The sequence below is a fragment of the Hylobates moloch genome, unplaced genomic scaffold, assembly GCF_009828535.3.
Source record: "Hylobates moloch isolate HMO894 unplaced genomic scaffold, HMol_V3 SCAFFOLD_13, whole genome shotgun sequence".
In the NCBI taxonomy this organism is placed as follows: domain Eukaryota; kingdom Metazoa; phylum Chordata; class Mammalia; order Primates; family Hylobatidae; genus Hylobates; species Hylobates moloch.
The window spans coordinates 68,793,732-68,865,820 of NW_026652288.1; the positions used below are offsets into that span (position 1 = coordinate 68,793,732).

Here is a 72,089-nt window from a genome sequence, read left to right on the forward strand (position 1 = left end):
ATATAAGAAAACTATTTGTATATATATATATAGTTTGATGTGCCTTTGTCTGGCTTCAGTATCAGGCTAGTTAGTGCTGACTTCATAGAATAAGCTTGGAAGTAGTCCCTTGTGTTGTATTTTTTAGAATAATTTCATTAGGACTGTTATTTGTTTTTCTTCAATCATTTGGTAAAATTCAGCAGTGAAGCCATTAGTTTCTAGGCTTTTCTTTGATGGGAGACTTTTTATTAGGCTTCAATCACGTTACATGCTGTTGGTTTGTTCAGGCTTTTTATTTCTTCATGATTCAATATTGGTAAGTCGTATATGTTTAGAAATTTATCCATTTCTTCTGGGTTTTCCAATTAATTGTCATATAATTGCTTATAGTAGCCCCTAACCATCCTTTGAATTTCTGTGATATCAGTTGTAATGTCTCCTTTTTTATCTCTGATTTTATTTGGATCTTCTATCTTTTCTTCTTATTCTGGCTAAAGGGTTGTCAATTCGGTTGATCTTTTCAAAAAGCAGTTGTTTGTTTCATTGAACCTTTGTGTTCCTTTATTTCAATTATATTCATTTCTGCTCTGATCTTCTTATTTCCTTTCTTCTGCTAATTTTGGTTTTGCTTGCTCTTGCTTTTCTAGTTCTTGAAGATGCATTGTTAGGTTGTTAATTTGACATTTTTCTATTTTTGATGTAGGCACTTATAGCTATAAACTTACCTCTGAGTATTCATTTCACTATATCTGATAGATTTTGGCATATTTTGTGTTCATTATCATTTATTTAGATAAATTTTTCAATTTTCATCTTGATTTCTTCATTGACACACTGGTCATTCAGGAACATATTGTTTAGTTTCCATATGTTCATATAATTCTAAAATTGTTTTTATTATTGATTTCTTCATTTATTCCACTGTGGCTAGAGGAGATAACTGGTATTATTTCTTTGAATGTTTTAAAATTTATTTTTTACCTAACATATGGTCTGTCCTTGAGAATAATTCATGCATTGAGAAGAGTGTGTATTCTTCAGCCATTGGATGAAACGATTTGTAAATATTTGTTGACTCAGTTTTTTCTGTAGTACACATTAAGGCTGATGTTTCTTTGTTGATTGGGGTCAATCTCTCTATTTATTTCTAATAATATTTGCTTTATATATCTGAGTGCTCCAGTGTTGGTGCATATATATTTACAACTGTTACATCCTCTTGCTGAATTTACCCTCTTATTATTATATAATAATCTTCTTTGTCTCTTCTTATAGTTTCTGTCTTGAAATCTATCTTGTCTGATATACGTATAGCTACTCCTATTCTTTTTTTGGTTGCCATTTGCATGTAATATCCTTTTCCATTGCTTTATTTTTAGTCTATGTGCATCTTTATAGGTAGAGCGTGTTTCTTGTAGGCAACAGATCATTGAGTCTTGGTGTTTCATCCATTCAGCCACTTTGACTTGATTTCAGAGGTTAGTCTGTTTACATTCAATGTTACTACTGATCGATAAGGAATTCTGCCATTGTCTTATTTGTTTTCTAGTTGTTTTGTGGTCTTCTCTTTCTTCCTTTTTAAACTTTTTTGTTTACATATACATTATCCCAGGCCTACACAGGGTCAGGATCATTGATATCACTGTCTTCCACCTCCGCATCTTGTCCCACTGGAAGGTTTTCAGGGGCAATAACATGCATGGAGCTGTCATCTCCTATGATAACAATGCCTTCTTCTGGAATATGCCCTGAAAAACCTATCTGAGGCTGTTTTACACTTAACATATGTATATATGTATGTAACATACATATATATGAATTAGTATACTCTTAAATGAATAAAATGTACAGTAAATACATAAACAATTTACATAGTCATTATACTGTCATCAAGTATTATGTAATAATTACATGTGATAGGCTTTTATATGACTGACATGCAGGTTTCTTTATGCCAGCTTCACTGCAAACACATGAGTAATGCATCATACTATGATGTTAAGGTGGCTACAATGTCACTAGGTGATAGGAATTTTTCAGCTCTATTATAATCTTATGGGGTCAACATCATATATGCAGTTTGTCACTGACTGATACATGGTTGTGATTTATGACTATATATGTATTAGGTTGATGCAAAAGTAATTGCAGTTTCTGCCATTACTTTTAAGTCCCTTTTCACCTCTTTCTTCTCTCCTGCTGTTTAGTTTGAAAATAACATATCATTGCGTTTAAACACTCTGAACTAGCATATTTGTTGAAAATTTTGATTTATCTAAAAAAAAATTTATTGAATGCCTACTAATTGTCAGGCATTTCTCTGAGTTCTTGGGAAACAACAGTAAACAAAACAGATCTCTAACCTGTGATGCTTACATATACATGCTTACAAACATTATATATATTCACAAATAAATATAACAAATATCTAAATTATATATAATGTTGGAAAATGATAAGTGTGTAGGAAAAACAGAAAAGATAGAGCCATTTCGTATGGAAAGTGGAAGCAGATTACAATTTTATATAAAGTGATTAGGACAGACTTCATTAAGAAGGTATTATTTTTGCAAAATTCAAAGGAGGAAGAAAATTAGTCAAGAGGATACCTAGAGGAAGATGGTCTCAGGAAGACAAAATAACTTGTACAAAGACCCTGAGTTCTAAGTACACTGGTGCTGTTGAGACAGAGCAAGCAGACCAGTGTAGTTAGAAAACTGTAAGTGAGGTACAGAGAAGCAGGAAAAAAAAGTCAGAGAAGAAAGGGCTGATCATCCTGGCCTTGGAAGCCAGTATAAGGAGTCAAGCTTTCCTTCTTAGTGAAATGGAAGCCATTGCTGTGCTTTGAGCAGTGATGTGACATTATCAGTCTAGTCTTTTAGAAGGATTTCTCTGGCTGCTTCATTGAGAATAGAAAATAGGGGCAAAGAGAGAAACAGGGAGACCAGTGTGGAGGCAAGAGATGATGAAACAGGGTGGTAGCAGTGATGGTGGTAAGAAGTGGTCAGGTATATAACTTTATGCCTTTTATACGGTTTTTTCGCTGCGATCAGACTTTCTAGAAAGTATGCAGACCGTGTCTCTTTTGACCACAGTTGTTTCCCTGAGTTCCTGGTACAAGAGCAGATAGATAGTAAGCACTTAATAATATTATATTTTGGATATAAGTTTTTAGAAAAAAACTAGCTATTGGCCTGGTGTGGTGGCTCACGCCTGTAATCCCAGCATTTTGGGAGGCCGAGGTGGGAGGATCACGAGGCAGGAGATCGAGACCATCCTAGCTAACATGGTGAAACCCTGTCTCTACAAAAAAATACAAAAAAAAATTAGCCGGGTGCGGTGGCGGGTGCCTGTAGTACCAGCTAATTGGGAGGCTGAGGCAGGAGAATGGCAGGAACCCAGGAGGCGGAGCTTGCAGTGAGCTGAGATTGTGCCACTGCACTCTAATCTGGTAGACAGAGCGAGATTCCAAAAAAAAAAAAAAATAGAAAAACAAACTAGCTATTACTTATCAAGTATATTATCTTACTATTTTATACAAATTTCTCATGTAAACCTCAGCACAACCCTGTGCAGTTAGTACTATTATTATCTCCACTTTACAGATGAGGTAGCTGAAGCACAGAATGGTTACAAACTTACCTAACCTAGTCAGTGGCAGAGCCGAGACTTTAGGTCATCTGATTTCAGGATATCTGTTCTTAACATCATGCAGCACTGCTTTAAAGAACTGTAAGTCATAATTCACTATAATTCATGGATTCAAAAATATGAGTTTTTATGCTTGGTATCTGTTCATTTTCATAACTGCAGAAACATGATAGGTAAGGTACACCCAGACACTAAGATAAAAGGTACTTTCTTTGTGAAATTAAATCACCCACGCTAAGAAAATCTAAAATGTGCCATAAAAAGAAGCAAATTGTTGGTGATTGCATTTGAAATTGTACCTTTTATTTTTATTCAGTCTGGAATATGTTGGAGTAGAAAATGTACCATGAGCAATTTGTTGTCTGAAACACTAAAATGGCTTTCTGGCAAACTAAGATAATACATCTTCTCGTGTAAATTTTATTTGAATGCATAGAATTCTTGCATTTAAACTTAGTAATGCTACATTTTTCCAACTCTGTTAGTGGTGCATTTTTAAGATATACGACTAAAGAATCCAATTGTACACCTCAGGGCACAATGAACAGCCAGAAAAGGGCTTTATTTAGAAATGCAGCAGACCTTACTTTTACCTCCAAAAGGAAAAAAATAAAGCCACACAATTGAGGATTAATGAACCATATGCAAAATTTAGTGAATAATTTATTTAGCAAAATAGAGTACATGAAAGAGGTATGTGAAAAATTAGCACTGTCATTTCTGGAGTGTTTAATATTGTAGTAAAATTGAAATACAAAAAAGGATGTACAGTTGGTTATTAAGAGAGATAATTTTATCAGTGGAGAGTAATGATCCAAACATGCTGACGTGTTTTTGATGGCACAGAGCTGTCATGAACTTCCCTAGGTCTATAGAAATATTAAGAAATTCCTAGTAAAAAAGCTCCTTTGTCTAGAAATCAAGTTAAAAATATACACATGCCTTAAAAGACACATGTAGAGAACCTGTTAAAGTTTGAGAATTTCAATTTTCTGATTTTTAAAATATACATCTTTTCACAAGCACCCTGTATAGTCAGAAATATAAATGTGCCTTGCATTACCAATTAGATGACATCCTGGGAATGTGTCTCAAGAGAACACATTTTTCCCCATTGTTCTATTATAACAGATTCATGTTTAAAATGTAAGAAACAATTCCCTCAAAATACTTCCATGCACGGTTCATCTATTGTCCCAAATAATTCAGCAAAAAAAGAAATCATGGTAGTCAAATATCACTTTTTTTGGGTATACTTATTAAAACAAAATGAACTTTACTCAAAAAGCACATCAGCCACAGGAACATCAAATATTAAGATTTGCTTGACACTTAAGATGAAAATCAGAAATCTGCTACCCAGAAATCATGAAAATTTGCTTCCATATACTGCCTGATTAAATACTTTATTTGAAAGAAGACAGCTACATAAGTTGTTAGAATGACTTCTAGGCTTAATTTGAACACATTCACAAATACTCCTGGACTATATTATTTGTACCAAGAACTATTCAAGGCTGTGAGTCGAGGAATTTAAAGATTCCTTCCTTCTTTGAGTTTATTCAGTTAAGCAACATGTATTTTACCCAGACACTTTTCCAGGACTGAGGATATAGTAGTACATAAGATAAAGTACCTGGCCTCAAATAGTTGGAGTTGGTGAGAAATAAGCAATCAAATAAATAAATCTGTATTGGTAACATGAATTTCAAGTGGTGAAAAGTACAACGATGAAAAATACAGCAACTCTATGGGAGAGTGCCAGCGACAGAGGGGTCTCTACTGTAGATGTGACTTGCAGAAAGGACCTCGCTGAGGATGTCATTTTCACTAAGACCCCAGTGAATTTCCTGTGTAAGACAAGGGAAAATACAAGAGAAAAAAAGAGTTGCAACCTTGAGGCAGGAATCTGTTTGGCCTGCCTAGGCCCAGCAAGAAAGCCAATGTGACTGGAACAGAATGAGGCAGAAAATGAATAGAAAGTCTGTGAGGTTGGAGAAGTCACTGGGAGCCAGATTATATAAGCATAATGGTAAAAATTTTAGATTTTGCTCTAAACGTGATGAAAAGCTGTTGGCAGTTTGACTGTAGGGACTGACTCTGTCTTATGTTTTATGAGATCACTCAGGTTGGAATATATTTTTACTAGAGTCAACAGTGCTTGTTGATAAATTGAAGTGAGGTCTGCAAGAAAAAGAGGAATCAGGGCCAGGCGCGGTGGCTTACGCCTGTAATCCCAGCACTTTGGGAGGCCAAGGCAGGGGGATCACGAGGTCAGGAGATCGAGACCATCCTGGCTAACACGGTGAAACCCCATCTCTACTAAAAATACAAAAAAAAAAAAAAATTAGCCGGTTTTGTGGCGGGTGCCTGTAGTCCCAGCTACTCGGGAGGGTGAGGCAGGAGAATGGCGTGAACCCGGGAGGCGGAGCTTGCAGTGAGCCGAGATCGCGCCACTGCACTCCAGCCTGGGCGACAGAGTGAGACTCCGTCTCAAAAAACAAATAAATAAATAAAGAGGAATCAACGGTAATGCCTATGATGTTTTTCTGAGCAACCTGTTGATTCTGAATACATATACTGAGATGGGGAGCACTTCAAGAGTTGCGGCTTTGGTTAAGAAGATCAGGAGTTCATTTGCAATGTACTTAATTTGAGTTGCCTATTAGACATTAAAATAGAGATGTATGTCAAGGAAGTAACTGGATAGAGTCTGGATTTTCTGAGATAGCTACAGATATACATTAGGAAATCATAAGCATAAGCATGGTATTTAAAGCCTTAATACAGAAGGAAATTTCCCCAGGAAATCAGTGCAGATAAACAAGGTTTAGAAGTTTGAGATCTCAATGTTCAATGAGAAAGGAATGTGAGGTCATAACAGCTAATGTTGTAGGAAGAGAACTAGGAAAATACTCGTGGATGTTGAAGGTTGTTCTAATTATCTATTGATGCATAACAAACGATTCAAAAATTTAGTAGCATAAAACAATGCCTATTTTATGTATTGATGATTCTGTGGCTCAGCAATTCAGGCAGGAAAATGTAGGCATGGTTTGTTATGTGTGAAACCTCAGCTGAGGTGGCTCAAATAAGAAAGATGGCTGGGTCACAAATCTAGGGCCTTAGTTCTTCTATACCCAGTCTCTCAGCATATTAGCTTGGACTCCATTACAGCATGGAGCTCTCAGGGTAGTCAAATGCCTTCTGGGGGTGGTTTAGGATTCTGAGAGGCCAAAGCAGAAGTTGCCGTTCTCTTAAATGTTGGCCCAAACTGGCACAGAGTCCCTTCTGCCATAACTTATTGGTCAAATCATAATTAACATTCAGCCCATATTTGATTAAAGGAGAAACAGACCACACCTGATCATCTTTAATTTTCCTTGTCCATCTCTCCCACAGTGGTTAACTATTAAAAATTAGTCAGTTTACAGTGCAATCACCAGTAAGATAGCAGTATATACAAAGTAGTTGGGACAGAGAGGGCTGTGTCTGGAGGCTTAGGAGAAAGCTTGACAGAAGAGCTTCATTTGGGTTTTAAAGACTAGATGGAGTTTGCTAGATGGAACAGCAGTAGCAGCGTGTACAAATGCAAAGCTTCATGGAAGAGTGCACTGTGCTAAGGGAAGGCAAATGTGCCTGCAGTGTGACCAAGCTAGAAAGAAGAAATTTATCCAGCAGCCCCTAGATGTCATTGGAAAGTTTTATTACAAAATTCCTTCTGTCAGTGTGTGGGATCAATGAGTATGAAAAGAACAGACATTAAAAAATCATATAGAATCATATTGCAATTACAGTTTGGGAAAAAATTGTCTGATTAAGTTATGGTTAGTGGGAATCAATAGGAGGGGAAAGACTTCAGAGGACTCAGCAAATACAGGATGGAATAATGAGTTGCATTTATTTACTTATCCAATCTTCGTTAGCACTTATTAGAAGCCTGGCACTGAATTACGATTTAGAGAAACAAAAATGAATGGTGCGGTTCCTACCCCAGAGGGGCTCACAGTCTTGTGAGTCTGATTTTGCCTCGGGTTTAGAAAGGCCTGTGGAACATCTCAGAGCCTCTCGGTAGGAGCAGAAAAGTTACTGGGGAGTACATGTATGTGATCTGCAGAAGCTAGTCAGGATCCAACTTGCATTTTCTACATTTCCATGGATGTTCAGTTGCCTTCTTCTGCCTACTCCTGAGCTTTCATCCAAGAGAAATCAGTGTTTGCCTTACAAGGTAAAACATTGATTTAGCCTTCAGCCTAGACATTCTCTGCTTATTGAGCCCCATACGCAACTTCATATCTACACTTTCATCTTGTCTCTTTCAACTCTAGTCTTTAAAAAAAGAACTTTCCTATTAAACACTGTTATTCTGAACAATCTCTAGCTTTTTGCATTTCTAGCCAAACTGTTTTCAAAATACCTGCTATTTCTTATAGACTTATAAAGTTTTTAACCCTTTTGAAATTATATTGAACTAGTTCTACCTTTTGATGTATTTAGTTTAGCAAGTATCAGGGACAGTTTTAAACTGATGCTTCAGTTTGTGGCTTTGTTATAGATGGAAGACTTGTGGCTGAAAATAGGGCTAAATCCTACTTCCTGAAGTTGCTTATTTTAGAGTCTCTAGAATCAGGTAGGCATGGATTTGATTCTCAGTTCTTAGTAACTACATGACCTTGAACAAATTAATTCATCTCTCAAAGTCCAAGTCTCCTCAATCTTAAAATGGGTCTAATACATGAGATGGTGTTTGGCTGTAATGTGCAAGATACCAAAGATATAATAAGGTACAGTCCTGGGAATACCCAACACCTAGATTTAATGTGTTAATATTTTACTAATTGTTTTTCAGATTTTTTTTTTTTTTTTTTGAGATGGAGTCTCGCTCTGTCACCCAGGCTGGAGTGCGGTGGGTGGCATGATCTCAGCTCACTGCTAGCTCCGCTTCCTGGGTTTATGCCATTCTCCTGCCTCAGCCTCCCGAGTAGCTGGGACTACAGGTGTTTGCCACCACGCCCTGCCAATTTTTTGTATTTTTAGTAGAGACGGGGTTTCACCGCGTTAGCCAGGATGGTCTGAATCTCCTGACCTTGTTATCTGCCAGCCTCAGCCTCCCAAAGTGCTGGGATTACAGGAGTGACAGATTTTTTTTTAAATAAATAAATAATATATATCAAGTGAACAATGTTTTTGAAACTTAATCGTCATTACTTGTAAATAGATTTCACTAATTTTAACTATTGCCAAGTATTTGATTTTATAAATGAAATAAATATGCAATCATTTATTTATCCATTCTTCCTATAATAGACATTGTGTTTCCATTTTTATATTACCAAAAATTCTGCAATAAATATTTCACACATGTCTATGTGCTCACACATATTCATCTTGTTCGTTCTCCCTGTATATATATCTAAATCTTGATGAAGATTCTTTGTAGTTTTAAAAATATATATCAGAGTGTCTTTGCATTTCCCTCTGTGGACAATCATAATATCTAGAAGTAACAACTTTTTTTTTTTTTCATTTCTTTGACAGACTTCTGGTTGTCTAACCCAAATGCCAATTTTATATGGGCACCCTGCCAGTCTTCTAAAAGACTACATTTCCCAGGCAATTTTGCAACCAGGTGTGACCCTGTGACTTCATTCTGGTCAAAGAGATTTAAGCAAAATGTTTTGAGGGACTTTAGGAAAGCCTCCTTAAATGGGAAAAGGTGAGCTTTTCTTCCTCACTACTTCCTTCCTAAAATTGCCCAGAATGAAAATGCAATGGCTGGGAGTTTACCTTGAACATAAGGCCATATGCAAAACTCGTAGAGCAACAAGATAGAAGTATGGGTCCCTGATCACTGTGAAGCTGCCACATCAATCCCGCCTCTAGATTCTCATTCTCTTTCTTTCTCTCTCTTTCTTTTTTTTCTCTTTTTTCCTTTTCTTTCTTTCTTTCTTTTTTTTCCTTCTCTCTCTCTTTCTTTTCTTTTTGTTTGTGAGAGAGAAAGTTCTATCTTATTTAAGGTATTATTATTTAACATTTTTCTGTATATACAGCTGAAACACTAATGGATACACTTTCCATTTCTTGTATCTCTTATGTGTTTTCCTTGAGCTATTGTATTATCTTTGACCTCCAGGAAAATACTGAATAATAGTGTTCATTGCAGCCCTCCTTCTATTATTCTTACCTAGAATAGAAACGAATCAAAATCTTCTTCATTAAGTGTGGTATTTGAGTTTTTAATATTAGAGTTTTTGTAGATATCTTTTATTATTAAGGGAGAAGAAAATAAAAAGTACATCTTATCTGTCATCATTATACTTTTATCTTAGTTAAAATCAGAGAAGTAGCCATTAACTACTAGTAGATAGTTGCATACAATAGATCTAACCATATATAAGCTTTTAAAGGCTGTTGCCCTTTTAAAATATTTCTATTTTTAATGTACAACAGGGACATTTATAATCCAAATATAGTCCATATGTACATGTAGCAAAATAAATCTTATAATAATAAGATTATAACAAAATAATATAGCATACTAGTGAAATGGCCACAATTAAAATTCCCATGTCAGGTCAAGCGCGGTGGCTCACGCCTGTAATCCCAGCACTTTGGGAGGCTGAGGCGGACAGATCATGAGGTCAGGAGATCCAGACCATCCTGGCTAACATGGTGAAACCCCGTCTCTACTAAAAATACAAAAAAAATTATGGTGGTGGGTGCCTGTAGTCCCAGCTACTCAGGAGGCTGAGGCAGGGGAATGGCGTGAACCTGGGAGGCAGAGCTTGCAGTGATCCGAGATCGTGCCACTGCACTCCAGCCTGGGCGACAGAGCGAGACTCCATCTCAAAAAAAAAAAAAAAAAAAAAATTCCCATGTCAGAGAATTCCTAGTATTACTTTGCAATTGACTTTGTTTGTTTGTTTGTTTGTTTGCCTGGCATTACTACAGACAGAAGAAACAAACTTTATCTTATGAACAAAAGATTCTTTTTGGTTCACCATTCAATTTTTAATGATAGATTTCTGAACTTTGCTTTTAAAAAAGTAGGCTGGATAACTGAACACAAATAAATAACAAAAATTTCCAATCACATGGTACCTATAAAGAAGGTGCTGCTTTATTTTAAAGAAAGGGAAACATTTATTAAAGACTTTTCGGAAGAAATAAAGAATAAGGAGGATCAGAATATCAAAACTTCAAAAGATGGATCAATAGGAAAGATTAATATTTTGATCTTTCCAAAATATTTGCTTGTTATATATACTGCAAAGTAACATCTATCTTTTATTTCTTTTTAGAAGCCAAATACCTGTTAAATGTTATATACATACTCTAACATTTACTTTTAATGCATGTGCAAATACTTCACAATCTCCTTCTCTTAAAATCCAACAAAGCCCCTGCCCACCCAGGTCTTTTCTATAGTATTTTAAACACACATCTGAAGTTGTTGGCCATATGTGCTGGAACTCTAACTGCTGCATTCATTTGAAGACACAGACAAGATTTGGATTAGCTACCCAGTTTAGATTTTGAAAATTGTATGATCTATGTGCTGAATAGAACCTCAAACCACAAAGGATTTGTAGTAATAACCCCATCAAAATATTCAGGTTTATAGAAATAGTACCAGTATACAAGTTTATTTTTGCTCTTAAATATAGTAATATTGGAATACACACTGTTTCAAGTCAGCTGGATCTTTTATGTTGTGTTCATGTTTCTCATCTCTTGATTCAACTACTTAGAATATAGCCTAAAGGAAGCAGACGGTAAGTGAGTGAATAAAGACCTGAATTCTAGTTCCATAATTATTTAGCTAAGTCCCAGAGATTAGTTGGTAGAGTAGGCTTTTTTGTTTTTCTCCCAGAGATAGTACATATGAATCCTCTCCAAGGTTGCTGATACTAATGATAATCTTCGTTATACAACTCTGTTTAAACAAAGTGCATATTTCAGGAAAATTACCAGGGTATTTTTGTCATTTTGCAATGAAAATAAATAAGATCATTCCATTTCCACAATTGAAAGGATTTCAGAGGTTATGAGGAAAGTCAAACAGAAGTTTGAAGCTCTTTAAGTCAATCCATATTCTGTTTGACTCTTTAAGTCAATCCATATTCTCAGACGACTTGTGGCACCTGTTTATATCATCCAAGGTAGAGCAGATGGAGTTACCTCAGGTGAGACTGAATTTGGGAAACAGGAAAATGCCACAAGATTTATGCACTGACGGAGCTGAAATTGATTCATATGAACTTTCAATATTTGAGTTTCTGACTTTCAAAATGACAATTTCATTTTGTTCAACCCAACATTATGGCTAATATTTATTAAGCACTAAGGGTTTTATATGTATTCAATCACTTACTCTTCACAGCTATGCAGTGTGGCGGTAATTATAGTAACCCTTCCCATTTGAGAGATGATAAAATGAGCCACAAAGAGGTCAGAAATGTCCCTCAGGTCACACAGCTAGTAAGTCTTAGAGCTGGGTTTAGGATCCAGGTGCTCTGTCTTTGATGCCTGGGCTCTTTACCTGTACTACACTGGTTATGTATTTAGCCCACAGAATATAAATAAGGTCAAATTCATATTCCAGTTCTGGATTGCAAAATGCCCCAAATTTCTATCCATTGACCTAAAGGTGAAGCTAAATTCCAGACCCATGTATATGACTTTCTCTTGGACAGCTTCACCCGTATGTACTTCAGATTTTTTCTACTCAACATCTCCAAAAAAAACCTTATTCTCTTTCTCCACACTGCTCAGTAGCCCATGCCAGAATTTTACATTTTTCTTGGACTCCTCCTTAATTTCAAGTTCAATCAGTTACCAGGTTCAGTCATATCTATTTCCTTATCTCTTTCATATCTACGTTCTTCCCTCCACCTCTACAACCAGAATTTCTCACCTGGACAACTATAATAGGCTTCTGTTTTCCTACCTATGTCGACCATTGGTCTGCCTCAGTTCAATAATCCATCAATCACTGCATGAATTTTTGAATATGTAAATCTGATCATGTTATACTCCCTCTTTCCTGCTGGATAATTTGTATATCACTTACATTATTTTGCAACTCTTCACTGGTTTTTCCCATTCCTACTAGTCTCGAGCTCCATGCAGGGAGTATTAGCCTATTACATTTTGTAGTCACATTAATATACGTATAATAGTGATTTGTTAAATGTGTGGAAATTGTGATTTCTAATCAATTTCCTTATGTAATTGAGGTGCTTGTCACTTACATTAAAGTGTTCATTTCAATTTCTCAAATTATTTGCTTTTGTATTTTTCTACTTTACAATTACTTCAGGTCATCTGCAGGTACATTACAGAGCATGAAATGGTGCCACAGGACTTACAATTGGCCTAAGACTTCACTTTGCAATTGGGCAGATCAACCTTCTATGACTTATTAATTCTTATTTCTATAAACTGATACTTTTAAGGCTATTGGCATAGCATGAGTATGAGTAAGCTGTCTATGCTTGGGGTTCTTGGGGTGTTCTATAATGTTTAGATCCTTTTGGTTAAATTTCATGAGACTTAGAGGTAATGTGGCATTGGAGGAGGATGGCATTGATGTGTCAGCAATTAATAAGAAACAGATTAGAGACTGGTCTGGCTTCTTTCTTAAAAAATCCCAGGAAAATATATAGCACCAGAGCTTTTACTAATGGGTAGGCCTGGTTCTACTAGACAAAGAACATAAGTATCACCCTTCTTCCACTATAATAATTTAGAACGGGTTCATCCAGGTCCCATTTGCATCTCCTTGTCCTTTCTCACTGCCAATATCATATCTGAGTTACTCATAGCCACATGAAAAAACATTTTGCTACCCTTCCCACCACATTGAGTATCAAGTGACTTCTGAGACTATCTCAGGCTGACTGGACACTCCACAGCAATTTCTCCTGTTTGCCTGGGCTTAAGGGAATGCTGTGAGGCCAGCCCTCACTCTGAGGTGCACTTGGAAAGTGAGACAAAGTTATTCTGAGACTTCCATCACCTCTACATCACTAGTCCTGCAGTCTGCCTGTAGATGGGGGACAAGGAATAGATTCCTTTCTGACCAACATCTAACTCTTGTGTTTTTCCTCTCTTTTCTTTTAACCCTTTATTTAGCATGCTTTATTTAGTCTCAGGGACAGTAAAAACAGGCTTGAGCTAATCATATATTCTTCTAGATCATCTTCCCTTATGCCTGGTCCCTGGCTTTTTATTTGCAAAAGTCAGTAATTTAAGAAATAAAAGGTATCCAAATGGAAAAGGAGGAAGTCAAATTGTCTCTGTTTGCAGATTACATTATCTTGTATACATTAAAACCTAAAGACCCCACCTAAAACTCTTAGAACTAATAAATTCAGTAAAGTTGCAGGATACAAAAGTAATATAAAAATCAGTAGCATTTTTATACATAATCAACAAACTAGCTGAAAAAGAAATCACGAAGTCAATCACATTAATAATAGCTACAAAAATACCTAGGAATAAATTTAATAAGGGATGTGAGAGACTTCTATAAGAAAAACTGAAAAACACTGATGAAAGAAATTGAAGAGGATACAAACAAATGGGAAGACATCCCATGCTCATGGATGAGACAAATTAATATTGTAAAAATGATAATACCATCCAAAGCAATCTACAGATTCAATGCAACCCCTGTCAAAATACCAAGGGCCTTTTTCTAAAATTTGTATGGAGCTGCAAAAGACCAGGACTAGCCAAAGTAAACCTGAGCAAAAAGAACAAAGCTGGAAGTATCACTACCAGACCTCAGAATATACTACAAAACTGTAGTAACCAAAATAGCATAGTATTGGCATAAAAACAGACACATAGACCAATGGAACAGAATAGAGGACCCAGAAATTAATTCACACATCTATAGCTAAATGATTTTTGACAAAGGCAAGAACACTCATTGGAGAAAGACTAATCTCTTCGATAAATGGTGCTGGGAAAATTGAAATTCACGTGCAGAAGAATGAAAGTAAACTCCCATCCCTCACTCTATACAAAAATCAACTCAAAATAGATAAAAGATCCAAGTGTAAAACTTGAAGTTATAAAACTACTTGAGGAAAACAGAGAAACTTCTTCAGGACATTGGTCTGGGAAGATATTTTATGAATAAGGCCTCAAAAGCTAGGCCGGCCATGGTGGCTTACGTCTGTAATCCCAGCACTTTGGGAGGCTGAGGAGGGTAGATCACCTGAGGTCAGGAGTTCGAGACTAGCCTGGCCAACATGGTGAAACCCCATCTCTACTAAAAACACAAAAATTAGCTGAGCATGGTGGTACACGCCTGTAGTGCCAGCTACTCAGGAGGCTGAGGCAGGAGAATCACTTGAACCTGGGAGGCGGAGCTTGCAGTAAGCGGAGATTGTGTCACGGCACTTCACTCCTGGGTGACAGAGCAAGACCTTGTCTCAAAAAAAAAAGAAAAAAAGGAAAAAAAAAAAGTAAAAGCAAAAACCCACAGGTAACAACAAGAAAAATAAACACACGAGCTTATATCAAGCTAAAAAGCCTCTGCACAGCAGCAAAGGAAACAATTAACAGAGTGAAAAGACAGTCTACAGAATGGGATAAAATATTTGCAAACTACTAATTCATGGGGTATTGATATCCAGAATATTCAAGGAATTCAAACATCTCAACAGCAAAAATAACAATCAGGTTAAAAAATGGGTAAATAATTTGAACAGACATTTCTCAAAAGACATACAAATGGCCAACAAATATACAAAACAATGCTCACCAGAGAAATGTAAATCAAAATCCCAATGAGGTATCATCTTACGTCATTTAGGATGGCCTATTAGCAAAAAGACAAAAAATAACAAACGCTAACAAGAATGTGGAGAAAAAGGAACTCTTACATACTGTTGTTGGGAATGCAAACTAGTACAGCCACTATGAAGAATAGTTTGAAATTTCCTGAAAAAATTACAAGAGGACTGCCTATGACCCAGGAATCCCACTATTGGGAATCCATCCAGAGAAAAGGAAATCTTTGTTTGGAGAAACATCTGCACCCCCACATTTATTGCAGCACCATTCACAATAGCCAAGATGTGGAATCAACCTAGGCCTCCATCAACAGATAAATGAATAAAGAAAATATACCATACATATTTGATGAAGTACTATTCAGACATAAAACACAACGAAAACCTGTCATTTGTGGCAACATGGATGGGCTGGAGAACATTATGTTAAGTGAAATAAGCCAGAAACAGAAAGTTAAACATTGCATGTTCTTGTTCATATGTGGAAGTTAAAAAAAGTTGATCTCATAAAAGTAAAAAGTAGAACAGAGAATATCAGAGGCTGTGAAGGGTAGAAGGAAGGGAAGAATAGGGGGAAATTTGTTAAAGGATAGAAAATTATAGCTGGATAAAGGGAATAAATTCTGCTGTTCTATACCACTGTAAGATATCTATAGTCAACTCTAATATATAGTTTCCAATAGCTATAGGGAGGATATCGAACATTCTAATCCAAAGAAATAATGAATACTTGAGATAATGAATATGCTAATTATCCTAATCATATTGTATTAGGGTTCTCTAGAGGGATAGAATAGGGTAGATATATAAAGGATATACCCTATCTCTAATATGTACCCTATCTCTAATAGAGTAGACATATAAAGGAGTTTATTAAGTATGAACTTATATGATCATAAAGTCCCACAATAGGCTGTCTGCAAGCTTGAGGAGCAGGAGTGCCAGTCCGAGTCTTAAAATGGAAGAATTTGGAGTCTGATGTTCGAGGGCAGAAAGCATCCAGCAAGGGAGAAAGATGCAGGCTGGGATTTTCATGTTTTTCTGCCTGCTTTATATTTGGTGGCAGCTGATTAGATTGTGCCCACCAGATTAAGGCTGGGCCTGCCTTCCCCAGCCCCCTGACTCAAATGTTAATCTCCTTTGGCAACATCCTCACAGACACACCCAGGAACAATACTTGCATCCTTCAATCCAATCAAGTTGACACTCAGTATTAACCATCACATCACTGTCCATTCTATGTATTGAAACATCACTACGAACTCCTTGAGTATGTGCAATTATTATTTGTCAATTAAAAATACAAATTTTAAAAAATGTCAAGAATTTGCCTTACCTGCCACTGTTTCTGTTGTGTCATCCCTTCCCAGAGGAGAATAAGTACTGAATATTCTTACTGTTTATTACTGCTTAAAGGAGGAAATGTAGTTAAAAATACATTAAAAAGTAGTTACTATATCAAAAGTTTTTTGCACTACATGCGATTTTATTTTGGTTGTTTTCTCATAGTTTTAATCTTACTTAGTCATTGCTATAGTAAAAACTCAATTCTGGTTAATTAAAGCTAATATTTTTAGTATTAGCAAAAAATTACGAGAACAAATTTTAAAATATTTAGCCTTTTTACAACCCCAGTGTCAGAATTACAGTGTACCTGGAATAGGCTTCCTATATGTGTTTCAATTGGTTTATGTTATATATGTATTTTTTTTACATAGTAAGTAAAAATCATTTGTAATTAGGATACCAATGAACCAGGCTATGTAGGCACCTAACATTATGCATATATTTAAATTACACTTTATTACTCATTTGCTTTAACAAGTTAAATCTAGCAGTGTCATTCTTTTAATGTGTGCCTTTTAAACTAATGAGAATTTATTTCACTATGCTGTAGAATAAAATGTCAAATAAGGAGAAGCCACAAATATTTATTTTATTTATGGGTCATAGCATTCTCAAAAACTATATCTAGAAATTAAAAAGTTGAAATAGAAAAAACAACCCTAAGCAAAAAGAGTTTAAGAAGTGCTAGATCAGGAACAGAAAACTGAACATCACGTGTTCTCCCTCCTAAGTGTGAATTCTCACTCATTGGGAGGGACACAGGGAGGGGAACATCACACACTGGGGCCAGTTGGGGGTTGGGGGCAAGGGGAGGGAGAGTATTAGGACAAATACCTAATGCATGTGGGGCTTAAAACCTAGATGACAGGTTGATGGGTGCAGCAAATCACCATGGCACATGTATACCTACATAACAAACCTGCACGTTCTGCACAAGTATCCCAGAACTTAAAGTATAATTAAAAAAAAAAAAAAAGAAGTGCTAGATCCTTTCAGCTGGTTTCTGAAACCAGCTACCTATTTGGTGTACTTTTATTCCTGTCAGTTCTAGCAAAGATTATGGAAAAACAAATAATTTGTAAATGCTGAGAATTGTACTTCCTTCAGAGGATTATTGTAAGAATTAGTTGAGAAACCCAGAGCCTGGCACATGATAAATTCTCAATAAATGCATAATAAATATGTTCCTGATGGCATCTGGGAGGAAACTGTATCAGAAAAAGGACAAAACTTTTCCTGATCCTGTACAGAAACTAAGACCTCCTGGACTGTGATGTCTGTAGAGGGTTAGGTGCCAGGGTTCCCGGAGTACATAGCTTTAATGGGAAGGGAAGCTCATTCAGGGAGAACAAGGAGAGTCAGGACAGGTGCCGAGAATTTAATAGGATGGCGAATGCAGAGGATTGTGAACACAGGCAGGAGAACTTTGGCCTGCCAGAGAACAACCAAGGTGTGCAAAATATGAAGCAATGTCCAAAAAGTGAAGATTCACAGGCAAGAGAAAGAGAAAGAATAAAGGGAAAGTACACTTAGAGGATAGTGTAGGGAGGGCAGCAAAGCTCTAGCAATAAGACAGTAAGACACTGAGTAAATGACAGGTTTCCAGCTGAGCTCTTCCTTCTATAGAAGCAGAAACAGATCAAGAGCAGGACCCAGACAGTGACAAGAAAATATCTAGCTGTTAAAATCCACTTAGGATTAGTTATCAAAATTAAAATAGATATGGTACTTTTAAAAAAGGAATTAATGCATATTATATAATTATACTGTATGATTATTCTTAAGCACACATTTATCTTTCTTATTAAAGTTTCAGTTAAGAATCCTGAGAAATGATTGTATTTTTATAAACCATCTGGTTTAGCTGCAGGCAAACTCGGAGAAAAATATATCTGATGAGGTTAATTTTTTCATTTCCCAACAAATCAGAACAAAGGCTCAGGAGAAGGAGGGATGTTCAGAATTGAAACAATGAATGTAAATGTACTTAAATATTTGTATATAAAATTTTTGACATTTAAACATTACTTGAGAACTATTTTTCTTCACCACAATTATGGTAAATCTTCCATCATTTTATATATGATCAAATGTGATATGATATTAAGTCACTATTTTGAGGTAATTAGTTAGTACATTTAAGACCACAGTCATTTGGGGAGCTAACAGTGGGGGACTTCATAAACTAAGGTCCTTGAACTGTATTTCCATGAAGCATGTGGAGAATGATTAATTGAAGACCACCATCCACATGCAATAATACAGTTTTCCCTCATTCTCTGCCTCCTTGTTTTTACTTCTTCTGTCTCATTTTCTCTTCACGCTGTATGAGTCTAACCCCTTCCCTCCCTGATATCATCACTTAATATTTACTGCTTTTCTTTCCAAAAAAGTATACTAAAGAGAAAAAAAGTCAAATGTTGTAGAATCATCAATTCTTTGTTTAATGGTATCAATGCTTTGTTTAATGGTATTATTGAAATTCAAAGAAGTAACTTTAGGTTCAATTTAAATTGTTTACTTGTCTTGGATTCTTATTAGCACCTCTTTTTTTTTTTTTGAGATGGTGCCTGGCTTTGCCATCCAGGATGGAGTGTAGTCGCACAATCTTGGCTTACTGCAACCTCCGCCTCCTGGGTTCAAGTGATTCTCCTGCCTCAGCCTCCTGAGTAGCTGGGATTACAGGCATCAGTCACCATGCCTGGCTAATTTCTGTATTTTAGTAGAGATGGTGTTTCACTATGTTGGTCAGACTGGTCTTGAAATCCTGACCTCAAGCGATTCACCTGCCTTGGCCTCCCAAAGTGCTGGAATTACAGGCATGAACCACCGTGCCTGGACTTATTCTTACACATGTAATTGATTAATTAATAACATTTAATTTCTGGCTTTTCTAATTCAACCTTAGAATGAAAGGCATTAGTTTAACAGTGGACCAGTAGCTCTGCACAGAGCAAGGTCCTTGTCCTTATAGAGTGTATATTATAGAAGGGGATATAGAAAAAAATTAGAGAAATATAAGATATAATTTTAGTTACTGATGGGTGTTATAAGAAGAAATATAGAGAGAGTATGAATTGAGAAAATGATGGGCAGGAACTTGTTTTAGACAGAGTTGGTGTGTGAAAGTGAACAAGAAAGGGAAGAATGTAGAGTTCAAAAGGACATAGCTCATGGAGAGCCTTAGAAGTCTTGGTGAGGATTTTATCCTGCGTTTGATGAGAATCCATTGGAGGGATAATGTCAGAAGATTGATAATATGATTTACACTTAAAAAGAATTGCTTTGGCTTCTGTAGCAATATGAAGATGAACATCAAAGAGGAGACAAGTCAAGATTATGCAGCAGTTAGAAGAGGAAGGGATGGGAAATGGTCAGGTTTGAGCTATGTTTAGAAGTAGAGAAGATGGTATTTGATGATGACATTTGGACACTAGATGATTAGTTTAGCACTTAACATTATAAAAATCTTAAATGAGTTTTTGTTTAATAAAGGGCATAGCTCTCATCCTCCCATATAAATGTGGTGTGCCTGGCCCATCTTCTACATGGTGCCACATGCAAAGAAATTTAACATTCTAATAAATGCACCGTAAGAAATTCAAAGTTTTCTTGAGTTCTCTTGGAAAGTAACATGACCAGTTATCTTAACATCCCCTTTCACCACCTCCTTTTCCCTCTGATTCTTACGTGGCTCAGTAGCCACACCACATTCTCCCTCCTCCCTCTCCCCTCAGCTCTCGCTGAGTTCAGTCAGCATCAGCTCATCTCTCTCTCTTCCTCTCCTCTTGTCCGTTGGGGGTCTCTCCTTCTACCTATTTTGACTTGAAACACTCTTGGCTTCCTCAAAGATGAAGTGAGGTGCTGCTCTGGATGTCTTAGATTACTCTTCTCTGCCCACCACCCACTCAGTACAGTGGAGGCCAGGCCTGCAGCCACCACATCAGCAAGGCCTCCTAAGCCTCAAAGGTCAGGGAATGAGGGGAAGGGTTTGAGACTCATACACTAACACCTGTTGTCTCTTCTACACTTATTATTAGCTAAGATCTGGAAAGCACAGGTCTAAAACACCTGGAAATCAGTTTAACTTAAATTTGAACTAGAAATGTCAATAGGACATTTTGAGAAACAATATCTAAAAGTAATCATCTTGCTTTAAATACTTACTTGTATTCATAAATAATTGTTTTACAAATCAAACGATTATTCTTATGGCATAAAATACATCATGTGTCATTTAGGTATGTGATGTTTTAAACTTTCAACTGATTTAGGAGTCATTATTTTAAAATCTCTAATTTGCAGGGACTTGACTCTTCCTTGTTTTGATAATTCTATTTGTAAATTTTTATTTCCTTTTTAAGTTGTAGGTTTTTGTATTAGTTTTTCTAAATTTATTTTTATTCACTCAAGTATTGTAAAATATGATTGGGCTGGGTGCAGTGGCTCATGCCTGTAATCCCAGCACTTTGGGAGGCCGAGGCAGGCAGATCACCTGAAGTCAGGAGTTTGAGACCAGCCTGGCCAACACGGTAAAACCCCACCTCTACTGAAAATACAAAAACTAGCCAGGCGTGGTGGCGTGTGCCTGTAATCCCAGCTGCTTGGGAGGCTGAGGCAGGAGAATCGCTTGAATCCAGGAGGCGGAGGTTGCAGTGAGCTGAGATCATGCCATTGCACTCCAGCCTGGGTAACAAGAGCAAAACTCTGTCTCAGAATATAGATATATATATAATGTATATATGTATATATATATATATATGTGTGTGTGTATATATATATACATATATACATTATATCTATATCTATATCTATATATATTATACCAGTTGATTAGTATTTGCAAATACAAATGTAATTCTTTGCTTATAAAATTTTGTACAGCTATGCTTTGGTGAGACATATGTTTAACACCAAATACAGCAAAAGAACTATTAAATAAGATATATCTTTCTGAATGTTTTAATGAGTTAAATAGTAATAATTTCTATTCCCTATAATATACTCAAAATTGCTTATAGCACATTACGTACGGTACTATGATTGTGACTTTTTTTTTTTTGAGACAGGGTCTTGCTCTGTCACTCAGGCTGCAGTGCAGTGTTACAATCTCAGATCACTGCAACCTCTGCCTTCCAGGTTCAAGTGATTCTCATGCCTCAGCCTCCAGAGTAGTGGGGAATACAGGCGAACGCCACCACCTCTGGATAATTTTTATATTTTTAGTAGAGACAGGGTTCTACCATGTTGGTCAGGCTGGTCTTGAACTCCTGACCTCAAGTGATCTTCCCACCTTGGCCTCCCAAAGCACTGGGATTACAGGTGTGAGCTACTGCACCTGGCCTGATTGTGACTTTAAAACCTCTTATTTTGAAAAAGAAAAGTTATCTGAACAAGGTCTTTTTTTCCCCTCTATTTTCATTTTTTTTCAACTATATAACCTCTTATTGTGAGTTTGCTAAATACTGTCCTATATGAATACATATATAAGTATGTATTTAAACTACACATGTGGTTTCTGGCTCTTGGATAATAATAAATACAGGAGAGGCAACAGGTTTCAGTGTATGAGTCTCCAACCCTGCCCCTTATTCCCTGATTTTTGAGGCTAAGGTGGCCTTTCTGCTTCAGTGGCTGCTGGATTGGCCTCCGCTGTGCTGAGTGGGTGATGGGTGGGAAGAGAAAAGAAATCAAAGACACCCAGAGCAGCACCTCAATTCACCTTACATATATAAGAAGGCCTTTTTTGAGACACAAATGAAACATAATTGCTTCTCGTACTTAATGTTTTGTCATTAACATTTTCCTCTGTCAATAACATCTATTTTAAAATGGAATACTTTTGGAAAGTGAGAAGAATTCTGAAGAATACAAAAGAGAATATTGTGCTCCCAAGCAATTCAAGGGAGGGTAATGTACTAAATTAGACTACAGGGCCAGGGAAGTTTCACTAAGGAGGGATCTGAACTGAGAAGCTGTGATGGTCAATTTTGTGTCAACTTGACTGGGCCATGGGATGCCCAGACATTTGATCAAACGTTATGCTTGGAGAGTCTACAAAGGTTATCCTGGATGACATTAACATTTGAATTGGTAGACTGAGTATAGAAGATTGCCCTCCTTAATATGAACGTGCCTCATCCAATCAACTGAAGAAGTGTCTCTTGCCTGACTGGGTGAGCTGAAACATCAGTCTTCTCCTATCTTTAAACTCAGACCGAATGACTGCCTCTTCTTGGGTCTCAAGCCTACCACTTCTCAGACTGGAACTAGTACTGTTGGCTCTCCTAGTTTTCATACCTTTGGACTCAACCTAGAACCCATACCATTTGGCTCTGCTTGACCTCCAGTTTGCCTACTGCAGATCTTCTAACTTTCTAGCTTCCTAAATCACATGAGCCTTTTTTTTTTTTTTTTAAAGACAGATTCTCACTCTGTCACCCAGGCTGGAGTATAGTGGCGTGATCTCGGCTCACTGCAACCTCCACCTCCCAGGTTCAAGCAATTCTCCTGCCTCAGTATCCCGAGTAGCTGGGACTACAGGTGCCCACCACTATGCCCCAGCTAAATTTTGTATTTTTAGTAGAGTTGGGGTTTCACCATGTTGGCCAGGCTGGTCTGGAACTCCTGACCTCAGGTGATGCACTCCCTTTGGCCTCCCAAGCTGCTGAGATTACAGGCGTGAGCCATCGCATCCAGTCACCAATTTCTTATAATAAGTATTTTTACATGTATAAAATAAAGATATATGTGTGATCTATATCTATATATTTAATATCTAATATGTACATTCTCTATAAGAAGCAGCAAAATGGAATTATAATTCATTTCCCCTTTCTTATTTTTGTGTTCTCATTTATATGTGGTATGCTGATCAAAACTACTGCTTCAAGTTGATTTACAGTGAAAACATAACAACTTGATAAACATACAATCTGTTTTTAAAAATTGTGAATGATCATTTTAAAGAGGTAGATTTCATTTTTCTTATGTACTACTTAAAATGCAAGGAATTACCTTCACCAACAGAGCCTACAAAGGTACTAATTGATTTGTAGGACTGGTTAAGTGCAGGAGAGAGGCATTTTCTTGGGTAGATGCTTATGAATTTCTTTTTGTATAGTATGTTTTATAAGAAAAAGTATCTTGAAGGCACTAAGGATGTCATATTTGACACTCATTCAATAAAATCTATGCAGAGTAAGAATCTGATATAATGGGCTCACTTTATGTTTTTATCAGAATTTATTTATTGAATAAATATTTATTAAACATCAACTACATGCCAGCTCTGTTCTTTATGCTGGAGATAGAAAAAAGAACAACACAGACAATGTGCCTGCCTTCTAGAAGGGGGTATTCTGCTACAGGGACAGATAATCAACAAATAAGCAATGCAAACAAATTAGTATATGATATATAAATTATGTATATATATATAATGATTATGATTAGTGTCCACAGTGAAACAATAGGGTGCTGCTGTGATAGAGAATAATGGAAGAAACATGACTAGGAAGGGCCTATCTGAGGAAGCAATGTTTATAATCATGATGATCTTTTCTAATAGCACAATGTCTATAGTTTTCATCTTTTTCCTCCCATTGATATTACTGATCTGGAGAATGATTTATTTTAATATGCCAAGGACTTTTTGTTTGGATTCGGGGGGACAGATGCAAGATTGTTATATGGGTATACTGTGTGATGCTAAGGTTTGGGTTATGGATGGTTTTGAGAGTGATTTAATAATACTTTTCATATGGATTCTATTTCAATATATGTTTCTCAATTTGTTAACTTTAAGTCACAAATATATTTCATAATCCAAGCCCTTTTAGTTCAGACTTTCATATTATAGAACTTTTACAACTTAATTTATTGGTGAAGCCAATATTTACTCTGTACGTCTTAATGTGATTAATTTTAATTTGTATCAATTATTGACATAAATTAGTGATTTGCTTTGTTTCCCTGCTAGATTGTTGGCTCTATGAAGCAGGAAACAGATCTAGCACCAGTGTCCAGAATAGGAGTTTACATATAAAAAGGAGTTAAATATTTTTTGAAAGAATTGCCTAAAAGAAATTTCTATGATGAATATTAATAGAATGATCTAATAATTATTACACTTCTTTTTTTTCCAGATATGGCCTGACTTTGCAGATGTTAAATTCTTTCTACTCTTGACTTACAATCTTAACTCCTTCTTTATAAATGTGAAGGCTGGGAACTTTAGGGAAAAAATCAGCAACAAGAAAAATTTCTCTGATCATTCCCATGCCAAAGAGTTGGTGATGAAGAAAAGCTATTTCTGAGGATTGAGTATGCATCATCTGTGCTTGGCTTTCTCTGCTCCCTTTAATATTCTATTGAAAGTCCCTCTTTTATTAAACAGGAAAGAAGATTCAAGGAGGAACTGAAATAGAGAGAGGCTCCTTTGCCAACCAGTATCAGACAGATCCCAGTCACTTGTAACATCTGCCCTACCATTGGAATAACATAATGAGAGGCCCGGGCAACCCAGAGAGAAGTGTAAATGACAGCAGTTACTAATAAAAACACTGTTGAATTTTGAAAAACTTTTGCATGCTTTAATTTCTCCACATTTTAAGTAATTATACTAATTATGAGAGTGCTGTGTGTTATTAGTTGTTTGGTCACAAATAAAAACAAAAATCATTTCAAATATATATCTGACTTTACTGCTTTCCTATAGAGAATTGCTTTCTACAGTGAATTACTTTTCATGTTAAGAAAAAGTAACATAAAAATTCATGCTCTTGGGGATGAGCTGATGACATAGGCCCTCACATACACCACTAGTGGAAGTGTAAATTTATTAATTTATTCAACAAACATTATGTGCTAGGCATAGTTCTGGGCATTGGGGATATGGAGGTAAGCCAAACAAAATCTCTGCAGTCATGAAGCCTACACTTTAACTGGGGAGATGCAAGTGTAAATCAGGTGGTATTTTATACTATGGAGAAAAATGAAGCAGGTTAAGGGAAAAGGGGAGTTTGGGGAACAAATTTTCTTGTTTTAGTGTTTGAGGGAAAACTTGGCATTTGAGCAGAGGTGTGAAGAAATCAGAGGAACTAACCATGCAGATATTTGTAGAAGGATCACTCAAGATAGAAGGAGTAGGCCTGGAGTACACAGAGGATGCTATAGCTAAGTAGAGTGAGTGAAGGAGAGAAAGAGATCAGAGTTGATGTCAAGGTCTAGGTCTGAGTGAGATGAGACATCCATGCTTTCTGTTTTAAAGGGGTTTTTAAGTAAGAATAATATAACTTGTTTTAAAAGACTCCTGACTCCTCTATGCCATTTTGGGGCAAAATTGATAAAAGAGAGATGTACTAGGAAGCCATTTCAGTTAATCAGGCAAGAGACAATGGTGGCTGGGACTAGTCCCCACGAGTAGCAGTGGAGGTGAGGAAGTGGTCAGATATCTAGATGCATTCAGAAGTATAATTTTGGGGTGTACAAGAAAGGCTTGGCCAAGGAAGATTCTAACATTTTTAGTTAACTAGACGAGTGGAGTTGCCATTTTATCAGATACTGATGAAGAGAGTTTAAAGGAAGAAACCAGGAATTTGGTTTTATATATGATCAAGTCAAGATATCTATTAGAAATCCAACTGGAATTGTCAATACAGAAGTCTGGAGCTCAAGGGGTGGGATCCAGGCTGAAAAAAAAATATGATCTTAGGATTGTCAAAAAAGAGATGGAATTCCCATCCGTAAGACTGTATGACTATGAATGATTATGGCTAAGAAGACATAGTACATGGAGAATAGACAGGGAAACAGAGTGAGAGCAGAACTATTGGATTCAATTTTCAATAAGGGATATAATAGGGCCTAGTGATTTACAATGTGAACTCTGTGGTCAGAATGTCTGAGTTCAAACTGCTGTTTCAGCAAGGATTATCTGACTTCAGAGCATAGATAAAAATGGAAGTTTTATAATTTCATATAAATTATTGTGAAGATTAAAAGAGAACCTGCTCACAAAGTACTTGGCATATAAGTACTCAGTAAATGTTAGTCTCGTTATGAGCATCATCAGCTTCATCATTAATGAGTAACAATTTCTAAGGAAAGATGGATGGTAATACTCGTACTAATGATCTTCAGAGTTGATAAAAAAAAGTGGTAGACAGAGTTTTTATACCCATCACTACAGTAGCAGGTTTCCTTCTGTCCCTTCATGTTTTCTTTTATATAGACCTCAGTTGCTCACAAATACCAGCCACATGGTTTGCATTTCTCCCTATGTTAAATTCTTGATCTCTCTTTTACTTTAAAGCTGCTGTTTATTGCAATATCATAAAAAGATCTAGGGTTTTAAGAAGTTTGTGCTACATATATAATTCCAAAGTTACACATATACCCTAGCCACTCACTAGTAAAGGACCTGTGAACTGATTAAAAGAAGTAAATCATGAGAATGTATCTTTAGATTAAGTTGAATAAGATACCAGGGAGCCAAAGGTGTGCATTCAAGTGCATGAGAAACCAGAATGGCATGGAGAAAACAGAAGAGCTCAGGTAGACTCCCTCCTAGACAGGGGGGCTGAAGGGAGCCAGAGGGTAAGTGAAATGTTCTACAGAAGATGACGAGCAAGAAGACAGCACTGATGATGTTAAAGTCCTACCCAGGAAGAGCTGTTTGTTTCTAGAATAGGAATAAGTAATGTAGTTACATCAATTTGGGATGTCAACAAAGGATACAATGGCATTATGATTAAACACCAGTTATTTTCCTATATGCTGGATTCATTCAAAATCAATATTGCTAATTATCATACATTCCACATCTTAGTAAAATCAGGCAATAAGCCTAAAAGAATTCAATGCCCTGTGCTTCTATTTTGGCAAAATTGCCTTAATAGTAAACAGAAATAAAGTTTTAAAGATTAGAAAAATAGTCAAAAGAATCTATTTTTCTTTTTCTCCAATTAAATTTTGTAGAATTTTGTGTCTAGGACCATGTATATATACATTCATATATATATATGATATACACATGAATATATTAATATATGGATATACACTCACATATATTTATATATGCGTGTTTTAAACTTCAGGCCAATTTGAAAAGGATGAGTGTGACTTCATTATTTTCAGTTAATCATCAACAATTTATTTAAATCTTATAAAATAAGTTCTTATCTAGTAACAAATCATAATTTTAGGTTGTTTCTACACAGATACCCATACACTGGAACTGTTTAAGGCAAGTGTGTTAACCTGGAGTCTATGGAATCATAAAGGATCCATGGATGAGCTTCACTAGGCTTACAGCTTCCCTGAAATTATATGAACATTTGTATATTTGTGTCCGTGTAAGTTTCTAGCATCTAGAGACACTGAAGGATTCTTAACTGATTCCTAGTCTCCCAAAAGTTTTAGCCTGTTTTTTTATTTTTATTATACTTTAAGTTCTAGGGTACATGTGCACAACGTGCAGGTTTGTTACATAGGTATACATGTGCCATGTTGGTTTGCTGCACTCATCAACTCGTCATTTACATTAGGTATATCTCCTAATGTTATCGCTCCCAAAGCAATGTATCAACTATTTAAAATAAAAAATAACATAAAATAAAAATAAATAAACCTATTTAAAACAGAATCCACCAGAACATTGATGGATTATAAATGGGAAGATTTGAAAATCTGTCAGCAAGATACTACTTCTATCCTGTCAGCAAGATACTACTTCTATCCAGACATCTCTGATCCTTTGTAATTATTTTTCTCAGAAGTTATTTATCCTAGATAGTCCCCGGAATTATTTAACTTCTATACTCAGACAATAAGATGGGGTGTTTTCTAACAACTTACTTCCTCTGTGAAAGAACACACTAGTCTGGGTTCTGACATACCCCTGGGCTCACAGCAACATTTCTGTTTTTTTTTTTTGTATTCTCATCCCAAGGGTTTCGGCTGATCAGGCTGGAGGGTGGAACAGAGAGGATTTTAGAGCTCATCGTTATTTGTAAGGAAAATCTGCTTTGCTTGATTTTTGTGTATTTGGAAGAATGTTATCGAGAACAAAAGGAGAAGGTAGTTGAGGGATGGAGAGAAAGAGGATAAAGTGGGAAGACTCCAAAGATACTTTGCTATATAGCAACACATTTGTTTCTTTGGGAACTGGCAATTTGCAAATGCTGTCACTAACCTGTTTAACATATGAAGATTTCCAGTTTAGTGTACATGTTTCGTATAATCAATTAACAATTATTATTACATACATACTAGATGCTTAGTGCAATTCTAGTCATTGAAGAGGACAGAAGGGAAATAAAAATCACACTCTCACCCCTTAAAATATGTATAATTTGAAGCGGAAATTAAGCTAATACTAATACTAACAAATACTAATCAAAAAGAGGAAATTATTAAGTGGTATACATACATAAAATCAACTAAGATTATATTTACTAAGAATGAGTTTAGACTTCTCTCATCCATTTAAGATATTTCATTTAAATTATGAAACATTTTAAACATACCAACTATTGTAGAATATAATGTACCAGTGAGAACCCTATCATGAAGGTTAAATATATATATATGTTTGGACCTTTTTTTCTTTAGATTTAAAAAGCAAATGAAGTGAAATGTTCCAGTTAATACCCATTCCTTCCACTCTTTCCCTTCCCAGAGGGAACACAATCACAACACTGACGGGTATTCCTATGTATGGCTGTGTAGTTTTTCCATGTATGTTTTATATTCCTAAAGAATACACTTTGGAAATTTCAAGTATTTGCATCAATAGCACAACATAGAACTTTCTGTTGCTTTTTAAAAAATTTTATTGTTTTGTTATTTACGTGACACACTTGAATATACTTTATTCATTTTAAAGGTTATAGAGCTTTGTTAATCTATTTTTATGCTTAAAGAACAGTTAGGTTTCTTTAAAAATCTCATGTTTTCCCCAGCCTAAGTTATGTCTTTTCACTCTTTTCATACTGTCTTTCATCAAACAGAAGTTATAAGCTATGATAACTGTTATAACAGTTTTTTCCATTATGGATCATACTTCTTGTTTCTTATTTAAGAAGTACTCTGCATAGAAGTTGGAAAAGAGGAGGGCATTCTAGACATAGAATCCAGACAAACAGAAATTGGCATGGTAGAAGACAATAAATAGACTGGCTTGACTGCAAGAAAAGGGACCTGAAGGAGTTGTCTCGTCCACCTTTTTTCAGCTCAGACAGAAACTGGTAATATTCTAGGTACTTTGAGATAAATGGCAGAGTCTGCTCAAGAATGTAGGAGATGGCTTCTTAGTCTACATGTTCCAGGCCTAGCCAGGCCCTCCTAAGATGAAGGGATTAGTATCTTGGTACATCAGTAACCATCTGAGGGATTGCATCTTGCCAAGGCACCCAAGTTAGGAAGCTCTGAAACTTTGCCACTAGGGGGAATGAGCACTAAACTGTCCTTGACAGATCTTTGGCAAACTAAGATAATCTCAGAGGTACATTTTTCACAGTCTCGCCATTGCAAGGTTCAATAAACCTTTTTCCAAGAACATTTTCTCTGATCTATCTTTTCTTATATCTTATATCTATCTTGTTTCTGAGGCCATCACTATCTGAAGTAAAGGCAGGCACAATTTTTCCACCTAGATCACTGTTCTCTGGCTAAAGTCCCTGCTAATCGATAGCCTTTTTCAATTGTTTCTTCCAGAAATGTTTCTAATTATCAAGTAATTACAGTAACTTTAAGCTAAAGTATGAAAAAAACACAGATTGAATTTACACATCAATTCAATAATTATTTTATAACTTCGTTATTTGCAACGTTTCCTCATTATTCTTGTTCTGCTCTAAGATGTTGTATTGATCTGGAACAAGCAATAAACAACACATTTTCATAAAGCTAATTATAAAATTTTTTAAAATGACAGTTGATATTGATATTATTTAAAAGTTGTCTTAGTAAATATTTTGGAAACTTACCAATATATTTATTCTGTCATACTTTACCCTCAGAAAAACAAGAGGGAAAAAGGAGTATTATCACATTGCTTCCATACACATCTACAAAATACATTACACCTACAGACAAATATATTTAAAAAGATTTGAAAGAATGAAGTCAGTTAGGAAGTCATGTCAGTAGTTCACTGACATGGCAATCAGTTTGTCAATTCAAAATCAACATTCATCATTCTCACATGTTCTTGTAGGTAACAAGTCAATCAAAATGGAATGGAGGGAAAACACCTTCATCAAAGTTTAGCAACAATGACAGGTGCATGCTTCTCAAATAAAAACACACATGCCAATGGAAAAACAAGCCAGCTACTAGGTTTGTGTAAATGGTACTACTTTTTGTAAATACTAAATCCCTGGCATATATAATTTTAGATTTTGATTAATATCTAATTTACATAATTTTACATAGATGATTCTATTCTTTTACACAGATGTATTTGCCAATTAGTACCATCCCTTTCGCATACACACAATTTAGCCAAAACGACATTCTGTAGGGATCTATATAAGTCCTCCAGATGATTCCCTTTCAGGCTAAAATTCGAGAACCATTGCATTATTCTGGATTAAGTCTCTGAAAGACTTAATAACTTAAATATTTATATATATTATGAATGCATACAAAGGATATGATCGCATACTATATAATATGAACATTATTACATAGGCAAACTTCATAGCAGAAATAAAAAGAGAAGTCTAAGAGGATTCTGCATTGGCCGACAAAATCTATGCCAATTTTTACAGAATTAATTTTTATAAAGTATTAACCTAAGGTATCACAAGGTTCCCTATGATGTCATAACCTAATACATGTAGAATGGAAGAAGTATTGCCTAATGCCTCAATCTCACTACATCTATCTGCTTAATTAGAGATCTGTTGAGCCGAAGTTAAAATTTAATTTAGTATATATATAAAATAGCAATAACAAATATTATTAGCAAGTTTAAAGAAAAGTGTTGGCCGGGCACAGTGGCTCATGCCAGTAATCTCAGCACTTTGGGAGGCCAAGGCGGGTGGATCACGAGGTCAGGAGATCGAGACCATCCTGGCTAATACATTGAAACCCTGTCTCTACTAAAAATACAAAAAAATTAGCTGGGCGTGGTGGCGGGCACCTGTAGTCCCAGCTACTCTGGAGGCTGAGGCAGGAGAATGGCCTGAACCCAGGAAGCGGAGCTTGCAGTGAGCCGAGATTGTGCCACTGCACTCCAGCCCAGGCAACAGAGCAAGACTTTGTCTCAAAAAAAAAAAAAAAAGAAAAAGAAAAAGTATTATGTTTCAGAAACAACAACTGAAAAAATAGTTATGACTTACGTCAAAATCTGATACTGGGTATGAAGATGTAAGTCAAGCCAGAAAACATCAAATATACTTGATTTATAACTAAAGTGAGTGGATTACTTACATATTTCTAACAATCAAATCTTTCAAAAACAAAAACAAAATACGTTCAATTTCATAATTCCCAAGATGTAGAAAGAAAAGCTGAAATGTAATTACACTGCTCTATTTTTATTGGTAGATAATAAGTGTATATATTTTAGGGTACACATGATAATACATTCATATAATTTGAAAAGAAAAAAATCAGTATTATTAGGATATCTATCACTTTAAATATTTGTCTTTTCTTTATGCCAGAAATATGCAAATTTTTCTCTAGCTATTTTGAAATATACAAGAAATTATTGTACGTTATAGTCACCTTAATGATCTATCAAATGCCAGGTCTTATTTCTTTTATCAAACTGTGTATTTGTACCATTAATCACCTCTCTTCAGTCCCCTCTCCCTCCCACTCTTCCTGGCCTCTAGTAACCACCAATCTGCTCCCTATCTTCACGAGATCCACTTTTTAGGCTTCCACATATGAGTCAGAAGGTACAATATTTGTCTCTCTGTGCCTGCCTTATTTTATGATCTCCAGTTCTGTCCATATTGCTGCAAATGACAGGATTTCTTTCTTTTCTATGGTTGAATAGCATTCCACTGTGTATATATACCACATTTTCTTGATTCATTCATCCATTGATGGGCATTTAGGTTTACTACATATTTTGGATATTGTGAATAGTTTTGCAATCAACACGGGACCTAACTTGGTACCTACAAGAAGTGTTGCAGATATCTCTTTCACATATTGATTTCTTTTCTCTGGGCTACATATAAGTACTTGAATTGCTAGATCATATGGTAGTTCTATTTGTAGTTTTTGAGGAAGCTCCACACAATTTTCCATAATGGCTATACTAATTTACATTCCCACCAACAGTGTATAAAGGTTCCCCTTTCTCCACATCCTTGCCAGCATTTGTTATTTACAGTCTTTTTGATAAAAGTCACTTTACTTGGGGTGGGATGATATCTCACCATGGTTTCTGCATTTCTCTCATGATTCATGATGTTGAGCATTTTTTCATATACTTGTTGCTTGATTCCTTTTTCAGTCTTCTTTTGAGAAATGTCTATTCAGATCTTTTGCCCATTGTAAGTGGATTATTTGCTTTTTTTGCTATTGAGTTGCCTGAGTTACTTATATATTCTGGTTATTAACCTCTTGACATGGATACTTTGCAAATAATTTTTCGTATTCTGTAGGTTGACTTTCCACTTTGTTGACTGTTTCCTTTACAATGCAGAATCTACTAAGCTTAATGTAATCCCATTTGTCTATTTTTGGTTTTGTTTCCTATTGTTTTGAGGCCTTACACAAAATTCTTTGTCTAGGCCAATGCCCTGGAGCATTTACCTATGTTTTCTTCTAGTAGTTCCATAGTTTCAGGTCTTAGATTTAATTTTTAATCCATTTTTATTTTATGTTTGACATACAGTGAGAGATAAGGGTTTAGTTTCATTCTTCTGCATATGGATATTCAGTTTTCCCAGAATCATTTATCGAAGAAACTGTCCTTTCCCCATTGTTGGCACCTTTGTTGAAAATGAGCATCTTTATACCTGTAGTAAAAATGAATTGGCTGTAAATGTGTAGATTTATATCTGGTTTCTCTATTCTATCCCACTTGTCTTTATGTCTGGTTTTATGCCAGTACCATGCGGATTTGGTTACTATAGCTTCGTAGTGTATTTTGAAGTCACGTAGTATGATGACTTCAGCTTTGCTTTTTTTTCTCAGGTTTGCTTTGACTGTTCAAGGTCTTTTGTGATTCCCTATAATTTTTAGAATTGTTTTTTCTATTTCTGTAAAGAATGTCATTGGTGTTTTAATAGGGATTGTATTGAATTTACAAATTTCTTTGGGTAGTATTGTCATTTTAACAACATTAATTCTTTCAACCCATGATCATAAAATATCTTTCCATTTTTTGTGTCCTCTTCAATTTATGTTATTAGTGTTTGATTGCATATATCTTTAACATATTAGGTTACATTGATTCCTAGGTATTATACATATTTTTTAGCTATTGTAAATGGGATTGCTTTCTTGATTCCTTTTTCAGATTGTTCACTGTTGGTACATATAAGTTATACTGATTTTTATAGGTTGATATTGTATCCTACAGCTTTGCTGAATTTGTTTATTGGTTCTAACAGTTTTTTGGTAGAGTCTTTAGGTTTTTCTAAGTATAAGATCATGTCTTTTGCAAACAAGGTGAATTAGCCTATTTTCATGCTGCTGATAAAGACATACTCAAGACTGGGCAATTAAAAGAAAGAGGTTTAATGGACTTACAGTTCCATGTGGCTAGAGAGGCCTCACAATCATGGTGGAAAGTGAAAGGGACTTCTTACATGGCGGTGGCAAGAGAGAGAATGAGAGCTAAGCAATATGGGTTTCCCCTTATCAAACCATTAGGTCTCATGAGACTTATTCACTAACACAGGAATGGTATGGGAGAAACCGCCCCCATGATTCAACTATCTCCCACTGGGTCCCTCCCGCAACAGTGGGAATTATGGGCGTATAATTCAAGATGAGATTTGGGTGGGGACACAGCTAAACAATATCATTCTGTCCCTGACCCCTCCCCAAACTCTTGTCCTCATATTTCAAAACCAATCGTGCCTTCCCAACAGTCCCCCAAAGTCTTAACTCATTTCAGCATTAACTCAAAAGTCCATAGTCCAACATCTCATCTGAGACAAGGCAAGTCCCTTCTGCCTATAGGTCTGTAACATCAAAAGCAAGTTAGTTACTTCCTACATATAATGGAGGTGCAGGCATTGGGTAAATACAACCATTACAAATGAGAGAAATTGGCAAAAACAAAGGGGCCAGAGGATCCATGCAATTCCAAAATTCAGCAGGGCTGTCAAATCTTAAAGCTCCAAAATGACCTCCTTGACTCCATGTCTCACATCCTAGTCATGCTGATGCAAGAGGTGGGTTCCCATGGCCTTGGGCACCTCCACCCCTGTAGCTCTGCAGGGTACAGCCTCCCTCCTGACTGCTTTCATGGGCTAGTATTGAGTGTCTGCAGCTTTTCCAGGCACATGGTGCAAGCTGTTAGTGAATCTACCATTCTGGGGTCTGGAGGACGGTGGCCCTCTTCTCACAGCTCCACTAGGTAGTACCCCAGTAGGGACTCTGAGTGGGTGATCCGACCCCATATTCCCCTTCTGCACTGCCCCAGCAGAGGTTCTCCATGAGAGCTCCACCCCTGCAGCAAACTTCTGCCTGGACATCCATGCATTTCCATACATCTTCTGAAATCTAAGTGGTGGTTCCCAAACCTCAATTCTTGACTTCTGTGTACCCTCAGGCTCAATACCACATGGAAGCTGCCAAGGCTTGGGGCTTCCTCCCTTGGAAGCTATGGCTGAAGCTGTACCTTGCCCCCTTTTAGTCATGACTAGAGTGGCTGGGATGCAGGGCACCAAGTCCCTAGACTACAAACAGCACAGGGATCCTGGGCCTTGCCTATGAAACCATTTTTTCTTCCTAGACCTCTGGGCCTGCAATGAGAGGGGCTGCCATGAAAACTTCTGACATACCCTGGAGACATTTTCCCCATTGTCTTGGGGATTAACATTCAACTCCTCATTATTTATAGAAATTTATTCAGCTGGCTTAAATTTCTCTTCAGAAAATGGGATTTTCTTTTATATCACATTGTCAGGCTGCAAATTTTCCAAACTTTTATGCTCTGCTTCCCTTTTAAAATAGAATGCCTTTAACCCAAGTCACCTCTTAAATGCTTTGCTGCTTAGAAATTTCTTCTGACAGATACCCTAAATCATCTCTCTCCAGTTCAAAGTTCCACAAATCTCTAGGGCAGGGGCAAAATGCCACCCATCTCTTTGCAAAAACATAAGAAGAGTCACCTTTGCTTCAGTTCCCAACAAGTTCCTTGTTTCCATCTGAGAGCACCTCAGCCTGGATTTCATTGTCCATATCATTATCAGCATTTTGGTCAAAGCCATTCAACAAGTCTCTAGGAAGTTCCAAAGATTCCCATATTTTCCTGAGCCCTCAAAACGTTCCAACCTCTGCCTGTTACCCAGTTCCAAACTAGGTTCCACATTTTCAGGTATCTTTTCAGCAGCACTCCACTCTCCTGATACCAATTTACTGAATCAGTCTATTTTCACAGATTTACAAAAATAAATAAATAAATAAGAGGTTTAATGGACTTACAGTTCCACATAGCTAGGGGGGCCTCACAATCATGGCAGAAGGTGAAAGGCACTTCTTACATGGTGGCAGCAAGAGAGAGAATGAGGGCCAAGTGAAACAGGTTTCCTCTTATCAAACCATCAGATCTTGTGAGACTTATTCACTACCACAAGAACAGTATAGGGGAAACTGCCACCATGATTCAATTATCTCTCACCAGTCCCTCCCACAACACGTGGGAATTATGGGAGTACAATTCAAGATGAGATTTGGGTGGGGACACAGAGCCAAACCATATCACAAGGGTAATTTGACTTCTTCTGTTTCAACTTGGATGCTATTTATTTCTTTCTCTTGCCAAATTTCTCTGTCTAGGACTTCCAGTATTATAGTGAACAAAGTGGTGAAAGTGAGCATCCTTATTTTTTTCTGGATCTTGAGGGAAAGGCTTTCAATCTTCCCCATTTAGTATAATGTTAGTTGTGGGTTTTCTGTCTGGATGATGTGTTCACTACTGAGAGATGTTGAAGTCCCCTACTATTCTTGAATAGTAGTCTATCTCTTCCTTTAGATTTACTAATGTTTCCATTATATACTTGGGAACCTTGGTGTTCAATACATAAATATTTATACTTGTTATAGCTTCTTGCTGAATTGACCCCATTATTACAATATAGTGACATTATTTGTCTCTTTTTAGTCTTTGATTTGTAGTTTATATTGTCTGATTAAAAACATAGCTACTCCTACCCATTTATTGTTTCCATTTGCATGAAATATATTTTTTTACCCCTTCACTTTTAGTCTGTGTGTGTCTTTATACTTGGGTTTCCTATAAGCAGCATAGAGTTGGGTCTTGTTTCTTTATCCATTCATCAACTCTATGCCTTTTAATTGGAGAATCAAATCTATTTACATTCAGTGTTATTTTTAATAAGTAAGGGCTTAGTGTGCCCATTTTGTTGTTTGTTTTGTTTTATAATTCTTCTCTTTCTTTCTTCCTGGTTTTCTTTATAGTTAAGTAATTTTCTCTGCTAGTATGTTTTTATTCATTGTTTTTATTTTTAGTTAATTATTTATAATTTTTTATTGTGGTTACTATGAAGCTTACAAAAACCTTACAGATATAACAAGTTATTTTAAAGAGATGACAACTTATCTTAGATCAGAAAGCAATTAATAGAAACATAAAAAAATAGAAAAGAAATCTATACCTTTTAACCCCATCCTCCCACATTTGGCTTTAGGTTGTCTCAATTTACATATTTTATACTACCCGTCTCTCGATGGATTGCTGTAATTACTATAATTTTTAATAGATTTACCTTTAGGTTTCATACTATAGTTATGAGTAGATTGCACACAATAAAGTCTTAGAGTATATATGATTGTTTGTGTACTTAATTTTATAAATGGGTTTTATACATACAAATGTTTTCTTTTTGCACATTAGTGTTTTTTTACTTTCATATTGAAAAACTCCTTATAGTATTTCTTGTAAGATGGGTGAAGCGATGGTGAATTCTCTCAGCTTTGTTTGGGAAATACTTTATCTCTCCTTTATATTGGAAGAATAGCTTACCGGATACAATATTTTTTGGATAGTAGTTTTTTTTTTCTTCTTCATTTTCTTTTGGTACTTTGAAAATGTCATCCTATTCCCTCCTGGACTGTACAGTTTTCATTTAAAGGTCTGTTGCCAAATGAATTGGAATTCTTTTACATGTTATTTGCTTCTTTTCTCTTGCTGCTTTTACAATACTGTCTTTGTCCTTTGAGAATTTGATTATTATATGTCTTAGGGTAGTCTTATTTGGGTCAAATCTGTTTGGTGTTCTCTGACCTTCCTGTACCAGGATATTTAACTCTTTGAAAGTTTTATGTTATTATTTTTTCAAATAAAATTTCTAACTTTTGCTCTTTCTCTACTCTCTTTTGAATGCCAATAATTCTTAGATTTTTGTTTTACAAGGTAATTTTCTATATCTTGTAGATGACCTTTGTTTCTTTTCATTCTTTTTCTTTATTCGCCTCTGTGTATTTTCAAATAGCTTGTCTTTGAGCTCACTAATTCTTTCTTCCATTTGTTGGAAGATGCTGTCGAGAGTGTCTAAGGACATTTTCAGTTCAGCAAATGTATTTCTCAATTTCAAGTTTTCTATTTGAATTTTTAATTTGTTAAATTTCTCTGAAACTTTTCTGAATTGATTTTTTGTGTTATCTTGGAGTTTTCTTAAAACTGCTATTTTGAATTTTTGGTCAAAGAATTCACAGATTTCAGTCTTATTAGGATCAGTCACTGGTTTCTTGCTTTGTCCATTTGAGCAGGTCATGGTTTTCCGTTTGCTGTTATTTCTCATGGACGTATGTCCATGAAGGATTGAAGGATTTGTTATTTATTTCAGTATTTTCTATTTGGCTTGTTTCGTTTTTTTATCGACTGTGTTAGCTCAGACATTCTTTGTAATTTACCTGTTGGTTTTATTTTTTCTTTTTACCTGCTAGATTGGTGCCTCCTTTCTGGCACTAGATAGTGCCTTAACCCAGGTTTGCCTCAGTTCTCGTAAACAATCAGAGCTGCTTAGCCAGAATGGAGGAGATCACAAATATCCCACAATCGTGTGGGAAAGCCCTCTGGGAGTTTATAATTAGGGGACCTGTGGGAAAAATATCTTACAGTATTCTTGGATAGTAGCTTTCTGTTGAACAGCCACTCTGACTTGTTATCTCCTTTTGCCAAGTTACAGAGCAAAGTTTCCAGGGCTAGAGAAGATGGTAGTGTCCTCCTCCTGCAACACCACCATTTGTCTCTGGTTGTTTGGTTGTTCTCAAAATCTTTCTTGCTTTAGCTGCTCCCAAATTCGAGGCAGGGACAGGTCTCTATCCAGAGAACCAAAGATGATAGGGAAGCTGGTTGTCAACCCTGATCTCACATTTTCTAGTATAGAAACTAAGTTAGGAGGAAATTTTCCACACGCTTGGTGCCAGGCAGATTCAGGGGAGGAGTATCACACATACAGAGATTTGATTTCTCTGTAATCTCAGCACAGTATATTTGTTTTTGGTTTTATGTTGGGGAGTGATGCCAGCTTGCTTCTATGCTGCCATTTGGGACCTAGATGTCCAGCTTTTGTATTTTTTTAAAGTATAATTGAGTATTTTTCTTTACTTAAGACAAAACATGAAAAATCATAAGCCTATTAGATTATTTATTTCAAATATTTATTCCATGAATATATAATAGGAAAATCAAAATGTTAAAAATCATCCAAATTATTTTTTAAGCCTTTTCTAGTATATAAATTTAATTTTAAAAGATTTCCAATTGTACAGATCCCTTAGAGTTATGCCTTTGTTCCTTGGAATGCTATGAATTTGGGGTATTTTTGTGTCTTTATTGTGACTATTATAAATACAGATCAGGAAATGCTACTTTTACTTAATGTAATTAAACTGTGCTTGGTTGCTTATTATTATATTCATAGAGTACCTCATTTTATTCTCTGAGTTGTACCTTTATTTTCTTGCTTATTAATCGCTGTGAATGTTCCTGTGCTTATTGTTTAAGTTTATGCCTTTGAGTTCAATTTCTATTGAGTTTGCATTCATTATGTTATTGTACACAGAGAAAAAAATTAAAAACAAGTCATAAAAAGAAATGCTAATGTGAAATCAGGCTTAAATGTGTATGCAACTCATTTAATTTTAGCTGTATATAGTTAGAGTCAGTTGAATCATTGAATTCTGTTTTTATTTTTCAAGTTTCCAATTACTACCTAAATTTTTGAGATATTGTGGCAGAAAATGGTGTAAATGGAAGTAGAGTGGTGAAAGGACTGACACTTCTAAAATGCAGGGGAGACATCCCTACTTCTACCTCCATTACCATCATGACAGAGTAGAGGCTGAAAAACTAGGTATGGAGTATGAAAGAGTAGTTATGTTGCGGAGTAGTTAGAGGTAAGAGGTGAATTCTAAACCTCCAGATTGCTTGTGGCTGAAATCCCAAGGCGATATCACCATCCAGTAATAACCAACTACAGGAAGATGGGACATAACTAGCAACTTAGAATTAGGGCTACTTCTCCATCTGACTTCAGTCTGCCAACGTAGGCATTAAGGGAGGATGGGGTTTCTCTGTTGGAAAACAACAAATATTTTCATATTTCTGTATAGTCAGGACTTTCTGATGAAACATTACTGACTGGCAACCTGAGTTAAAGGATGAGTGAACAGAAAATAAGCTTTGGACATTAAAGATATTGAAATACCCAGGAGAGATTTCTAATGATTTGTCTCTCTTAGACCCATTTATTCACATTGAAAAGAGTTTTAACAACTTGGGGACCTTTCCCTTCCCTTTCCAGAGAGGATTTGATGACATTGGAGAGCAAAAGTTTCTCTCTCTTCTCAGTGGGAGAAGACAGGCATCTCTGCAGCAGATTCTACACAAACTCCAAGAATCATAATTTTCAGGTCTTCTCCTAAAGATCCCCTCCCTCTTTACATATAGGGTGATATAGGCCCTCACTCTATTGCCCCAAAGGGGAAATAGAGCACTGGAAACCAGCACTAAGATTGTTACTGAGAACTGAAGAACTCTCACCACAAAATGACTCCATCCAAACCTCTGCACTAAGAGATGATCAAATTCTAGCATGGCTTCTAGTAGCACAGAGGTGTGTTCCCAGGATAACCACAGCTCGTTATAATGCCTAGCTGAGAAAGCTAAATACTGCCAGGAGAATTTACTGCTTGTTCTAGTCAACTGCTGACAATAGGCCCCAGACATTCCTTTTTAAAAAATGTTTACAATTGTGAATATGTATCACCAACAACTCAGAAGATTCTCAGAGCCATTCCTTTAAAATGGGAATGGGCAACATGAGAAAAGAGTACAGTAATCTATGTGGAGAGTTATTGTATAACCTATGAATTATGCACAATTCATAAATTTTTCAGTGAATCAATTTTTCAGTTATCACCAGGAAAGATAGGGCCTCTGTCTTTCTGTCTCTGTGGGAAGATAGAATTCTAACTTTCATTAGAATGTTAGCAAACACAGCTTGCCTAATCATATTTATACTGATCAACCCTTTGTAAATTTTTTACTTCTTTGACTCTACCTAGCTCTCCCCTTCCTAATCCTCCCTTAAAAAACCCCCAATAATCTCTTCACAAATCCAAATGGAGCTCAGCTCTTTCATCTACTGTGAGTAGTTACTAAATCAGTGTTTATTACTTTAACAAGTACTTGGCTGTGTTTATCTTTTACATGATATAAGTAAATAATCAGCCTGGGTCTCATCCAGAAAACTTTTGCTTACAGTATGAATAAAATACATAGCTATAAAAAGATATTAATCTTCCTCTATCCAAAGGAAGTCATGTTCTTTTACAGCTCTCTTCTAATAGATACAGAAAATTCTATTTCCAATAATTGAAGAATAAATGCTTATTTTTAATTAACTATGAAAAGTGAACATGTACTAGGCCATAAAACAATTATCAAACATCATAAAGAATTACAGAAAATTACAGACAATATTCTCCAACCTCACTGGAATTCAGTAAGAATCTATGACAAGAAAAGCAAATACAGATATTTCAATATTTTTAAAGAAATACTTCCACATAACCCATGCATCAAAGAAGAAATTATATTTTTTAATGTGGAATAATGTGGTAAATAGTGTCAGAATATATGAAATACAGTTAAAAAGTTACATTTAGACTGAAATATATAACCTTAAAGGCTGATATTAGAAAAGAAGAAAGACTAGAATTAATGAGCTAAGGTTCCAACTTTCAAAGTCGAGAAAGAGAACAAAATAGTAACAAAGAAAATATAGAAGAGAGAAACATCAGAGCAGAAAACCACAACTTAAAAAAGAGCAACAAACTGAAAAGTTGGAATTTGGAAAATAAAACAATTTATAATTGTTATCAGCTGGCAATACTGATTAAGGAAGAGGAGAATACAAAGGAATACAAAGAGAAATACATTTATAGATGTAGAAGATCCAAACTGAGTGCTTTTTACAAAGATCATTAAATTACTGAGTCATTTATCAGTAATTTAAAATCTTCCTAAAAAGAAAAATCTCTGAACTAGACAGTTTTACCAGTAATTTCTATCAAATATTCAAAGAGCAAATAATAATAATATTGTGTAAAGCCTTCTAAGGAATAGAAAGACACTAACCTCCTGCATTCTTTTACAAGGTGAGCATATTCTTGATATAAAAATGACATATGGGCAATATGAGAAAAGAGTACAGTAATCTATATTGTGGGTTATTGTATAACCTCTGAATTACACACAACAAATAAATTTTTCAGTGAATCAAAACTATCATATTAATATTATAGATTAAGAAGTTCTTATATATTTGGTGTTTTATATATTTGTGATATTTACAAAATCTGTTCTATCAGAGTATCAGGTCAACATTATAAGTCTAATGCAATTATATTATTGAGTAATCAATTTAGATATTTTAATTTGAAATGAGTATTTATATATGTAAACAATGAAGCATATAAAAGAATTAAAATGATTATATTTGTTAGATTTACAAGAATTGTTTACTCAGCATTTTTTATTGTTAAGTTTTAAATTAAGATTACTTAAAAATAAATACACTACATAAAATTTATATATGTACTTAAAATGCTTCTATGAATTTGATTAAGTTTATAGGAGGAGTCACACATTAATCAAAAACTCTAGATTAACATTACTAGATACACAAATAGAATCATATGTATAAGATATAGCCACAAAATTAGGGATTAGCTGAGTTTTTAAATAAATTGAAAATCAATACAAAGGTATGAGTAATCTTATTCAAGCACAAAAGCTATTTTCAAGGGCTCCAAAAGCTTACCTTAACTATAGATAGGAACAGGGATGATATTCATCCAGTATGCCTTTTGATGGCCATGCTGGTTCCTCACATGCAAAATTAACCCTTATTGTTCTGATATCAATGGACAGGTTGTTGTGTATGCCCCAATGCTTATTAACTGTTTTGAGCATCAATGAAATAGGAAGAGTTCATATTATTGAGAAACCAATTTCTCATTAATAAATCTATAGAGACTATTTCAGTAAAAATTCTGACATTATTTCATGATAATCTGACAAGCTAATTTAAAAACTTATATGGAAGAATAAAGGTCATAAATATTAAAAATATTCCTATAAAAGAAGGAGGTAAAGAATTTGCATTACCAGATAGTTAAACCTATTAACTGTACAACTTCAGACAATGTGATATTGGCACAAGGACTCTTCTATTCCATTGGTCTCTTTTTCAAAAAAGAGAAATAGTTTCACAGTTTCATGCATATAAAAAACTTAAGATATGAGAGAACATCAGTAGGAAAATATAAGACGTTTCAATAAATTACATTATACCACCTACCTATTAAAGTAGAAAAATTTTAAAAATAAATTTCTATCTCATAAACATATGCAAAAAATAATTCCAGGTGGATTAAAGAACTAATGTAAAAGGCAAACCTCTATAACTTAAAGAGTATATACTTTAATGACCTCTACATAGGACAGGAGTACTTACAAAAAACACTAACCAATAACCATAAAAAAAAATATTGCTAAATTTAATGTCATTAAATTAATGCTTGTCAATCAAAAAACCTGATGGAAAAAGTGAAAATATGAATTAAAAACTGAGAGAATATACTTTAAACACATATAATTGTGTTTAAAAGATTAGTATACCTATTATATAAGGAAATCATACAAATCAAAAGAAAAAAAAAACATAGAAAAATGAGCTTAAGTCATGAATGACTGGAGGAAGCAAAGCAACATGGCCAAATAGAGGCCTCCACTGAGGAACTTCTAGAAGTCTCCTGCAGGAACACCAAATTTGACAACTATCTACACAAAAAAGCACTTTTTTTTTTTTTTTGAGATGGACTCTCACTCTGTCACCCAGGCTAGAGTGCAGTGAAGTGATCTCAGCTTACTGCAACCTCTGACTCCCAGCTTCAAGCTATTCTCCTGCCCCAGCCTCCCAAGTAGCTGGGACTACAGGCACATGCCACTGCACCCGGCTAATTTTTATATTTTTAGTAGATAAGGGGTTTCACCATCTTGGCCTGGCTGGTCTCCATCTCCTGACCTCGTGATCCACCCACCTCAGCCTCCAAAAGTGCTGGGATTACAGGTGTGAGCCACCACACCTGGCCGATAAAGTTCTTCCATAAGAGCCAAGTATCAGGTGAGTAATCATGATACCTGGTTTTAACTTCATATTACTTAAAGACGTACTGAAGAGGGTAGAAAAGACAGCCTTGAATTGCTGATGCCAATCCTCCCCAACCCCCTGGCAGTGGCCAAGTGGCACAGAGAGAGAATATGTGCACTTAGGGGAGGCAGAGCACAGTGTTTGTGGGACTTTGTATTGGAATTCAATGCTGCCAACATTGGACAGAACTCAGCTGATGCCCATGGAGGGACCATTAAGACTAGCCCTAGCCAGAGGGGAATTGCCCATCTCAGCAGTCAAACTTGAGTTTCAGCAAGCCTCACAACTGAGGATTAAAATGCTCTGGGGTTCTAAATAAACTTGATAGGCAGTCTAGGCCACAATGACTGCAACTCCTAGGAAAGACCAGTATTTTGCTGGGCTCACAGCCAGTGGACTTGGTGGGCAGGTGACATAGTGAGACACCAGCTGGGGCAGCTAAGGGAGTACTTGCCTTACCCCTCTGCAGCCCTAGGCAGTACAGTTTGCAGCTCCAAAACAGACCCTTTATTTCTGTTTGAGGAGAGGAGAAGAGACAGTAAAGGGGACCTTGTCTTGCAACTTGGATATCAGCTCAACCACAGTAGGACAGGGCACTAGACAGAGTTGTCAGGGCCAGTTCCAGGCCTTATCTCCCACACAGAACTTCTAGTCACATCATGAGCCAAATGGGAACCTCGTGCCCTGAAGGAAGGAAGGACTCAGTACTGGCAAGATTCATTACCTCCTGACTAAAGAGCTCTTTGCCCTGAATTATCAGCAGTGGTAGCTAGGTATTATTCACCTTGGGTGAGACTTAGAGCTGTGCTGACTTCAGGTGTGACCCAGAATAATCAGAGCTATGGTGTCTATCAGGAGAGAATCATTCTGTTTGAGAAGAGGGGAGGGAAGAAGAAACCGGACCTTGTCTTGCAGCTTAGGTATCAGCCTGGTCACCAAGTGGGCTCTTGGAGTCTGTGATTCCAGACTTTGGTTTTTAGATGGCATTTCTGGACCTACCCTGGGCTAGAGGAGAGCCCACTGCCCTGAAGGGTGAGTCCCATGCATTTCAGCGTTCACCATAACATGACCGAAGAGCTCTTGGGCCTTAAGTGAACATTGGTTGTATGCTGGCAGTGGGTTGATAAACAGACTAAGAAAGAAATTGAAAAATTTCTTGAAACAAATGATAATGAAAACACAACATATCAAAACCTATGGGATACAGTGTAAGCAGTACTAAGAGGGAAGCCTATAGCTGTAAGTGTCTACATCAAAAAAGGAGAAAAACGTCAAATACACAACCTAATGATACATCTTACAGAACTAGAAATGCAAGAGCAAACCAAAACCAAACTTAGTAGAAGAAAATAAATGATAAAGATCAGAGCAAAAATACATACCATTGAAATGAAGAAAAAATATAAAACATTAATGAAATAAAAGTTGGCTTTTTGAAGAGATAAAATTGAATAACATTTAGCTAGACTAAGAAATAAGGTGAAGATCCAAATAAATAAAATCAGACATGAAAAAGGAGACATTACAACTGATACCACAACAATTCAAAAGATGATTAGAGGCTAATATGAGCAACTATAAGCTAATAAATTAGAAAACCTAGAAGAAATGGATAAATTTCTTGACACATACAATCTACCAAGACAGAACCAAGAAGAAATCCAAAACCCGGAGCAGACCAATAACAAGCAACAAAATCAAAGCCACGATAAAAAGTCTGTCAGCAAAGAAAAGCCCAAGACTCGTTGGCTTCATTGCTAAATTTTACCAAACATTTAAAGAACTAATACCAATTTTACTCAAACTTCCAAACAATAGAAGAGGAAGGAATACTTACTTCCAAACTAATTCTACAAGGTGAAGAATTACCAAAACTAGACAAAGACAAATCAAAACATAAAAAGAAAGAAAAATGAAAAGAAAACCACAGGACAATATCCCTGATAAACATTTATGCAATAATCCTGCACAAAACACAAGCAAATTGAATTCAGCAACACATCATAAAGATCATTCATCATGACCAAGTGGGATTTATCCCAGGGATGCAAATATGGTTCAATGTATGCAAGTCAATCAATGTGATATATTACATCAACAGAATGAAGAACAAAAACCATATGATCATTTCAATTGATGCTGTAGAGGCATTTGATAAAAATTCAACATTTCTTCATGATAAAAACCCTTAAAAAACTGGGTATAGAAAAAACATACCTCAACATACTAAAAGCCATACATGACAGACTCATAGCTAATAACAAACTGAATGGGGAAAAACTGAAAGCCTTTCTTTTAAAATCTGGAACATAACAAGGATGCCTACTTTTACCACACTGTTATTCAACATAGTACTGAAAGTCCTACCTAGAACAATCAGACAAGAGAAAGAAATAAAGGGCATCCAAATTGGAAAGGAAGAAGTCAAATTATCCTTGTTTGCAGATGAGGTGATATTTGGAAAAACCTAGATTCCACCAAAGAACCATTGGAGCCAATAAACAAATTTAGTAAAGTTGTAGGATACAAAATTGGCATACAAAAATTATCAGGATTTTTATATGCCAATAGGAAAAATCTGAAAAAGAAATCAAGAAAATAATTCTACACACAGTAGCTATGAATAAAATTAAATATCTAGGAATTAACCAAAAAAGTGAAAGAGCTTTACAATGAAAACTATAAAATATTGTTGAAAGAAATTGAAGAGGGCACAAAAAAAGGAAAAGATATGGCCAGGCACGGTGGCTCATGCCTGAAATCCCAGCACTTTGGGAGGCCAAGACAGACAGATCATGAGGTCAAGAAACCGAGACCATCCTGACCAACATGGTGAAACCCTGTCTCTACTAAAAACACAAAAATTAGCTGGGCATGATTGCGCATGCCTTTAGTCCCAGCTGCTTGGGAGGCTGAGGCAGCAGAATCGCTTGAACCCTGGAGGCAGAGGTTGCAGTGAGCTGAGATCATGCCACTGCACTCCAGCCTGGTGACAGAGTGAGATTCCATCTAAAAAAAAAAAAAAAAAAAAAAATTCCATGCTTGTGGATTGGAAGAATCAACATTGTTAAAATGTCCATACTACACAGAGTGATCTACAGTTTCAATGAAATCTCTATCAAAATACCAAAGGTATTCTTCACAGAAAAAGAAAAAAAAAATCCTAAAATTTATAAGGAACTATAAAAGAACCATATTAGCCAAAGCTATCCTGAGAAAAAAAGAACAAAACTGGAGGAATCACATTACCTGACTTCAAACTATACTACAGAGCTATAGTAACCAACACAGCATGGCACTGGCATAAAAACAGACACATAGAGCAAGAAACAGAATAGTGAACCCAAAGAAAAAGCCACACACCTACAGTGAAATCATTTCCAACAAAGCTGCCAAAAACATACACTGGGGAAAGGAAAGTCTCTTCAATATACTGTGCTGGGTACACTGGATATCCATATGCAGGAGAATGAAACTAGAGTATCCTTCACTATGTACAAAAATCAAATCAAAATGTATTAAATACTTAAATTTAAGAGTTGCTATTATTAAACTACTAGTAGAAAACATTGGGAAAATTCCCCAGGACATTGGACGGGGCAAAAATTTCTTGATCAATACCCAACAGGCACAGGCAACCAAAGCAAAACCGCACAAACAGGATCACATCAAGTTAAAAATCATCTGCACAACAAAGGAAACAAAGTGAAGAGACAACCCACAGAATGGGAAAAAGTATTTATAAACTACTCATCTCACAAAGAATTAATAATAAGACTATATAAGGAGCTCAAACAACTCTATACAAAAATATCTAATAATGTGATTTACAAATGGGCAAAAGATCTGAACAGACATTTCTCAGAAGACATAAAAATGGCAAACAGGTATATAAAAATGCTCAATATCACTGATCATCAGAGAAATGCAAATCAAACTACAACTAAATATCATCTCACTCAGTTAAAGTGGCTTTCATCTAGAAGATGGGCAATAACAAATGCTAGTGAAGATATGGAGAAAAGGGAATCCTCATACACGCTTGGTGGAAATGTAAATTAGTACAACCGCTATGGAGAACAGTTTGGGGATTCCTCAAAAAACTATAAATAGAGCTACCATAGTATCTAACAATTCCACTGCCACGTATATACCCCAAAGAAAGGAAATCAGTATATCAAAGAGACATCTGCACTGCCATGTTTATTGCAGAACTACTTACAATAGCCAAGATTTGGATGCAACATAAGTGTCCATCAACAGATGAGCAGATAATAAAAATGTGGTACATATACACAATGGAGTAGCGTGTTGCCATTAAAAAAAAATGAGATCCTGTCATCTGCAGTAACAGGGATAGAACTTGAAGTAATTTTGTTAAGTAAAATAAGCCAGGCACAGAAAGACAAACTTCACATGTTCTCACTCATTTGTGAGAGCTAAAAATTAAAACAATTGAACTCATAGAGAGTAGAATGATCGTTACCAGTTGCTGGGGAGGGTAATGAGAAGGTTATAGGGGATATAAGAAATGGTAATGGGTTAAAAAAATAGTTACAATGAATAAATAAGGTCTAGTATTTGATAGCACAACAGGATAACTATAGCCAATAACAATTTAATTGTACATGTAAAAATAACTAAAAGAATATAATATTGTTTATAATACAAAGGATAAATCCTTGAGGTTATGGATACCCCATTTACCCTGATATGCTTGTTACAGTTAGGCCTATATAAAATATCCCATATACCACATAAATATATACTCCTACTATGTACTCACAATTTTTTTAAAAGACGTGAATGACCTTTCACAGAAAACAGAAAAAACAAAAAGAATCTCAATTTTATTATTATTCATGGAAATAAACATTAAGTCCAAAATGAAGAATCATTTCTATCCTCAAGTCTGTAGAAATTAAAATTTCAACTATATTAACTGTTAGCAATTTGGGGGAGTAATACAAATTAATACAGTGCCAAGAGAAGCATAAGTTCCTATTATCACTCTGAAAAACTATTGGCTATTATGTAAAAAAGCTGGAGATAGGCATTCACTCTTCCCAGCAATTACACTCCTAGGTATGAGTCCTAAAGATGCTCTTGTGCACATTCCTTAGGAGGCTTTACAATAATGTGTATTCAAGCATTGTTTTAATAGCAAAAACAAAACAAAATTGGATGAAAAGATTTATCTACAGAAAAGTGAGTAAATTGTGGTATATTCCTGTAAGGGAATACTATGGAGCAGGAAAAATAAATAAAGCAGAGTTACATGTGTCAACATGGATGAATTTCACAAATAGTAAGTAATAAAAGCAAATAGTAAAATACAAAGAGCTTCATTCCATTTATATAAAATTAAAAATATGAAAATAATGGTTTGGGGATTCATATATTTGTATAATATATGTATAGTTAAAAACAATAAAATGTTGAATTCAGGCCCAGCACTTTGGAGGCTGAGGAGAGTGGAACACCTGAGGTCAGGAGGAGACCAGCCTGGCCAACATGGTGGAACCCCACCTCTACTAACAATACAAAAAATTAGTCTGGCGTGGTGGTGGGCTCCTGAAATACCAGCTACTCAGGAGGCTGAGGCAGGAGAACTGCTTGAACCTGGGAGGCAGATGTTGCAGTGACTGAGATTGCACAATTGCACTCCAGCCTGGGCAACAAGAGCGAAACTCTGAAAACAAACAAACAAAACCAATAAAATTAAAATACTGAATTCAAAATTCAGGATAATGGTTTATTCTGGGGGATAAAGAGGAAGATACAATCAAGAGAGCATATAAAGGAGAATGCAATATTGACAATGTTCTATATTTTAAGCTGAGTGATATATTTTATATGTGTGTGTATACATACATGTATACTAATACACATTAGCATATGCAATTTTGCATGTATAAAATACTAAATTCTAAAATATAATCCAAAAAACACTGTCCTTAGAAACTTATATAAGCTAATTTAATCATCAAAATAGCTCTCTAAGATATAATCACTCTCATTCTCAACACCTTATCCTTGGTCTAATGTAATCATAGAAACATTTCCATGAGGTAAGAATTATTTTGGAAATAAGGGAAATAAGGTACAGGAGATTAAAATCTTGTCCAAGTTCACACAGCTAGTAAGTGCAGGAGCTTATCCATTAAAGTAAACGACCTCTATATGTAAAATAGATAACCTCTCAATATCAATTAGTTTGTCGTAAGGGGGTAATTATATAGATATACAAAAAGTTATAAAAAGATATTTATTGTCTTACTGTTAACGAAATAAAAAAGTGGAAATGACTCATATGGAAACTTCTGGCTAGGCAAAGGGTAACATTTTCCAATCACAGAACATTATACAACTATTTATAATTATGTTGGAGCTATGTAATTATCATGATGAAAAAATATCCCTGATAAGTTTAAAAATCTGTCTGGTATATATTGTATGATGTTATTTTGAAAAAAACTAAAAGCACAGTGTATCTTCAACTGTACTGGTAATTGAAGCAATTACAAAGAACTTCTACCATCTGCTACATCTATCCACATTAAGGGATCTGCACCCGTAACTATCTTATACATTTCTTTCCTGCCTGTTATCTTAGGTGATGCATCAGTGCTTCTGCGCAAAGCCAATGCTATGCAAGTGTGCTGGGTTCATCCACCTAACCTACTTAAGGATATTGGCCAGCCAGAAATTTACCTCTGTGTTAACAGTTCAGGATTTTGGAGCATGAAGAATATGACTTCTCAATTTTATGCCCCCAGGAATTTGTAGTGTTTAATCAAAAGAATTACTCAACAAATATGGGTTAAATGAATAAATGATTGGAAACTTAATAATGCCTTAAGTATTATTGTTTTACCAAAATTGTGTTCAAGACCATTGTTACACCTGAAAGAAGGAGAAAAAGGGTCTCTTCCATCTCTTCTCTCCTCTAACCTAGCGTCTTGGGACTCAAGCTCATGGTTTTAGTGCTACAGTTGAGCAGCACTGTTGTCTAAACAGACTTTCATGGAGTGGCTGGGAATCTAACTATCATTTGTAAAACAGTTATTTTGAAAAAATAGGTTATAAGCTAAAAACAAGTGATTTACAAACTCTGTTTGAATTATCTTATCAATAAAGTGCCTGTAGAATGATGCTTGAGAAACATAAGAGTTACAAAAAAGAGAAAAAGGTAACTGCAACCATGTTGAGACGTCCTTGATGTCAGTCAGTACATGTCAAAGTATAAGACAGGTTAGACAATTTTTAAAGTCAAACACGTAGTTTTATGTGACATTTAGTAGCATGGTATATTAAATTGGTAAAAAGAATGTATAGAGAAGATTCTAGCCCCCAAAGAGAAAAAAAAAAACGTATGTTTTTAACATAGAACATGATTTGAAAATAGGTTGGAAAAGTTGATGTGAACTCATAAATTGTAAAACATTTACTTTCTCTAGCTCTGTTGTTAACATGAAGTATTCCTGGTGCCACCTAGTCTAATATTAGCCCCCACTTGGTAGTTGCCTGCAGTGCTCAAATGTTTGCTTCTGCTATTCTTCACTACAAACAATCAGAGCTTCTGGAGAAAAGCTGATTCAATGGTTCTATACAATAAAATCAAGATAGTTCCATGAAATTTTGCTACCATAAAGCAATAAATGGGTCAGCTTTAAGGGACTCTCAATGGCCAAGTTGTGATCATCTGAGCATTAATTTTGTGTAATCATGGCAAATACTAGCAGATATACTAAGGAAAAGACAGAAATGAGTTGTTAAATATATGAAAGAAATGCTTAGGCTGCGAATTCCTTTAAGGCAAAATCTCACAAAAGATTGATGAATTGTATTGCAGTGTGGTTTGGTGATATAGAGTCTCCTCAACTCAAATTATATAACAAAATCTATGAAAGATATTATGGTTAAAATAATAGATAAGGGTAGTGAATGATACACCAGAGAGCAAAAACTAGACAGGGAGAATTTGAAGATGCTTATTTCTAAAAAAAAAAAAAAAAAAGAATTGATTTTGCTCAATAAATCTCTTAAACATGTTAGATTCACTCAGGGGAATATAACTTATTGAATTTCATTTTGCTTTATTAGCTTTACAAGGATTGCTTCCATGCTGAAAAAGATGTAGGTACATAAATGTACAGATCTGCCCTGTTAGTTGTTAAAAAGTCTGGAGAAAATCAGATAAATCTGAATTGAAGTTTGAAATACCTAAAGAAATTAAATTAATCTTGTTTATGAATGCTGTTAAATATCTAGGGGAAATGAATCTGTCAAATTTAGTAATTAATTAGGCATTTATCAAAGTGAAAGTAATTTTTAAAATTTCAACAAAAATTACTAGACTCATAAGCAAAATAAGAGGTTTCGTGATTTGAGCTTTAAGGTGTAAGAGAAAATAGGTACCTCTTTCCAATATACAACTAAATAAGGTGAATTTTAATCAAAGCGTAAGTTATTGTAAGCATTCACTTCTTTATGCTAAGTACTCCCAGGTGTTAAAAATATCATAACCTATTTATAATTTGAACGCTGCCTTACAATGTAATATAGTGGTTGGTTATGTGTACGTGACTTTACAAGACATGGAGATCTAGAATTAAATCTCAGCTCTGCTACTTAATAGCTGTGCGACTGGTAAAAACTCTGATCTTCAGCTTTAATATTAACATGGTTAATTAACATGGTAATAGTACCTAAATCCTTTTGATGATTATGGTAAGTGACTTGTTTTATAGGTCCTGGTAAGTAATAATAATGCAATCGTAGTTATTTATTGTTAACACAGCAAAAGTTAGCTAATAATACATGGTAGAAAATAATGTGTCCAGTGATAGCTGATTTAATAAGAAAAGACGTTATGAAGGTAGGTGGGTAGGATTTACACAGCAAGAAAGGACGAAGCAAGGAATTTCGACTTGAAGCTCAGAGGCAAGAAAACACAAGGAAAATCTGAAGGTCTATAACTAAATTTTAAGGTCTAACTAACTAAAATTTGAAGTCTATAAACTAAATTTTTTACCAAAAGTTTAGTTGAAGAGATGATAACGAGCAAATGGATTATGTTTAGATTGTAGAAAACCTGAAATCACTAAGGAATTTGAGTTTAAACTAGATGCTAGCCAATAATAGCTTAGATATAGCAACAGCTGTTAGGCATAAAAGATTCATACTAAATAACGACCATTGGAACTAAGTATAGATGGAATGATTGTCAAAATGATTTTTGTTAATAGGCTAAAATATAGGAATGCAAAATTGCTTTCTGATGGAATTTTCTAAAATAAAGTTTTATTTATTTATTTTTATTTTTATTTTTTTTTCTGAGACGAAGTCTCGCTCTGTCCCCCAGGCTGGAGTGCAGTAGCAGGATCTCAGCTCACTGCAAGCTCTGCCTCCCGGGTTCACGCCACTCTCCTGCCTCAGCCTCCAGAGTAGCTGGGAATACAGGCGCCCACCACCATGCCCGGCTAATTTTTCTGTATTTTTAATACAGACGTGTTTCACTGTATTAGCCAGGATGGTCTCAATCTCCTCACCTCGTGATCTGCCCGCCTTGGCCTCCCAAAGTGCAGGGATTACAGGCGTGAGCCACGGTGCCCGGCAGGAAATGCATTTAAAAACACGTAACAATGTTACTCTCATGAATTAACTTTTTAAAGATTACAGATTTATTTTGTTCATGTATTTTAGAGACTCAAATGATTTACTACAGAACTACTAAGCTAACACAAAAGTTTCAGTTTCATACAATGAAGTGGTGATGCAGTCTTGAAGGAAAAAGTGACATTACTCTCCGTTATCAACTGAGAAAATGGCACTGAAATGCATAGACATTTTCTTTTTCTTTAGGAACTTTAATTCCTTCATATGATGATATAATCATATATTGCCTCAAGTTGAGATATTTAAAATTAATTTTGCTCTATGTAAAGCAGAAAGAATCTGGCATCCTTATTACTTTAGAAATAAAAGTATTACTTTGGGAGGCCGAGGCGGGCGGATCACGAGGTCAGGAGATCGAGACTACGGTGAAACCCCGTCTCTACTAAAAACACAAAAAATTAGCCGGGCGTGGTGGCGGGCGCCTGTAGTCCCAGCTACTCAGAGAGGCTGAGGCAGGAGAATGGCGTGAACCCGGGAGGCGGAGCTTGCAGTGAGCCGAGATTGCGCCACTGACCAGAGCTAAAAAAAAAAAAAAAAAAAAAAAAAAAAAAATTAAGGAAAAAAAAAAATAATTGAGAAAAAAAAAAAATATAATTGAAAATCTAAAGGAAAATTGTTTTTACTGATATGTTTTTGGATAATTGAGAAAAAATTACCCCCAGTAGTTCTCAAAATGTGGTTCTTATAACCAACAGCAGCAGCACTTGGAAAATTTAGAAATGCAAATCTTCAGGCTCCACCCCAGACCTACGAATTAGTAACTCTGGATATGGGTCCCAGCAGCTCGTGTTTTAATGCTCTCTCCAGATAATACTGATGTACACTAAACTTGACAACCACTGATTTAGACTTTTGCCCTGGGATTAGAGATTTTTTAATGAACTTTAATTACTGCCACGTGTGGTTAATAAGAGACTATAAATTTCCTGTTTGAAACATTTGTCCATTTAGCTCGATCAGCTTTTTATAATCCTTGACATTTTGATTATTGGTATTCATGTATTTGCCAAGGAAATTGAGTAGATAGTTGCTAAATTAAAAATGGTTTTAAAGTAATTCCTTATCAGGCCAGTGTAGGTAACTCATACTTGATAAATTTATGAATGACTCATGTTTTTGAATATTTGAGTATCGGGAGGAGGAAATATAATGCAATTGTGCAATCAGATCCTATCCTATTGCTCTACTCAATTGTTAACATCTTAGATTCGACCAAGCATTTGCAAAAGGGTAGTGTAAAGATTTGCTTTCTTATAGATACCAAAGAGAAGTAAAACCCACTTTCTCTTATTAATCCAGGCACAACCATCTATTCACATATTGCTTATCTAATCAAGCTTAACATATACATGTACATACAACTCCTTTGCCAAAACAGTTGCAACACAGGGCCATGAGTACTGGTATTCCTAGCTGGAATTAGTAAAATTTTTGCCACTTTAGAAACAATTTTGTCAATTATTCTATGGTAGTCACATGAAGTACTATACTTCAGATGAATACGGGTTAAGCTGACTTTGCCAACTGTCTTATGGGCTCCACAAACTAATACATTTTTTTCTTGAAGAAAAAAAAGTCTAAATAGCTGACCTTGCCAACAAATAATTCACTGCTCAATATCACCTTAATAATGTACCTTGTACCCAGTAAGTAATTACTTATGGTCTATCCCCTCCTACCCCTTCACCCTTACCAGTTGCCATTGTCTATCATTCCACACCCTACGTTTATGTGTACACATTATTTAGCTCCTACTTATAAGTGTAAACACCTGGTATTTGTCTTTTCATGTCTGAATTATTTTACTCAAGATAGTGGCCTCATTTGCATCCATGTTGCTGCAAAATACATGATTTCATTCTTTTTCATGGCCAAATAGTATTCTGTTGTTTATATATACCACATTTTGTTTATCCATTCATCCACTGATGGACACTTAGGTTGATTCCATTTATTTGCTATTGTGAATAGTTCTGCCATAAACATGTAGGTCCAGGTATCTTTTTGATATAATGATTATTTTTCCTTTGGATGGATAGCTGGATTGGTAGTTCTATTTTTAGTTCTTTGAGAAATATCGATACTGTTTTCAATAGAGGTTGTACTAAATTTACATTCCCACCAACAGTATATGGCTTCCCTTTGCACCCTCATCACCATGTTATTTTTTGTTAATAGTAGCCTTTCTGACTGGTATAAGATGATATCTCCTTGTGATTTGGTTGGCAGTTCTCTGATGATTGATGTTGAGTATTTTGTGTATGCTTGTTCATCATTTGTGTATCTTCTTTCAAAAAATGTCTATTCATGTCGTTTACCCATTTTTAATATGATTAATTTTTGTTGAGTTGTTTGAGTTACTTATCAATTCCAGATATTAGCTGCTGTCAATGCATAGTTTGCAAATATTTTCTTCCCTCTTGGAGGTTGTCTGTTCTCTCTGTTGATTATTTCTTTTGCTGTGCAGAAGCTTTTAAGTTAAGTTCATTTATTTTTGTTTTTGTTGCCTGTGCTTTTGATGTCTTAGTCACGAATTCTTTGCCTAAGCCAACGTCCAGAAAAGTTTCCCCCTAGGTTTTATTCTAGTATTTTTACAGTTTCGGGTCTTACATTTAAGTCTTTAATCTATATTGAGTTGATTTTTTTATACGGTGAGTAATAAGGGTCCTATTTCATTCTTCTGCATATGGCAAACCAATTTTCCCAGCACCGTTTACTGAAAAGGGTGCCCTTTCCCCAGTATATGTTCTTGTTGACATTGTCAAAGATCAGTTGGCTATAAATATGTAGCTTTATTTTTGAGTTCTCTATTTCATTGATTCATGTGTCCATTTTTATACCAGTACCATACTGTTTTGGTTACTATAGCCCTGTAGAATAATTTGAAGTTAAATAATGTTATGCTTCTAGCTTTGTTCTTTTTGCTTAGCATTTCTTTAGCTATTTGGGGTTGGTTTCAGTTTTATATAAATTTTAGGATTTTTTTTCTAGTTCTGTGAAAAAAATGGCATTGGTATTTTGATAAGGATTGCACTGAATCTGCAGTTTTCTTGGGATAGTATGGTCATTTTAATTGTATTAAGTTTTCTTTGGACAGTATGGTCATTTTAATTACATTAATTTTTCCAATTTGTGAGCATGAAATGTTTTTCTATCTGTTTCTGTTGTCTATGCTTTCTTTCATGAGTGTTTTGTTGTTTTCCTTTTAGAGATCTTTCACCTCCTCAGTTTAACATATTGCTAAGTATTCCCTATTTCTTTTTATAGCTATTGCAAATGGGCTTGAAAAAGGCCATACCTTTTTGTCTACTCTCCTTTCATATCAAAGGGTAGGAGGAGGTCTTTAGATTATATAATATTATTATTATTTTTGTTTGGGCTCCAAGCACTAAATTGCTAAAAGAAATGCTATTTTTTCTATAATTTTTTAATTCTAAGGTAGGTTTATATATTTAAATTTGTTTTAGAATGTTCCTTACTGAAGAGAGACTAAATGTCATTTTAGGTATTTCCATAGTTTCAGAACTATTTTAGACAATAAAATATTTATGTAAATATTTCTAAGGTACACGAATAAAGATATGAAAATGTTCTTAACATAAGCCATTAAGATGATACTGGCTGTTTACAGTTGGGCTCACTTTCAAGGAGGGATAATCAAATGGAATTTTGCTGAGTTGTACTGGGAATGGAGCTTAAGGAGCTAGTATCCATATCCAAGAATATTTCGAGCATGTCTTGGCTACATTCTCCTCTTTTTTTCTTCCTTGGTAATTTTTTGTAGGTCTCCAACATACTGAATGTCTTTGTCACTAGCATGAAAGATAATTTAAAACACTCTTATTAGCTTGAATTGTATCCCCTTCTATTTTGGTCTCCTAAATAATGAGATTTTGACACTTTCTCTAAACATCCTGCATTCTCTTCTGCATTATAAAAGTCTATAATCTTCTTTCATATATGTACTACAGTTGGGTCTTATTTATTTATTTATGATGGAGTCTTGCTCTGTCACCCAGGCTGGAGTGCAGTGGTGCGATCTCTGCTTACTGCAAACTCCCTCTCTGAGGTTCAAGTGATTCTTGTGCCTCGGCCTCCTGAGTAGGTGTAATTACAGGCGTGCTCCATCAAGCCTGGCTAATTTTTGTATTTTTAGTAGGGAAGGGGTTTCATGTTAGCTAGGCTGGTCAGGAACTCCTGGCTCATGTGATCCACCCACTTCGGCCTCCCAAAATGCTGGGATTACAGGCATGAGCCACTGCACCCCAACAGGTCATTTTTTTAACTGTGAAAAGTAGTTCAAAATTTTTTAGAGCTAAATATTATAAAATTATTTTTTAAAGTGACAGTCACTTGATTTTCTTAAATTGTATTTGAATATTTGGCAATCAGAATTTACTGATTATTAATAGATATGCTAAGCATTTTAAAGTTACAACAAAAAAATCCATTTTTAAGGGATTAAGTAGATTTTACTCAAATATGGGTTATTTAAATGCCCTCAAGTCACACACTTGACAAGAGAGACAAAGAATAAACACTTGCTCAGTAAATTATGATTTTCTTCCTTAACCATTAAAAACATTTGTTTTTGTGTTGTGATGAGTCATTTTTCAGTTACAAATTTCCCCTTGACTACCTTCTAATATTTTTGAGTGAGAAGGAGCTATTTGTTTGGTTGCATAACAGTCTCCAAACTCATTAAAAATAGGTAGCTATAGCAACATTCTTGTCACAACCTACTCACTTCTGCAAAACAAATATTGACAAAATATGTTTACTTAAAGACACAGAACAACAGAAAAACAATGATACTCAATTGTTCCAAACTTTGAGCTAGCACGTGAAGCCAAAAGATCAACTGCATATTATTCTGAACTCATTGTTCTATTTTCTTTTTAATAAGATTGTTTTCTTTGTTTCTATACAGTTTTAGAAGTATTTTAGAGCTTTTTGATTGTATGCTTTTTGGAACACTGACCCTTAAGCATACACACTCTGTTATTATTTCGATCTTAGGCTAATATGCCTTTCTTTTATTAACCAACCTGAAATATCTCTTTTGCCCTTATCTAAGAAAAGGAAAGGAACCTCATGGTTTGAAGAAGGACAATTTAAAAACTTAAGCCCCTAGCTTACTTCTATTTCTCATCATTTCAAACAACAAAAGATCCAGACAGTAGATGTTTCCTGTCTGTTTCAAGATTTAACTAATATTTTTCCATCTTGTTTAAAGATTTAGAATTGTAGTCTTTTCAAAGACCTCAATGGTTTACCATAAAAAAGGCTTGTGCTTCAATGCTACTCCATAAATTCTTGAGCGAGTCTTTGGTCGGTCTTGTAAAAACAACCAAATATACTATTTCCCAAACCTCTAAGTCCTACTTATGAAACATTAGAAAAAGTATCTTATCTGTGTGTATTTTTCTCCTAAGCAAATGAGTCCAGATTTCTTAAAGTTGGACATCCATTCCCTAAGACAGCCTTCCCTATTCAGACTACCAGGACAAAAATCTTGCCTTCGGGATAGAAAAGAGTGAAAGTATCTATAATGTCCTCCACCCACACACATCATGCTCAAGCCATCCATCAAGCCCACACTGGTGTGGAGAGACATTTTTTTTTTCATCTTAATAGGCCATCAAAGATAATTTTTAAACTTTTAGTTATAAAAACCACTTGTGAGGTTAGATTCAGGATCCTAATTTCCATTTCTTAAAACATGTAGGTTATGTTCCCCTTTGCTGCTTGGTAGAGATTCTTATGCTGAGGTGCTATTATCTGGGACATCATTTGCCTACAGGCTACCATCAGAGGCTCTCTGGAACAACTTTTTTTCCCCTTTAATTCTGTTTTACCCTAGAGTGCACTGCCCTTTTATATCTGATATACTATCATTAGATAGTTTTTCTGTAGGTTAAGGCTTTTCATCTTCAGAAGTTCTCCATCAAAATGCAAATTGCTCTCACAGCACTTTGAAACAGACACACTAAGAGGCTATTTATTAGGCAGAATCGGGGGAAGCTGGAACTCTCAGCTCAGGATTTCATTATCTTCTGAGAGTATTTTGATGCTGATTTGAAACCTTGTCTTCTGGCTTGGAGGCAAGCAAAGAATGACAGAGCGATCTCTAGGGCCAGAGCAGAGAGGAAAAGAACAAGACCTGGAGCAAAACAGAAAGGCAGATCTAAAGTCTCAGTAATTGTGTTCTGAATCAAATAGCATTAATGAGTCATCTGTCATCTGAAAATGCTTTTCTCATTGATGGTTGGAGAGAAGTGCAGCTTTGTGGGAAAATAGAGCAGCTGCATTGAAAAGACCTGAACTTCAGGCACTTGACTTAAAGAGCAGCACATTTTAATGCAGAGCTTGAGTTTGGAGGTTTTAATGCCAGCATTATATTCACCAGCTGTGTGACTTTGGACAAAACTGCATTTCCTTAGACCCTCCACAAGGTAGAGGTGACAGTCAGACCTATTTAATAGGGTTATTTGGAGGATTTAATCAGACGTCGTAGGTGCTGGGGGGAAAAAAGTCAGTTACTACTATGATGTCAAATATAGAGTTCTTACTATATGATAGGCACTATTCTAAGCATTTTATTTAAATTTATTAATTTAATTTCCTCCATACTCTGATATAGGCTCTTTCAAAACCCCTGCTTTACTGTTGAGAAAACTGAGAATTCCATACTAAAGACTATAGCAATAATCTCTTTAATGGGTTTGTTGCAAGGCTTTAATAAAATACTGTGGTTATGCTTAAGTATACTTTTGAAAATGTAATGTGCATATGAATCATTTGAGGTACTGTTAAAATGCAGTTTGTAATTCATTCAGTAGGTGTGGAGTGGAACATTTCTATCAAGAAAATTCTGCATGTCTAAGAAGTTCCCAGGTGATGCTAATACTGTTGGTCCAGGAACCACACTTTGAGGGTACTAGGAAACTCCTGAAAAATTTTGCACTTTTGGTTTGGATGCTTCTTAACTATTTCTTTTGCTTTCTTTCTTTTTTTGAGACAGAGTCTCATTCTGTTGCCTAGGGTGGAGTGCTGTGGTGCAAACATAGCTCACTGCAGCCTTGGCCTCCCGGGCTCATGGGATCCTCCCACCTCAGCCTCCTGAGTAGCTGGGACCACAGGCATACACCATCACATCCAGATAATCATTGTATTTTTTGTAGAGATATGGTTTTGTGGTGTTGCCAAGGCTTATGCTGAATTCCTGAGCTCCAGCTCTCTGCCGTCCTCGGCCTCCGAAAGTGCTAGGATTACAGGCATGAGCCACCAAACCTGGCTGCTTCTTCACTATTTCTATGTGACAAGTTTTCCTGTATCTTGACAAGCAGGGCTTGATAAACATTAGTGTACTAAGGCAGAATTCTGCACAGACTGGGCCGTTCCATTACCTAGAGATATTTTGTACATTATAAAAAAGAAAAATAATGGACATTTGAGATATTCTGTAAACATTTTTATCTTCCTATTTGTGATCTTGAGATATTAAGCACACGACTCCTTTATAATTTTTGCGTTGGAGAATAAGGAAAGCCTTCTTAAAGTGTCTCTCAAATGAAGAAAACTGTAGTTGAATATAATCCTTATCAGTTGTCTAGGACACAATAGGTGAAGTTTTGACATCTTATCTCTTGGAAATGGTAACTAGGTGTCATCAAAAGAGCCTGTATTTATGGCTGGAATCCTCTTGTCTCATCCTTTTCACTCCTTTCCCAATACAGGAGACAGGAGCAGTTTTTACAGTTCACATTTTTTTTTTTTTTTTTTAACAAAAACAGTAATACCCCAGCAGCGGGCTGAAGTTAAAGCCTTATTGTTAATCAATATTATCTTGGGAGAAAATAATAAGTATCTTTGTTAAAAAAACAAACAAAATACTTTTCAAGCTGTTATGTGCCCCTTGGAATTCTGAGTCATTTATTTCCTATCTCATTTAAAATAAATATAAAATCAAGGCAAATAAAAAGCTAATTAATTCAAAGTCTCACAGGGAGAGGGCAGTTTTTCTTGATTTTAATTAATAATAATCCCAAATAATTTGTAAAAGCTTGTATGAACCATAAAATACCAAACAAATGGTAGGACAATCATCATCACTGCCATGAGGTTTCCTCACATAGAAATACAGTTTTAAAAATAATCTAAATAGAGCCTACGGTGTTTGTTTTATCCTACCAGTTTTTAGAAGGCGACAAAAGATGTCGCCATGATGACTATTTGGGCCTTTCCCTTTGTTCCGTCCTAGACAGTTGTCTTAGTAAAGGAATAAATATTGTGTATTGTCAGTCACTGTGAAACTCTATCATGACCATCTGATTGCTTAAATATTCATTTCTTTATTTTTCCTGCAAATGTTTGAGAAGATGTCAAGGCGGAACAAGGTTGTGAGTGTGTGGGAGGGTGGCACTAGATACCAGCTTTACTCATTTTGTGATTTTGCCCTCACTCATGCAAATGAATAAAGATAGAATTGATTTGTGAATTCTATAATTGTTATTTATTTTCCAAAAGAGAAACTTGGGGGTGATAATAGTAAATGTCACATTGTAAAAAAAGAAAAAAACCAAAAACCAAAAAACACAATAGAAACAAAAACTTTTAAGTATGTCTTCTAAGTAATACTAGTTACTTGGAAGAGAAAGTGTTTTCATTTGATTTATGACTAATTTTTTGGAAAATTAATGTAAATATTAAAGCATCATTTCCATAATAAATAATGGTGAAAAGTACACAACTAGACTGATATTTATGCTCCCAGGGGGTGATTTTGTACATAAAAGCGCATAATGTTAATGCTCAACTCTGACATTTTGGAGCATAGCTTCCAAATGTTGTGTGAGGCATGTCTTATCTTTAGATTAATGTGTGATATGAAAGGAGGGGCAGAAATGTCTCTCAAGTGTGAAAGTCAGAATCCTTTCCTGGTATGTAGTGTTCTGCCATACTGTGAGAATAAAATCCTTTTTATGTAATATATAATACGATTTTTAAAATAAGACATTGGGTATAGGCAAAAAGACTCAAAAAGGGTTTTTAAGAGCATAAACCAACTTTTTAATAAATATTATTCTTCTGTTTTAAAGATAAATTGGATAGAAACAGACAGAGGGCTTAAGTTTTCTTATACTAGAGATAAATTTTGTAATCAAAAGAATATTGTATTTAGCAAAATATTTTGGGAGTTGCCATATAAACAGTTGGAAATTCCTTTGAAATGCTTGATGAATTCAAAACACAGCTGTTGAAATTCTTATTGTATGTAATTTTAATATGTTGGGTTTTTATTTACTGTTACTTATTTATGCATAATCATCTATATAAAACTACTCCATTAAAAGAGCAATAGAGTCCAAATTCTTGAAACGATTTCTACTAGCCTAGAGAATACATGGTGCATGAATAGCATGAAGATGAGATGTGCTGCTTGAACTCTCTACTGGAGTTGCAGAAGATGCCACTGCCCCTCCTGAACTTAGGGATTGCTTTGAAATGCTGTTGACAGCACCAATGACTAATTTAATGAACGATCTGTACTCTTCTACATGTTAGATAAATTACATGTATATTTGGGAATTAAGGTTACTAGAATTAGCAAATGAAAATATAAGATAAGATACTCAGTTTAATTTGAATTTCAGATATATTTTTGTATAAATACGTCCCATGAAACCATGAAATATAAGTATATCCCATATAATACTTGTACAAAAAATTGTTGTTTATCTGAGCTACATATTGACTAGATACCCTGTATTTTATCTTGCAGTCCTATTAAGGAGGCTATTTCAGGTTAGAGCCATTGTGCAATACAGTAGTAGAAGCAGCAGTAGCAGCACCAGCTATAACAGTAATAGTAGTAGAAAAAGTAACAACTATTTACCAAGTGCTTTGTCTGTGATCTGTGTTCATTTTCTATCTTCCCAGCAAGATACCTCTGAGGTAACTGCCTTATGAAGAAATAATTTAGCAGAGTACTTGGCACATAGTAGCCACAATTATCTGTTAATTATGTCTGTTGTTTTTATTTTTATTTTTATTTTTTTACTACCCTTACACTTCCTCTTAAAGAGGAAGAAACTGAAGCTCCGACACCTCAAATTCACTTAGGTTGAAAGAAGTCACCCTGGAATTTGAATCATGGCCTGTTTATTTCCAAAGCCCAAGATCTTAGACATTTTGTTCTACAGGAAGTACTCAGTTAATGTTGTCAGTAGGTTCTTGGAAACTATGACGTCAAGCAAAATGAAACCGATTTTACCGTGGGCTAATTGAGATAAATGAGTTAATTCCTAAAGCATATTTCTGGTAAAAAAAAAAAAATCACCAAATTTCTAAATAAAGACAAAAACATCCCTAATATTAAACATTAAAATAAATGTGAGCTATACATACATTTAAGAAAGATTAATAAAAACAAGTAAGATAATTATTTACTGAGTTATTCCAGTTCAGGTTCGCAGGTGCCCAGAGGCTGTCTCGGCAGCTCAGGCAAGAATAAACTTTGAACAGGATGCCATCCCATCACAGGGAACACTCACATACACACCCACACTCAATCAGAGTGGGTGCAGACACACTAATTTACGTAACTTGCACATCTCTGGATGTGGGAGGAAACTGGAGTGCCCAGAGGAAACCTATGCAGACATGGGAAGAATGTGCAAACTTCACGCAGACAGTGGCTCCGGCCAGGAATCTTTTATTTTTTTCTCATTAACACTATAATGAAATTATGTTGAACAAAACAATGTTTATTTGAGGACCTATTGTACTGTCCTAGGTCTGATTTTCGTCTTTGAACCTTTGAACCACACTAGGTGACTGAAGCCTTGAAGTGGCCTGTGTTTACACGCTAACTCATGTCAACATCACTTGATTGACTGGAACAGACTGTGTAGCTCAGAAGCAAGAATGCTGGACAGCTATATGGAGCAATGGTGTTTGGCATGACAGTTTAGGGCCACTGGAAATGACAAGGATTCACAAATATCAACAGATTTTTTTGGGTGGTAACTGTTTACACACTTAATAAAGCTTACAGAGGCAGTAAGTGCCTAAAAAATAACTAAAATCCAGGTCCTCTGACTCCCAGTAGTGGTCAAACATGATGTCATCACCTTCATTTCAGCATTTTTCATGTGTTACATAAATTCATCAGTAGAACAGCCACTTAATAATTTCCATTTATTTTCTATCAGAAGGCACATAAGAATTTAATCTTAACATCATGTGTTACATATGTACTTGATTAAATTTGTCTAAATTACTAAACTTGTGATTAGTTTATTTGACAAATTATTTAGAAGTGCTAATTCTGAATTTGCCTGCATTTCCATTCTAGATAGTTCAATTTTGAGTATTTTACTTTTTGAGAATCATTTATTGTTAATTCAATGTATGAATAATAATAAGGCTTCATAAATAATAACTCAGATATCAGCTTTTAATAACTAATATCTTATACCAAGAACCTGTCACAGTCATCAGATTCATACAGTAGCAGATGTGAGAAAGTGAAAATAGATTGGAAATCATTCTGAAAACTCCAAATCTTGACCCAGTTTCACCATTTAGCCAGTGAAATAGAAGGAAAAATAGCATGACAGTTTAATTAATGACTTGTTACAATATCAAGGGCAAAGTAATCAAATTTATTTTTAAGACTGTCACAATTACTGAAAAAAAACCCCTGAAACTTATCTAAAATCAAGTTATAAATCTCAGTTATCTATCATAACAATTTTAATGATTTTTTTTAAATTTCAGGGGTATATGCCTAAATGTTTTTGCAGATTATTCTTATAGTATCTTATTCCTGCCAATGGCAGATGATTTTGGACAGGACATCAATGAAGTTTGATGGGAAGCACCCCTCTTCCCCACTTTACAACAGTGCAGATATGATTACACAGATACAAGATGAAACAATAAGATGCATTTCTTGTCTACTGAGAAAGCAAGAGATGAAGCTTATGGGGTTTAAAGACTACATTTTTCCAAATAATTCTATAGAGTGAAGGAAACTAAAAATGAATACATCTATGATCTATGCAGAAAAACAAAGAACTGTGCGTCTGTCCAGGACGTTTTCCTTAAGAATTTAGAAGTAGATTCTCATCAAGAAAGGTGATTCTTTGTGTATGTATTATAAAACAGAATACGTTCCTAATTGGAAATATAGTTTTATTAAGCAAATCTTTTAAAGTATAGCTGCAGATTCAAAGGCCACTTTCCTCAGGATGCAAGGAAATGAGCTACACTAATTTTAATTTTGTTAATCTAGCCATGAGGTGTAAGAAGTTTGCATTTGTATCAACAATATTTAATATTTAGGCAGCCGAACTGCTTTTTTCCAAGTGACAGCTTCTCTATTCCTTTCATTTGGCAAATACTCCTTTCAAACTTTCTAGTAGTGGCATCACTTTAATAAAGGGTAATAATTTTCTATTTTTCCATAAATAAATAATTATAACAGAAGGAAAACTGCTTGTAGAACAAGAGTCATCGTTGTAAGTTTACAGCAGTGTTTTCTAAATCTGGCAGAAAAGGGTTTCAATATCACACTCTAAACTTTTTAGGAAATCTCTGAAAAGGAAATAGAAATGGGAATTTTTGAACTTGCAGGGATTGTTTTTTAGGTAATCATTATGAACTGATGATATAGGTGGTATTTTTCTGTGCCCTTTCCATGCATTTCTTACCCCAAACTTTCCTGCTGCCAAGTTGAGGTGGGAGACTAACGTTTTCAAGGTTGGATCATACATTAAAATGTCAGAATTGATCTAGGGGTTTTGCAAGTGTGTATTAGGAGATTCTTATAAAACAGAGGAGGGCAACTGAGAGAAAACTTGAGACAGTCAGACTTTTTAAACGATAATGGAAGGGTACTATTACATCATGACTCAAGGGAAAAAGTAAAGACTTTGGATCCCCAGAAAGATAGTAGCATTGCCAAGGCCTAAACTTAATATTATGGATGTGATTTACTGCAATAGGTTTCCATATGATTTATATTTCATAAATGACTCGTTATTATAAAAGGCAATCATAAATGACACAAAGCCAAACCTTTTATGAAATATAGTCTATACCTAGAGATTCTTCCTGAGGCAGAAACAAGAGAAATAGGATGACCAGACACGCTAATATAAAAAGAAGTTTTTGATGCAGTGTCACCTTGATGCTTCTTTCATAGAAGAATATTCTTATGGTTTTCTCTTTCACTATGAATGTCTTATATGCATTTATTTGGACCCAATGGAAACTAAAGGGGGTAGTTATAATGACTATTTACTAAGTTTCATTTTGCTTGGTAATGAGATATATAATGTATCCTAACTCAAAAACATCTCTTTCTTTCCCCGCACTCCATTGTGCATTCCCTCACTTATCTTTTCCCAGAAATATTTAATAACACCAAGTCATTTTACAAAGAATCACCTTTTGCTAATTAATTTAAAAATAATAAGTACCTCTCCAAAATAGAGCTTCTCCCTTTTTTTTTCTTAAATTCCCTGCAAAACAGTTGCTTGAGTAGCATTTATATCTGTGCCAGGAGGTAACCTACACATATTGGAATTCTCAGTATATAGACAACTCTCTTTTAGGCTAATTAGTAGTAGGAATTAGAAATTTATACCAAGATTGAACACATTCATTTTATGTGCTAGTTGAATTTTTATTTTTTCCCCAAAGCAATTTTTATTTTAACCTTAGAAGTATAAAGAAGAAAAAAAGAATAACACTTTTCAATCAGTGCTTTTCTCCAATATCACATACATCTATATATATTTATTGGCTATTCTCTGTTGATAAAATACCTCACGCAGAAACACCTAATCTTTGACTTAGTCTTCTGTGAAAGATGAAACTTGGCCTTTATTCTTCTGGGAAGACCTCTATCACTGCACCTTTTTATTTTTATTTTAAATTCTGGGGTACATGTGCAGGATGTGGAGGTTTGTTACATAGGTAATGTGTGCTATGGTGGTTTGCTGCACCTATCAACCCATCACCTAGGTATTAACACCAGCACGCATTAGCACTTTTTCCTAATGCTCTCCCTCCCCCAATTGACCACCTGACAGGCCTCAGTATGTGTTGTTCCCCTCCCTGTGTCCATGTGTTCTCATTGTTTAGCTCCCACTTATAAGTGAGAACATATGGTGTTTGGTTTTCTGTCCCTATGTTAGTCTGCTGAGGATAATGGCTTCCAGCTCCATCCACGTCCCTGCAAGGAACATGATCTCATTCCTTTTTATGGCTGCATAGTCTTCCATGGTATGTATGTACCACATTTTCTTTATCCAGTCTATCATTGATGGGCATTTGGGTTGATTCTGTCTTTGCTATTGTGAGTAGTGCTGCAATGAACATACACATGCATGTATATTTGTAATAGCATGATTTATATTCCTTTGGGTATATACTCAGTAATGGAATTGCTGGTTCAAATGGTATTTCTGATTCTAGGTCTTTGAAGAATCACCACAGTGTCTTCCACAATGGTTGAACTAATTTACATTCCCACCAACAGTGTGAACGCATTCCTATTTCTCCACAACCTCACCAGCATCTGTTGTTTCTTGATTTCTTAATAATTGCCATTCTGACTGATGTGAGATAGTATCTCATTGTGGTTTTGATTTGCATTTCTCTAATGATTAGTGATGTTGAGCTTTTTTTCATGTTTGTTGGCTGCATGAATGTCTTTTTTTGAGAATGTCTGTTCACGACCTTTGCCCACTTTCTTTTTTTTTTTTTTTTTTTAAGACAGAATCTCGCTCTGTCACCCAGGCTGGAGTGCAGTGGCACAATCTCAGCTCGCTGCAAGCTCTGCCTCCCAGGTTCATGCCATTCTCCTGCCTCAGTGTCCCAAGCATCTGGGACTACAGGTTCCTGCCACCACGCCTGGCTAATTTTTGTATTTTTAGTAGAGACGGGGTGTCACCGTGTTAGCCAGGATGGTCTCGATCTCCTGACCTCATGATCTGCCTGCCTCAGCCTCCCAAAGTGCTGGATTACATGTGTGAGCCACTGCACCCGGCCCTTTATCCACTTTTTCATAAGAATTTTTGTTTCTTTCTTATAAATTTGTTTAAGTTCATTGTAGATTCTGGATATTAGACCTTTGTCAGATGGACAGATTATGAACATTTTCTCCGATTCTGTAGGTTGCTTGTTTGCTCTGATGATAGTTTCTTTTGCTATGCAGAAGCTCTTTAATTTAGTTAGATACTGTTTGTCAAGTTTTGCTCTTGTTGCAATTGCTTAACTATCCTAAATATATATGCACCCAATACAAGAGCACCCAAATTCATGAAACAAGTTCTTAGAGACTTACAAAGTGACTTAGACTCCCACACAATAATAGTGTGAGACTTTAACACCCCGCTCTCAATATTAGACTGATCATTGAGGTAGAAAATTAACAAAGATATTCAGGACCTGAACTCAGCTCTGGATCACATGGACCTGATAGACATATAGATAACTCTCCACCCTGAAACAACAGAATATACATTACTCTTGGTGCCACAACTTATTCTAAAATTGATCACATAGTTGGAAGTAAATCATTCCTTAGCAAATGCAGAAGAACTGAAATCATAACAAACAGTCTTTCAGATCACAACACAATCAAATTAGAACTTAAGATTAAGAAACGCACTCAAAACCACACAACTACATGGAAATTGAACAGCCTACTTCTGAATGACTCCTGGGTAAATAATGAAATTAAGGCAAAAATCAAGAAGTTTTTTTGAAACTAATGAGAACAAAGAGACAACGTACCAGAACCTCTGAGATGCAGCTAAAGCAGTGTTAAGAGGAAAATTCATAGCACTAAATACCCATATCAAAAAGCTAGAAAGATCTCACATTGACATCCTAACATCACAACTAAAGGAACTAGAGAATCAAGAGCAAACAAACCCCAACAGTAGCAGAAGAAAGGAAATAACCAGAGCAGAACTGAAGGAAATAGAGACACAAAAAACCTTTAAAAAAATCAATGGATCCAGGAGCTGGTTTTATGAAAAAAATTAATAAAATAGATAGACTGCCAGCTAGACTAACAAAGAAGAAAAGAGAGAAGAATAAAATAGACACAATAAAAAAATGATAATGGGAATATCACCACTGACCCCCCAGAAATACAACCATGAAAGAATACTATAAACATCTCTATGTAAATAAACTAGAAAATCTAGAAGAAATGGATACATTTCTGGACATACACACTCTCGCAAGACTGAACCAGAAGAAGTTGAATCCCTGAATAGACCAATAAGAAGTTTTGAAATTGAGGCAGTGCTAAATAGCCTACCAACCAACCAAAAAAAAAAAAACAATACCCCAGTACCAGACAGATTTACCACTGAATTCAACCAGAGGTAAAAAGGGAAACTAATACCCTTTCTTCTGAAACTATTCCAAACAATTGAAAAGGAGGAACTCCTCCCTAACTCATTTTATGAGGCTAGCATCATCCTGATATCAAACCTGGCAGAGATATAATGACAACAACAACAGCAACAGAAACTTCAGGCCAATATTCCTGATGAATATTGATACAAAAATTTTTAATGAAATACTGGCCAACCAAATACAGCAGCACATCAGAAAGCTTGTCCACCACGATCAAGTTGGCTTCATCTCTGGAATGCAAGGCTGGTTCAACATATGCAAATCAATCATTGTAATTTGTCACATAAACAGAACTAAAGACAAAAACCACATGATTATCTCAATAGATGCAGAAAAGGCCTTCAACAAAATTCAACATCCTTCTTGTTAAAAACTCTCTATAAACTAGGTATTGAAGGAACATACCTCAAAATAATAAGAGCCATATATGACAAACCTACAGTCAACATCATACTGAATGGGCAAAAGCTGGAGGTACTCCTCTTGAAAATTGGCACAAGACAAGAATGGCCTCTCTCACCACTCCTATTCAACATAGTATTGGAAGTTCTGGCCAGGGGAATCAGGCAAAAGAAAGAAGCATTTTCAAATAGGAAGAGAGGAAGTCAAATTATTTTTGTTTGCAGATGACAAAATCAATGTGCAAAAGTCACAAGCATTCCCATACAACAACAACAGACAAGCAGAGAGCCAAATCATGAATGAACTCCCATTCACAGTTGCTACAAAGAGAATAAAATACCTAGGGATACAGCTAACAAGGGAAGTGAAGGACTCTTTAAGGATAACTACAAACTACTGCTCAAGGAAATAAGAGAGGACACAAACAAATGGAAAAACATTTCATACTTACGTATAGGAATAATCAATATCTTGAAAATGGCCATACTGCCCAAAGTAATTTATGGATTCAATGCTGTTTCCATTAAACTATTTTTTTTTTTTTGAAATGGAGTCTCGCTCTGTCACCCTGGCTGGAGTGCAGTGGCAAGATCTCGGCTCACTGCAAGCTCCGCCTCCTGGGTTCACGCCATTCTCCTGCCTCAGCCTCCCGAATAGCTGGGACTACAGGTGCCTGCCACCACGCCTGGCTAATTTTTTGTATTTTTAGTAAAGACGGGGTTTCACCATGTTAGCCAGGATGGTCTTGATCTCCTGACCTCATGATCCACCTGCCTCGGCCTCCCAAAGTGCTGGGATTACAGGCATGAGCCACTGTGCCCGGCTCATTGAACTACTATTAAGTTTCTTCACAGAATTAGAAGAAACTATTTTA

At 35.5% G+C, this 72,089-nt stretch overlaps 1 protein-coding gene across 1 annotated transcript; it reads left to right on the forward strand.

The window, feature by feature from the left end:
• The first annotated feature begins 7,673 nt into the window (after positions 1 to 7,673).
• On the forward strand, positions 7,674 to 25,483 carry LOC116480262 (putative uncharacterized protein encoded by LINC02877). The gene is made up of 3 exons (XM_032172244.1): positions 7,674 to 7,861; positions 9,172 to 9,262; positions 25,189 to 25,483. The coding sequence occupies exons 1-3, from the start codon at positions 7,793 to 7,795 to the stop codon at positions 25,266 to 25,268; spliced, it is 240 nt and encodes a 79-aa protein (XP_032028135.1). The 5' UTR covers positions 7,674 to 7,792; the 3' UTR covers positions 25,269 to 25,483.
• The last annotated feature ends 46,606 nt before the right edge of the window (positions 25,484 to 72,089 follow it).

Coding starts and splice junctions, on each gene's coding strand:
- LOC116480262 (XM_032172244.1), top strand. CDS start 7,793: ATGTTCAGTTGCCTTCTTCTGCCTACTCCTGAGCTTTCATCCAAGAGA. Junction 7,862..9,171: donor ATCAGTGTTTGCCTTACAAG/GTAAAACATTGA, acceptor TTTCTTTGACAG/ACTTCTGGTTGTCTAACCCA. Junction 9,263..25,188: donor CCAGGCAATTTTGCAACCAG/GTGTGACCCTGT, acceptor TTTATTAAACAG/GAAAGAAGATTCAAGGAGGA.